The sequence below is a fragment of the Terrapene carolina genome, unplaced genomic scaffold (assembly GCF_002925995.2).
Source record: "Terrapene carolina triunguis isolate 2854851 unplaced genomic scaffold, T_m_triunguis-2.0 Scaffold211, whole genome shotgun sequence".
In the NCBI taxonomy this organism is placed as follows: domain Eukaryota; kingdom Metazoa; phylum Chordata; order Testudines; family Emydidae; genus Terrapene; species Terrapene triunguis.
Window position 1 is genome coordinate 295,286 of NW_020664562.1, and position 71,534 is coordinate 366,819.

The 71,534-nt window shown below is 45.6% G+C and overlaps 2 protein-coding genes across 2 annotated transcripts; one reads left to right on the plus strand and one right to left on the minus strand.

Moving 5' to 3' along the window:
- Positions 1–3,666: 3,666 nt before the first annotated feature.
- Positions 3,667–22,606, minus strand: STX6 (syntaxin 6). Its single transcript, XM_026656061.2, has 8 exons — positions 22,568–22,606; positions 18,182–18,351; positions 17,403–17,497; positions 14,136–14,198; positions 11,515–11,637; positions 8,790–8,896; positions 7,238–7,332; positions 3,667–4,157 (listed from the first exon to the last, which is right to left on the minus strand). The coding sequence occupies exons 1-8, from the start codon at positions 22,600–22,602 to the stop codon at positions 4,081–4,083; spliced, it is 765 nt and encodes a 254-aa protein (XP_026511846.1). The 5' UTR covers positions 22,603–22,606; the 3' UTR covers positions 3,667–4,080.
- A 20,863-nt stretch (positions 22,607–43,469) lies between these two features.
- IER5 (immediate early response 5) lies at positions 43,470–44,079 on the plus strand. The gene has a single exon (XM_024211781.3). It carries the CDS (start codon positions 43,499–43,501, stop codon positions 44,048–44,050), a length of 552 nt encoding a protein of 183 aa, XP_024067549.1. The 5' UTR covers positions 43,470–43,498; the 3' UTR covers positions 44,051–44,079.
- Positions 44,080–71,534: the final 27,455 nt, after the last annotated feature.

Here is a 71,534-nt window from a genome sequence, read left to right on the forward strand (position 1 = left end):
TGGCAGCCTGCCACTAACCTGAAGAAAGGAAAATAGCAGATGGACTCGGAGCACAGTACCCACCTCTCTATTACAATGTGGAGCACAACATAATGAAATGTCACTGTCCCAAAGTTAAAACAAATATAAAATTGGAGATACAGTCTAGTTCCTCTTTGAGGAAAGTTCAATTACAACACAACCAGCAGTTTTAACAGCTCTTCTGAATGGAGGAAGAACAGCAACTTTTACAGTATGAAAATAAGCCACAGCTAGCCATTTTAGATTCCGCAGTGATCACGTATAACAGATCTTTCACAGTGCTCAACCATAAGGGATGGTCAAAAAAGCTTCCTCAGAGGCCACCTAGCTCCACTACAGCATTAAGACGTCAAACTCTACAGACAGCTATCTGCAACCTCTTCATTACAGCTTAGTGTGGACCGTATAAATGTTCCAACTGCCCAGGCTTGCCACACCAAGATGAAAATATCACATTGTTAATTTGATCCAGATTCTGTACAGGGATCTTTCTCAGAGTTCAAAAAGTGCTACATTTTGATTAACGCTGTGTACCAGTCTGGAATATGTTTACAGAAGCAGTCTCTAGCTTCTCCAAGCTTTAGAGACAGTCTGAACTTTCAAATATAATATTGTACCAGACTCTCTCTATATATATATTTACACTTCTAACAAAGGATTATCAAAAAACCCACTATTTAACTATTTCCAGTAGCTGAATTCATTTGGTGATGCCACAGTCCATTATTTATGACATAATTAAATGAAAAGGCAACAGGAGCAAGCAGATTTACAAGGAGAATAGGACTAAAGACACTGAATTTGCTAGCTAGCAGCACCATCTAGACAGACATACTTAAGCACAGCAGTTTAATAGGCTTCTGGTAACATGTTATAGTCTAAAATTTCCTTAAGTGTAGGAGCAGTTCTGTACAACTCATTTAATTAAGAATTCTTGGAGAGAACACAACACAGCATATTGTAATGTAAGTGGGGAACTGCGTGTGCAACTACCAGTGAAAAATGTCTATTCCCACATTCTACAATGAACAACTAGCACTGAGCCCTACACTGAAATTACAGTATCAGGAAGTTAAATAGAATTAGAAGTGGGAAATCTTCCTTCCTCTACTGAAAATGGCTCCTCTGGTTTTTATATCTAGGCTCAAGTTTTCTGACGTGTCTAAAGTTAGTCATTTCACAGGATGCTGTTCCAAATATAAAACAAACAGGTTAGTATATTCTCCAGTGACAAGACACAGCAGCAGTAGGTGCACTTACCCAAATCCCCTTTGTAACAGCAACACTGAAGTGCCAAGCATTGAAAGGTACAGTGTCAGGTCCACACAGATTCCTATTAAACCTAATGGGAGTTACATAGTTAGCTTCCTGGATCTCCAACTGAAAAGTTACTCTTGAAGAGATATTAAATGCAAGTGTGATTATAATGGACCAAGTCTACTTATACTCTTGCTGTGCATATTGGAAGCTAACAGCTCCTAGAGGAAGCAAAGCATGTATTTAACACACCAATGATAAATTTAACTTATTTCTGACAAACTAAATCAAGGAATATTTCAGGGCTTGTCTACAGTTTCCAAGTGGGTTAAGCTAAACAGCAACAAGGCATTCTTGTTCCAGAATAAGGGTTGACCCACAGAGTTATTCAGAAACAGCTACTGTGCTTTAAATTTGCAATCTACCTTAATCTGTATTAACTTTCTAGTATAGACAAACCCTCAGCTAAAGGTGATCTGCAAATTTATTTATTTTTTTAATATAGAAGGCCTGTATGGCAAATGCTACCCAAAATAGAGATAAGGGCACATTAAACAAACAAATGTCCCATTTAAGGGTGAAAGACTGTCATCCAAAAGTTAGGGGCAGTTATCCCTAATCCTGCAGGAGCTAGAAGGCATATAGTACACGCTTACTTTCCATGTTACAACGTAAGTGTTCTGTGTACAAATTCAATTTTCTTTACATAGGTAGGTGGTTATAATTTAGTCTGAGAGCCACAATATTGCCATGCAGAAGCAAGTTTAGTTAGGATTAAAGTCTATTTCAGTGTTTAACAAAGAAATATCTCATTAAAGCTGAAATTTCACTTTCAAGGGTATCCTGAGGAAGGGCTTATATTTGAGCAGCATGCAGTTTTAGCTATCAAGATTTGCTATGTATGGGCACTAACTAACTCCCAATTTTTGGCCTGGAAAGGGCAATTCTTTTTTAAAAGAAAAGCCTGGTTGCCTTAAACTTTTCTAAATTAATCTGAGTCAGAAGGCCAGGAGCAGCAATTTAAAGAAAAAAAAAAAGGGGGGGGGGGGGTTAAATCAGTTTTGCAGTATAAAACAGCTATTTGGATTTATTTGTCCCCACACCTATGCTGCCAGGTCGAGCCCTTCTAGACCAAGTTTTGGTACGGACAGCTTTTAGCAACACTTAAATAAAACAGTGACTCATTAAGTCTAATTTCCACTTCACTGTGACAAAACTAGACTCAAATAACAATGTTGTGAAACAAACCTGAAGTGCCAGGCAATTCAAAGGTAATGTAAGGATTGGGGAAATAATGATGAACTGGAGTCTCTCCCTTAACTTTGCATTTTCTGGCTTTTTGTTTGTCACAACAGTGCTTAAGATTTCTAAAAAATACTGGGTCAGGAAAAATTAAGACATCCTATTTTTGTGTGTGTTAGTATACATTTAGGGTACAAGCTCTGGGCCATATTCTACTCTGTGCATGTATAAATTAGTCAATGGATGTGACATATCCAAGGAGAGAATATGGCCCATATCATTAATATTAAATACCTTTGAAGTTTATTTATCAAAATATTGTATGTTATTTTAAAACTTGACAAATCACTTGCCAAACGGTAACAGCAGTTAAACAGAGGCAGTCATTCTGTTACACAACAGCAAAAAGCACACTCAGTGGGCTTGAGGCTTGTATAATCAAGATTTAAAGAGTTTTAGAAAACGTTTACCCTCAGCCTAGAGTTTATCAACTTTTGGCTTACAGTGCAGTAAAACAAGTTAAAGCGCTGCAGTTAACTGCAGCTGCCTCAGGCAGGGCAGCACAGTCTTTTTGTAGTTCACAAATACACAGTATGTAAGATTCTGCTGAGATGTCCTGCAAGTTTGTTTTGCTCATGATTCTTTCTAACATGTCCAAGCTACCTACTTAAATGTGTAAGGTCAAATCAATACTGCTGTTATGAGACCAGTCTAGCACAGTGCCAGTAGCCTGTTAGATACAGACTCAAGTTCACATTAGATTTCATGTCAGCAGTTATGAGCCATATCTCCCCTTTTATTAATCCCATAGGGTCCAAGACCTTGCTGCTCCTAACACTTAGTATTTTCAAAAGCAGAATGTGTATGCACCCTTAAAAGCAATCTATCTCCGCACATGTCTTTTATAGCTTTGCACTGGAGTGAAGATAGCCAGAGTATAAATTAATGCATTTACTGACATCAACGCTACTCCTCCAGTGCCTTCTTTCCTTCCTAGTGAGCAACTTTTATTAGCTTGGAAGTGCTGCACTGTTGGCTGGTGATCAGCTTCCAGTAGTCAATGAAATACTGTCCCAAGGAACCATTATTTTATGTCTAAATCTGACAAGAGTGGCATTTGACAAGGGAAAGGGGAATGTGTGGCAGCTTAGGATGTTTCCAGGCTTCATATGGTTCACACCTGTAATGGATGAAAATATTAACAGTGGTAAACTCCTTCTGAATTGCCTTTTCCATTCTAGGTCTAAATCTAGGCCACTCCACATACGACGGTGAGAGAGAAGAGGGCCTGTTGTCCACACAGCAGTATGTCCCAGGTACAGAAGAATTTGGGATCACATCCGTCCTTCATTTTCCCCTCAGGCAAGTTGATGAGGCTTAGAATCAGATGAAGAAGTTGCAAGAGTCATGCCATAGGTGTTAGTCCACAAAAGAGAACAGTAAGGTCCAGATGTAAGTTTTCATGACAGGAATCTCAGAGTGGAGGGAAACGATAACTAAGTTTCATTTCCCCATTTTTTTTTTTGAGGCGGGGGCACAAGTCCAAGGGAGGTTAGTCCATCACAGCACAAAAAACAGGATAAGCACCACCAGTAAGATAACAAAGAGAATGATGATTGCACACCACTGCCGTCGATCTGGAAGAAAAAGGAAACATCAGTTTTCTACTTCCATGGGGAGGGGAAGAGGAAGAAAGCTTCCTCCATTGCGCTACGAAGGACCTGATTTAAGCCAGAAAGAAAGGAAAGTCTGATGGAAGCCTTTTAAACTAGAGCTACATAAGGAACACTTCAGCCAGACTCTCCTTAGGAGAATCCCAGGAGCCAGATTTTGCCTCAGCAGTATTACTATGACTGGAAGCGAAGGTGCATCAGCTGTATGTAACTCAGCACAGCTCCCACCCTTTGAGAACTTTGCACCATATTTTTTATATACATACATACACACACGTTATGCCTTATATTGCTTCTTGAAGATTTTGCACAAGAGCTCTCCTCACCTCCACCTAAGGGCTTTTGGGACGCTGGAAATTTCAGCAAGAGAACGGCCACCAGTAGGAAGGTGAGACTAACCTTTAAAGTAACACTCCATAGCAAAGAATTAGTTAAACCTCCTTTAAAAGGTGTCAAGACTACCTTGATTTCCTCTTCTATTTTCACCTACCCCTGGCCTTAAAAACATCTGGTCTTAACTTCTTTCTTTGTTGGGGGCTACAGCAAGATCCTGAGGGGATCTGGATGGTGACCACACAGTTCGACACTAGAGCTGCAGCTTAATGGAGGGAGAAAGGTGGAGTTTTAGAAGCAGAATTTGTCAAAGCCCTGGAAAGAAGTTTGGAGGTTCTCTAGCCATCATCAGACCAGGTCCTGGAAAAAGTCTGTGTTATGCAATGCACTTTTAAAGGATTAAGGAAAGACAGTCATCTCCCTGCTGGTACTCCCCACAGGCTATATCTGCATTGGCAAAGCTAGGCTCATACTTCACCACTAGCGCAGTTCCACAAGTGGTGGCAATGGTGGAAGCTGTAGACAGAGCTGTTTGTATCACTCATCTAACCATGCTCACACCATAACTTCCATTATTGCTACAGTTAGCAAAACTGCACTAATGGAGACCCACAGGTCTCAACTTTTCTAGTGCTGAATCCTTAGTTTAGGATGCAGGTACTAATAGAAACCACAAGCCATCTTTTCTAAAAACGTCAGTCTTTCACAACAATTGAAGGAAATTGAAGTTTATTTTCTGATCATTAAACCTGTGTCTGGGGGAGAAAACACCAAAGTGAGTTGTTTGCCAGCTGTCTGTAGTGCTAAGTGACATGTCACTTCAACTGAATGTTCACCAGCAGGACTGACCCAAATGCTGCATTAATCCAACGGTTTGATTTCAGATGCAGTTTGTATATGGCAGAAAGCACTTCTCACCATGTGATTCTGTGATGCTTACTGCCTGTGGACAGTGACCCACAGAACATCAGTTCTGAAAGGGTACCAGGTGGTGATTTTTAATGGATCCCCAAAGCAGCAGTCAGATAACTGGGCAACTGACACTGACAGGCTGATAGTATATTATATTATCTGACTCCTGTAATATACCCACTGCTTCCAGAGATACATGAAACAACCATGAAAGAGAAGATAATACATCTAGGTAGACTATTACAAAGCACACACACACTGTTTATAAATGAAAACAACTCTGGGGAGTGACACTTCCTGGAAGTCAGCCTACACAATCAATCATACTTCCTGTTTTTATTACCCTTGGCATCCTGTCAGCTCTGGGACCCCCTTTCAGGGTTCAAGTAGTGCCTTTTTTTTTTTTTTTTTCTCTCTTGGAGGCTACGCCTGCCCCAACACCATCTTTCCTCCTACTGAGGGCAAGGAGCTTTTCATCTGACACTGTTCCAGTGTAAAGCTAAGACTTAGGGCTTGTCTATACTTACCGCGCTGGTTCGGCGGCAGGCAATCGAACTTCTGGGTTTGATTTATCGCGTCTTGTCTGGACGCGATACATCGAACCCAGAAGTGCTCGCCGTCGACTCCGGTAATCCTGCTCGGCGCGAGGAGTACGCGGAGTCGACGGGGGAGCCTGCCTGCCGCGTCTGGACCGCGGTAAGTTCGACCTAAGGTACGTCGACTTCAGCTACGTTATTCACGTAGCTGAAGTTGCGTACCTTAGTTCGAATTGGGGGGTTAGTGTAGACCAGGCCTTAAACTAAGCTTGTTCTTGGAGTCTTTATTCTGAACACTGAGGCACAGGGGAAGACCTGGAGCATGAATTGCACAACATGATTAATTTAGAGCATTTCTCATTCATTTCCTGTTGCATTTTAGAAAAACTAACCTGATGTCTTTCAGTTCTCAGGTGAGAATCTCACCAGCTGGATGCATGAGCTCACCATTGGCTTCAGGCTTCAAGACACAGATGAGTGCTGAGGAGGCATTGCTAGATTTGAGGTGTTTTTTTTGGCAACCAATCCAATAAGATACTAGAAGCCTTCAATAATCTCTCCCTCCTCTCACACGCTCTAGAATTAAGCTATTTGCTTTGGCACCTTTGAGATTTACTATCCACAGCCTTTGGACGGTGGCAGATGCTAGCATTCCTGTGGCTGGGTGTAGTTTCCTCGCCTGGAGTGAAGATTCAGGCTGGGTTTTGTTTCATTCACAAAAAGAACTCCATAAAGCCAAACTCCATGCCAGGAGTACACTGTGGGCAGCTACTGCTTGACTTTACAGCAAGGAAAAGCCACCTGCTCACATGGGGTTTAACTAAAGTTCTCTAGCTTGCTTCATGCTTAAGCATCCTCCAAGCTTGTAGGAACCTACAGTAAAACTTGAAAGTGGAATGATGCAAAAGCTATTACAATTGTAGTCCCAAGGTACATTCTCTCACCATGTAGGTTGCATAAATGATAGAAAAAAAAATCTGCAGGTGAAAAAAGGCTGAGGAACAGGCTAAAAAAAAGGACAGTCCCAGCATGAACTATAAATTGCCAGGCTCTACACTCAAGTAGCATAAGATTATCTTTCCCTGGCTATTTATACACTGAACTGCTTCCTGTCTTGCCATGCTCTCAAAAAACATACTATTTAAGAGAAACTACTAGACACTAGTCCCAGATCCAGGAGACAACACAGCACATTCCAGACCTCAGACTAATGTAGCTTTCATTCCCTGGTTTAGAAGTCAGAACCCATTTTCCGCCACCTACCACTGGTCATGTGGGACACTTTTGCAAGCTTCTTCATAACATTATCAAGACGTGACTGAGTGTTGTCTAACTCATGAGAGAAGTCATCCAACATCCTGGGGACAAAGAAGAGGGGAGCTGTGTCAGGTAAACAACCTAAGCAACTTGTACTGATTAGTTAGCGATGTATCTCAAGGACTTCACTACACGCACAAGACTGTCACACACCTACAAAAAATAACCCAATCCCCAGGCAAAGTACAAAAACACATTTTAGGGTCTTATTTGATAGTGTCAAAACAAAAATTTGCTCAACCAGCAGTTTTACTCTGGTGGTAAATGAGAACTCATTTGGACTAATTTTCTAAGTGCTTTCCCTGATGTGTGAAGTCAGTACATAAGCTGGCTCTGGTGATCTCTGCAAGGCGAGCAGTAGATGATAAACATTTGATCCAAAATTAGCGAAACATGTTTAGGCTTAACCATTTAAGGTCCAAAATGTCACATTGTTAAAAGCTTTGTCGCTTATGCGGAGCGTTTAATTATGTATCATAAGGGAATGTGATTTAGAATTGCTGTTAAGTATCCTACCATTCTGGTTTTAAATGCTGTAGGAAAGTTACTAAAACCTGTCCGGAGCTGTTTGATCACTGTCAAGAATCCATTTTGAGAGAGAAGTACATCCAGGATAAACTTATCACTTATTCTTGAACAGGTAAGATTTTAAAGCTTCCTTGACCAGTTGCTTTGCTTTTAAAAGGATTAAGTTTCTTCTCTCCCTGTCTCCCACCGTTTTCCATTGTTTGTTGTCTCTTCCCATTCCATTTGTTCTGTTCTTTGCCTCTCCCCCCTCCCCCCCACCCTTTTTAAGAGAACACAAGCCAACAGGGGATGGATCACTCAATGATTGCCTGTTCTGTTCATTCTCTCTAGGGCACCTGGCATTGGCCACTGTCGGAAAATAGGATATTGGGCTAGATGGACCTTTGGTCTGACCCAGTATGGCCACTCTTATGTTCTTATTGCTTTGCCTTGTTTACTAGTATGTAGTTACCTATGATGTTATCACTATAGTTCTTGAACCACTGTGTTAATTTGTGCTCTGGGAGCTGCCTTGGTAGCACAGAAGGACACTGCAGAGTTACACAAAAGATGTGTTTAAAGTTTCTCAGAAACAGTTAAACATAGGTATGAACCACTAGTCTTATTGAAAGTGAAACTGCTATCCGGTGTCACTGGAAACTCCAGATATACTATTTGATTACAGAATACATACTTGGAAAGAAGACATCTAATTTATATATAAATGTATGGATGCTGCTGTGAGCTACCCTTTAATCCTTTGTGTGGGCAGAATTTTTTAGCTATGATTGAATAGTATTTGGGATCTCCTGTGTGTCACTAACCAGGCTGACAATATTATTCCAAAGCCACCGTCAGCCAATGATATACAGCTCTTGTCCTTTCTGGGCACAGGAGCACCAATAGTTACATTTTAGTAATATCACCAGCCCTTCCCCATGTCTTATTCCTGAGAACTCCTACAGCCTGGGGTTTGTTTCTCAGCACTCACACTGCTTGTTCCTCCAGCTCCCCACCAATGCGCTGGGACATGTTCTTCAGCACCCCAATGCTGCCAGAGACCAGTTCCAATTGCTCATCCTGCTGCTCCACAATCAACTGGTGCCAGAGAGAAGGGAAACAAACAATTAAAATCCAACATACAGTTGCAACTGGTTCAGAGCCCAATGCTCTGCCACATGCCTGTCCAAACTGGCAAGCCAGCAAGCAGAGTTTAGAAATAGGCTTGAACTTCTAGTGACTAGTCCTGTAATTCAGAGGAATACTTAGTGTTGGTCAATCCTGAAGAATGGCTGTCAAAGCAGCATGACTGGGTTCCACATTTGTCCCAGTAACTCCTTATCAAGTGTTCACTTGACAAGTAAAATGGAATTGTTCCCTATCAGCCTTCCAAATTCAATGCGGGCTTAGAATCAAGATGGGTTCTTGCCATCTTGCATATCACCAGTAGAACAGTTCTGTAGGCTACTGCAAGCCTGATCTCATATTTGTGCAATCCCATTACCTTTAATGGGTGGAAGAGACTGGAACTTAGTAGCAATTCTGATGATGCATATGATGGAACAGAATCCAGATCGCATTGCAGAGTCAGCATAGCTAAGAGTTAACATAAGTACAAAACTAGTCACTAAAATGATCGGATATGACTGAATCAGGGATGGCAAGGTATTTACCAAAAGTGTGTTTTACTGTACTGGGCAACATTAGTTAGTCCCAGTTTAAAGCATTTTCTATTTAAAAAATTTTCATTAAGGCACATGTTACACTTCATTTTAGTTACATATTTAAGTTGTGGTTACTTAAGGCAGATTTAGGGCTTAAATAAATAAAATTGCTGTGATTAATGTAATTATGCTACTGAACACTGGAATGTCTATACATTTTGATTTGCTATTTTCTCAAGGAAGCTATGTAATATTGAAAACTGAAATGACATGTTGAAAACATTCAATGATATGAAAATGACAAGAATGCAGAGTGGCAGGCTTGAAGCACTGAGCAATCAGAAGTGATAGAGCTGCAGACTGCCAGTCCAGGTCCATTAAGTCATGCAGCATTCTGTAGCAGCAGACCAACTTTGATGTTGTGGATATTTCTGTTTTGAATGGATGTATCCTCAGTTTGAAAAGATTTGCTCTATGGTTGCTGAACTTTCTGGACCCTGTCCTAAACAAATTTCTCCTAGGGAATTGCCAACTCTGCTCTGAATACACTAAAGAAACAGTTGTTAGGTAAGACTATACCATTTGACTTTGGTGCACAAACACATTTTAAAGATCTATCAGCTGCCCTTTACAAGGTCAGTACGTACTTGGGATTATTCAATCACTTAAAGAGCTGAAAAGTTTGTTTGGAAATACTTTGTGGAGAATGTTACCAATACCTCACTTCATTTCTTCCAAGAACCTATGCTTAGGTGGACAGCTACATATAAACTTGGGCACTGTCCAGACAATTCTTCAAATGAGCTTGCAGCAGTCAAAGTAAGCTACCCTACAATGGTTCCTAGCACTGCTAATGATTGATTTTCTATTAAATCATAAATGTATTGTCAAAAGCACAAAGAAGTAGACATTACTGTATAGAGCTAGCTTATCATTTTATTTTACTTAGCTGTAACTATTACATCACCTTAGACATGTATGTTGTTACATCCATCTTGATTAGCCTATCTTAAGCAGGCAGAGCCCATAATACTAGTGGTTTGTATCCCACACTGGCTCCTCAGCTAATTCAAGGTTCTGGTCCTAATCTTTAATGCACTAAATCAGAGTGCTCAGATAAGGTGATGAACATAGTACAAATACTTAAGGGAGTGGGGCCTCACTAATGCAAAGAACATTTCAGTTCAGTGGCACCTGCTCTCAGGGGAGAAGCTGAAATTGTCCATGCCCATGTGTGAATTCTCAGCATCTATAGCCAGTCTCAGTGGAGGGTCTCTGACATTAAGTCTTCTTACTACAGGTGATCAGAATGAACCTAAGCCAAGCTGACTTTAGGGGAAAATCCATCTCCTCCTCCCCCACCCCCCAAAAATAAAATAATAAAGTCCTAGTGCACTAGAAGCTAAAAGCATACATCAAAGGACAAGAGAGGCTAAGATTGGGGTTCATTACAGATCAATTTAATACAACTCAGCATTATAATTTGGCACACAAATTTTACAGTGAAGGGTCCTCTTAGGGGTGGAATAAATGCACCCGTTTTTTCTTTGAGAGATGAAGAAAAGTCAATGCAGCAATATCAAGGGGTATTTAATGCGTCAGCCCTAAATGAACCTTTATTCAAGATACATGTAAAAGCAGAGTCATTTTTTGAACTGGAATGGAGGAATCTGGCAGAATCAGGTATTCTCCCCACCCCCTTACGTTTCTATGCTTCACAAAGGATTTCATCAGCATGTGGCACCTTCCAGATGGGTTATATCTTTTAGTTGCCTTCCACACAGACCTATACATCCAAGCCCTAAACTTTAAGTTTGTGTGCCAAAACGTACACACCAAAACCACCTTAAGCACAACAGTCAATATTTAGGTGCCTACAACAGGTATGCAGGCAACCAACATTGAAAACAAATGGGCTCATTGTATTGAGCACAGAAGATGGCTCATGGCTGGATGTTTGAAGACTTTTGGCTATTAGTGCCAGTACCACCATCTCCTTACACGGCCATTAGCAAGGGATCCCTGTGCACTATCATGCAGGAAATACTATACCTGCTGCTGAGCCTGTTGCTCCTCAATGAAGTGTGAATTGGCTAACTGTAGTTCTCGATCCAAACCGCCATATTTATCTGATCCAGAGCTCCAACTCTGACCTCCACTTTCTCCCAGCAGTGCCTGTATACATACACACAGGAAAATTTAATCAGTAAGACACTCCAATATATGGTCATGTCACCTCACCTAAAACCAAGTTCCAAGTGGAAGCAGGAAAGAGGATTAAGTAGTACCCCATGTTACCCAACTCATTATATACAAGAAGTCACTTTTGTTCCATCTCTATTCCTATTCCAGCAGCAGATTGCTGTAGTTGCTGGCCCTTAAACAGGAGAATGGATGGAATGTTGGGGGTCACACGGTTCTGTGACTGCTGCAGTTGGGCAGCTGGAGAGAAGGAACAAATATGAAGAAAAGTGCACTGAGAGCAGCTAGACCCACTTGGTGAGGAGAGAGAAGAGGACCAGGCACTGAAAGAAGGTTAACAGGTGCCAGATAAAGTGTGAGCATGGAACAGAAGGTCAGGGAAGGGGAAAAACAGAAGACAAGCAGTAAGCCAACAGAAAATAAACACTGTCCCCAAAAAGATTGAGTACATTGCTGGTTCTCTCCAGTGACTAAGAAATTAGTTCTGGCTAAGACTTCCTGGTTCAGGGGTGGCAATCCTAGTGTTATTTAACCTGGTATGAGAGTTAAGTGAACTTGCAACCTTATACCTATATTCCAGATTGTCAATGAACTTTTTCTAATAAGGCAGCATTCAAGAGAACTCACTTACACCATGATGCTAATATCTCAGTGGTGACTTGCTACTGGTCACTGCTGTCATAACTTCCTTCAGACTGAAAAGGGGTTGGGGGAAGAAAGGAACTCCAAAAATAAACTGCAGAATCCAGTAGCTTCCTTCAGGTGTTATCAATGCTAGGATTGGGTCATACTGTTCTATCTCAGCTGCATTCTTACTCCTGGCAACATCCAGATACTGGGAAAGTAGGGAAATAAAGCTTTAAGGACGGGCATAAGTGAGTCATGACTATACTTTAAATGTTGAGCAAGAAGTTGCATTAACCATATAATGATCAGGCCTGCCTTCTCCTCACCAGCCTGTCTGGAAATTTGACACTGATGAATCTACTGAAAAGTCAGAAATGTATCTTCTGTATTAAGTGATTTATGCATGCAGACACTTCAGTAGAGGCTGCTCTGGAGGTCACTCTGCAATTACTTGTAACTCTCTCCTGCTAGTGGAGGGGCAGGCAAACTTTTTGGCCTGAGGGCCATGTCGGGTTTCCAAAATTGTATGGAGGGCCGGTTAGGGAAGGCTGTGCCTCCCCAAATAGCCAGGCATGGCCCAGCCCCCACCCCCTATCCAACCCCCCCGCTTCTCACCCCCTGATGCGCCCTCCCAGGACTCCTGCCCCACCCAACTCTCCCTGTCCCCTGACCTTCCACCCCTGACTGCCCCCTGGGGACCCTTGCCCCATCCAAGCCCCCCCTCCTTTCTGACTGCCCCCCTGGTATCCCTGCCCCCATTCAACCCCCCCTCCATTCTCCCCCTCTGACCGCCCTAACCCCTATCCACACCACCCTGAACTCCCCTGCCCTCTATCCAACCCCCCCCTGCTCCCTGCCCCCTTACTGCGCTGCCTGGAGCACCAGTGGCTGGCGGCGCAACAAGCTGCTGTGCCACCCGGCTGGAGCCAGCCATGCCACTGCACAGCACAGAGCACTGGGTTAGGCAGCGGCTCTGCAGCTGCGCTGCCCGGCAAGAGCTTGCAGTCCTGCCACCCAGAGCATTGCACCAGCCGCGCAGTGAGCTGAGGCTGCAGGGGAGGGGGACAGCAGGGGAGGGGCCGGGCAGGAGGGTCCTGCGGTCCGGATGTGTCCTGCGGGTCGTAGTTTGCCCACCTCTGTGCTAGTGTAAGTCACGTCTACTTACATTACAAGCAGAGACAAGTTGATGACCATGTCCTTTACACCAACTCTTTCCTGACTCCTCTTATAATGAGGCTTTGCTATGTTTACATAGTCAAATAGATATTGCGAAACATAGGATTAGAAGCCATGAATGCTAGAATTACAGTCCTAGATCAAAGACTCACAACCTCTCCGGCTTCAGATTCCTCCTCTGAAAAATGGGGATATTTTTTTCCCTCCTAGGAGCAATGCAAGACTGGATGGTGTATAAGCAGTTTGAGGCAAAAACTACTGAATAGTAACTTATTACCTCATGTGAAAGGTTTGGAAAGCAACCAGAGCAAACTGTGCCCGCAAGAATAAGTGTTTTCACTGATTACTAGCCACAAAAAGATCACATGCCAGCAAAATGGATGCTTTTCCAGTTTAAGATAGATATTTGTTTTTTTGTAAACAAAGCTTCTGGTGGAAACAGGGTAACAAGATGCATGCTGGCAGTCAGGTGTTTAAACTGGCATTTATTTTGTTTAATACCAATGTACTCTACCGTAAGGTACATGAGCCCCTTAGCCAAGTCAGTGTACTTTCATCTAACATGTAGCTTAAGTCAGCAGCTACTATACTTGAACTATAAGGAGTTATCAACCATCTCGAAGGATTCTTGTGTCCACTTTAGCCAGCAGTCTGCTATTGGTTCTCACCTTCCTGTTTTTTCTTTCAGACAGTGCCTGCACAGATGAGTTTGACATCTGATCCTTCATTTCCTGTTTATTAAAGAAAAAGGTATATGATCAAATTTTAAATGATTGCCAATTTGCTAAAATAATGGCTTAATTAAACATACATAGCAAGTTTTATGGAGGACCAAAGAGCCCTTTACTTACAAGCATGTGCTTTAAAAAATCCTGGAAGACTAAAGTAATATTACAATTCACAGTTGCCCTAATGCTAAGGAAAATGTTAATGAAGCCTAGAAACCCTTGTGGCAGAATATTTTGAAAAGGTTAGTGATTTACTACTGGTTTTGCTCCTCCCCATTTTCCACTGCTGTAACAATGCTTGATTTGTGTAGCTGATTGAAAAAATATTTTCTTAAGTGGTGTGTATGAAGGACTGTGTTCTAGCTGTTGGAAGTTAGATCTCCTGCATTTCCTCCCCACCCCAGTGCCACTTTGGACAAGCCACGTTTTGTGCTTGAATTTCTCCTCTATAAAATGGGTATCATTCTTTCTTAAGTCACTATACAAGTGCATGGAAGTCTTCTTTGACCAATGAGCACTTTGAGCTCCTTAGATGAAAGCCACTATGATAGCAGATGACTTTGAAGTCTAGAAGTTGCATTCAGAACAGTCTATACTGAAAGTGAGACCCCCTGCCACCATGGATATATAAAAGTGAAGTAGTGGCCAAATATGATAACTAAAGTGGATGATAATCTCAAGGCTGGCACAAATGTCGGATATCACCAGAATATCTGGTGCATTCTTGCTCCAGATATCTTGGGATATCGTATGTGGCTTGCTCCAAAAGCCACATACGATATCCCAAATATACTGGGACCTCCCCAAAGAATTACTTTTCACAAGGGAGCACTCTAGTAAATCTGTTAGAAATGCTAACTAAAGCTGTAGAGTCAACTATGTAAATTAAAATGCCTAAGAATTAAAAATAAAAAGCATTGCTCAAAAATAAGACCATGCTAGTGATTTATGTTTAGAGGTGTTCTTGAGCTGGGTTATTTTCACATTAGTCAGACTGCAGCCTGGACAAGAGGGGACAGTGTGAATTTACCTGATTTACTCAAGATAAAAAACCAGACTATATAAAGGCAGCCACATAAGCATGGATCCACTACCTTTGTCTGACAGTTTCAGGATTAGTTCCCTAGAAAGCAGGCTTCTACTTCAGGAAGAATTGTAGTTAGATAACAATACTGCAAATAGGGTAAGAACTCAGTTCCCAGTGAGAACACAATTTGGTGGCTTGCTATGAATATCAACTAAGAATCTTGTCAGAACCAGCAGAAATTAAGGTTTGTGTTAAAAATTAAAAAAAGGGGGGGGGGGGGGAATCTTAAATCCAATTGGGAGAGAATTTCTTAACTAGCATTTACTTATCAGATGTTAACACTCTCTCAAACACTAAAGTTTCCCTTCTCCTTCAATTACTTTCTGGTTGTTAAAATCCCTCCCAACCAAATATGAATCTATCCTACTCATTCAGGCCCAACTAAACCCAGCTGACCTTTTCTCCATACTTATAGTAGTAACTGCTGCTCCCGTTATAGTTAAACTGCATTTCCATTCTAACTTTGTTTTCAGTTACAGTAACTCCTCACTTAAAGTTGTCCCGGTTAACATTGTTTCATTGCTGATCAATTAGAGGACATGTTTGTTTAAAGTTGCGCAATGCTTCCTTATAATATTTGGCAGCCCCCTGCTTTGTCCACTGCTTGCAGAAAGAGCAGCCTGGTTGGAGCTAGCTGGTGGGGGCTTGGAACCAGGGTGGACCGGCAGCCCCCCATCAGCTCCCCTAAGTTCCCTGTGCGGCAGTCCCCCAGCAGGCTATCAATTGCTGGGCAGTTGAGCTGTTCCTCCCTTCATTGCAATGTGCTGCTCCTGCGAGCCTCCTGCTTGCTGTGCAAGGGGGGTTGGGGTGCGTGCTAATGTCAGGGAGTCCTCCTCTTCCCCCCCACTCCTTTACCCCATCTCCACAGAGCGGGAGGGACACATGACAGGGCTCAGGACGGAGGGAGCTTGCTGGCAGCAGCTGCTGTCTCAAGTTGCTGATCTACTTAAAAGGCAGTGTACTTAGAATGGGGTCAGCATGTGTCTCACACACACACACACACACACACACACAGTCTCTCTGCCATGCTGTCTCCCCTCTCTCCATTCGAGCTGCCTTGTAGAACGTGAGGCTACATTAACAACGTGTTAACCCTTGAGGGGCTCAGCCGAGTGCTAGTTCATCATTTAGCAGTAAGGCATTCCCTGGGAAATATCCCACCCTCTGACTTCACCACCTCAACCAAGCTTAACAATCTTCATTGCTGCGTACAGTATTAAGTTGTGTGTGTGTGTATATATATATGCACACACAAACACACACTTTTTTTTTTTTTAAAGAGTATCTGGTGAAAAAAGTTTCCCTGGAACCAACCCCCACCCCCCATTTACATTAATTATTATGCAGAAACTGGATTCACTTAACATTGTTTTGCTTGAAGTAGCATTTTTCAGGAACATAACTACAACGTTAAACGAGGAGTTACTGTATTTAAAGCTTTGTGAAAGTGATCTTTTAGGTCAAAATTTTCCAGATGCGTGTCTGCCCAAAGGTGAGCTTTTTAAAATCTAAGCAAGAACTAAGTCATTGGTGAATAAAAACCCCCAATTCTCCCTTAGTAAACTAAACACTAGTAACCTTTAACAGCTATAATGCCAGAACAGCTGAGGGTAGGAAATTGATGTCTGGTATGTAAATAGCATGACATACCTTTGAACAGTTCAGTGGAAGTTGATTTTGATTTGAATCTTTGAAAGTTTGCACTTCAAATATGCACAGCACAATTAAAACAGCATTCAAAGCTAGACTCATTTCCTCTCTGCCTCTTGCTGTAGTAGAGGCAGTTATGTTGATTCTTCATTTCCAGCTGCTTCTATAGGTCCAGATTGTTCATTGCAAAGAGGAACCTGAACACTTGTAGAAGCAGCTGGAAGTGAGGAGAGCCAGTAGTAGAAGCCAACCAGCTCTTTGCAGACAACAAGCAAGTGCTTCACTGACCACGGCTTGGGAACCCTTATCAGAGGAATTATGCTGAAAATGAGGGTGGTGAGAAATCAGGTAACAGTTTGATATTAGAATGACACTGGAAACTAATTTCCAGTACTTTGAAGTGGCCATGGGCTTTTACACACTATCACTGAAAATCCCCTCCACAAACAATAAGCAGCCAAGCTCCTTACCCTGACCACCTGCCGTGTACTTGTGATGAAGGCTTTTCTTACACCCAGCTCTGTTGCATCAAGGTTGAATTTCCGAGGATTTGCTTCAACAATGCGTAAATAAGTCAAGGAAATAATTTAACTGGTATTCAGCATTTATGAAGATCTAGCTATCCTGGCTGCCTGGAAAGGGCTCCCCAACTCCTATAATTCATAAGTGTAATTGTACCTTTCCAAAACTTTGGTTAGTAAAGTACTAGATAGATTATGTTCCTATCACAACAACTTAAAGAAAAAAGTGTGGAAGGAATGCATTCTACAGGACATGTATCAGCATGCAGAGTCTCCCTCTCCCACTTAAATATTTGGGTTCTCTGATCTGTACTGTGTAGCACTTTCAGAAGTTTGAACTTAAAATAAAGGAGAGAGACTAGCATCCTCCCAAAATCATCTAATATAAGCTTGATTGCATGAAATAAATTTATCCAACAGAAGGTGCTTAAGTGAACAGAACATTTCATTTTAAACTGCATCTTATTGGGGAGGAAAACATAAGGAACACTTTTGCCTGAAAGTACTTTATTGTTTGAAATTTAGGATATAACTGACCGTTGTTAAACTAAACTGTACATAGTGCAATTTAATGCACTCAGTAACTCCAATGAGAAATTTATATAGAGTGTGATGCATATTTGAGACTAAACTACTCCTTAAGAGCCATAATGATCTCTTGGCTAGCTATTATGTAGGTCCATATATGATTTATCCAACGGACTGCAGCAGCCCTATAGAAAGGATATTAATAGTTTCATCCAAGTCTTCCAGGTCCCACTCAATGCTCCGCAGGTTATTCCTGAGCTCATTGGTGGTCCAGTCAACTTCTTCTCTTGTAGCTGTGGAGGGATCTTGCAGGAGCTCTGTCCATCTCTGGAACAGCCCCTGCGCAGTGTTCACTGCTTTTTGTACCTCCCTGCAATTGAAAAGAGGGGAAGGTAAAGGATGATTAGCATGTATTCTCTGTATTGACAAGACTAAGGGCTTGTCCAGATGGAGAAATTGACTAATCTATTAGTTATACCAGTCTTTTCTCTATGTAGATAAACCCTGAGCAGGGAACTGTTGTCACTAATTTTCACTGTAAACCTGCCTGCATCAATAATCCCCAGAACTTCTTCCTCCAAACCCTCCTTTCTTTTGAAAATGAAAGATTCTTCACATACAATGGATGCGAAACAGTCAACATCTTGTCTCCTCCCATAGTGTGGTAGAAATTACCACATTATGAAATTCTGTCACAGCAATCCCAATTATTGAAGGGACCCAAGCCTTTAGCCAATTGCTGCCATACAACAGAATCTTCACACATTTCCCTAGTAGTTATATTTCAATACTCTTCTCTGGACAGAGGAACCAGCCTACACTTTGCATTTCTATTGCATCTTTCATCTCAGGACTGAGAAGAACCGAGGTAACACTGTAGTATCAAGTGCACATTATGTTCTCCCCTACAACAATAGTTTCACCTCACAACAAAGGCAATAAGAATTGCAGCAATTGTCCCCCTAGAGTTTTTACATGGATTGTATTCAGTGTGGCCCTGGTGATTTTAATATTACCATTCAGATACGGTAGTTTACTAAACTGAACTGCCTTTGCTGTTGCTGCAAGCTCCATGGAAAAGTGCATTCAATTTATATCATGGAAATGCACACTTTGCTGATGGCACTGTGACTATCACTTAACAAGTAGCAAATATCTACCAGCAAATACTGCTAGCCTTATTCCTGTGGAATATCCATTCAAATTAACGGGAAGTCAGGACATGACAAGCATGACCAGTCGTAAGAGCAAACTATGGCGGGCAAACTACGGCCCGCATCCTGCTCGTCAGACCTTTTAATCCATCCCTCAAGCGCCCGCTGGGGAGCGGGGTCAGGGGCTTGCCCCCCTCCACGCATGCCATGGCTCTGAGTGGTTCCTGGAAGCAGCAACATGTTCCCCCTCTGGCTCCTACACGTAGGGGCAGCCAGGGGGCTCCACACACTGCCCCAGCCCCAAACGCCAGCTCTGCAGCTCCCATTGGCCGGGAACCGCAGAGCTGTCAGCGCCGCGCCTCCGTGTAGGCGCTGGAGGAGGGACATGCCGCTGCTTCTGGGAACTGCTTGAGATAAGCGCCACCCGGCGCCTGCACCCGTGACCTCCTCCCATGCCCCAACCCCCTGTCTCAGCCTGGAGCCCCCTCCCATACTCCAAACTCCTCTGCTCCACCACCAGCCTGCAACCCCCTCCTGCACCCCAACCCCCAATTTCGTGAGCATTCATGGCCCGCCATACAATTTCCATACCCAGATGTGGCCCTCAGGCGAAAAAGTTTGCCCACCCTTCCGTAAGAGGCACATCCCTTCTCCTCCTCCCCTTATTTGTCGCCTATCAAATGGCCTAGCATATTTTGGGGCACTAAACATAATAGCTTTGACTAAGGATACAGTACAACTTATTTGCTTTCCTCAGTCACAAGTAAACTTTGTTAATGGAAGTTTGGGTTTCTTTATTTTGTACCCAAACATATTTGGAAAGTACCAACAAGTGGAAATTTCAAGTAAGGTTGGATATTCATAGATGAGAAAAGTTACACAAAGGAAAAATCTACTTAAATAAGATGAGCTAAAAGGCTATCCTCAGAGCTAAATTTGAAGAGGACAAAAGCAGAATTAGTGTCATCTGAGGGGACAGCATGAGAGAAGCTACATCTCCTCCTTTCACACAGCATGAGCAAGTCTTCACACCTCTAGACAAGCTCTGTAAAGTTTGCCTGGACATAGCCCAGTTCCCAACCCAGAGCATTTTGTTTTCTCTCCCATAACACCATTTCATCCTTGAAGCAAGTGTCACTTTCACCCTCCACATTGGTGAACTCTTACCCACCTCTTACCATATTCACAACTGCTTTTTCCTTCTTTTGTTTCCCTGTGTATCTCTCAACAATCCCTGAACTCTGTTCAGCTTGTCATGATTTCATCAGGACTTGAAATTAAGAATTTTTCCAGTGCAAGTTTTCAGTTTATTTAACCCCTTCTAGCCCAAACTCTTTGCAACCACATACAAGTCATGCCACATCAATGGCTCTCAGACAATATTGCCCTATGCCAGCAGCTCTCCCTAAATATTGATCTCCCTCGTTCCAATTTTTTGTACCTTATCCCCAATTTGAGATCTTTGGCCCTCAGCATTCATGAAGCCAGTGAGCCACTGACTCACCAGACTAGCATCATATTAATTATATCCCTCCAACATCTCCTGAACTCAGAGCCTGTTCCTTCCACCTGCCTACTTGTCTCCTTAGGATAGAACAGTGGCTCTCAACCTTTCCAGACTACTGTAATCCTTTCAGGAGTCTGATTTGTCTTGTGTACCTCAGGTTTCACCTCACTTGAAAACTATTTCCTTACAAAAATCAGACACAAAAATACAAGTGTCACAGTACACTACTACTGAAAAATTCTTATTTTCTCATTATCATAATTATAAAAAAAAAATCAATTTGAATATAAATATATACCTCTACCCCAATATAACGCTGTCCTCGGGAGTAAAAAAACAAACAAACATACTGCCTTATAGGTGAAACTGTGTTATATCGAACTTGCTTTGATCCACCAGAGTGCCCCCCCCCCCCCAAGAGCGCTGCTTTACTGCATTATATCCAAATTCATGTTATATCGGGTCACATTATATCGGGGTAGAGGTGTACTTACATTTCAGTGTATAGTATATGCAGAAGTATCAACAAGTCGTATGAAATTTTAGTTTGTACTGATTTTATTCATGCTTTATGTAGTCTGTTGTAAAACTAGGCAAATATCTAAATGAACTGATGTACCCCTGGAAGACCTCTGTGTACCCTCAGAGGTACGCATACCCCTGGTTGAGAACCACTGGGATAGAGGATTTTTCCCCCCCAGCGCATCTGTCTCCACTTATCTCAAGTAAAATATTCTCTCTATGCAAGGCCAGCCATACGTACCATAAATGCATGCAAACCCTTCAATGCCACACTTGAGGGAACACTATATACCTACAATGAACTGGCAACTCATGAGCCAGTCCCCTCTCTCTCAGCAATAGGCTGGGTTCCAAAATTTGTAAAGTTTTCCCCTCAAAATGCCTGCCTAGGTTCACAGGACTGTAGAGTTTTGCTGCTCTAACTAGAGCTAGGCCAACTCAAGTGGTCACACCCAAATAATGATCACCTGAGTTAACTCTGCAATGAAGAAACACTCTTCCAACCCCCCACCCCCCCAATACCATTCTCTAACCACTATTGTTTGTGTATGTAGGAGATTTTTTTTTTACCCTGAGTTTAACTGATTGCCTATTACCTATCTTGAGTTAACAGGTTTATAAAGGCTAGTCTGGACAGTCCCCACACATTTGCTCTAAGTTAAACATTTCTGGTATACTCTATTGCTCAGCCTAGACTGAAAGACATCACAAACACTTGTCTCCTGGAAAAAATATTTGTGAAACGTAGACTAGCTTTCACAAACATTAGCTATCCCCATTTTAATTGGCAATTTTATTCAAGTACATACAACCCCTAGTGGACTATGGCATAGTCCATTGTACCTCAATGGGAGCAGATCAGGTGCTGGAAATGTGGTCACCCATCCCACATACACCCTTGGAGCAGAGCATGAGGCAGGTGGGGCCAGAAGCACTTACAAGGAAGTTCGTTTCTCTTTGGATAGAAAGACTGAGTAGTGGGGATTCCATTGGAGTGGGGGGGAGGGAATTCCTCTGCCCCAGAGATTCTCACATGTCATAAAACCTATAACCCCCACCCCTTTCCATTCACCTCCACTGATCTCTCCCATCTTCTCTACTAACCTGCCACTAGCACCCCCACACCACCCCTGCCAGTCACCCCCCTCATTAACCCTACCTCTGCCAGTTACCCCACCTCACCCCCATTAACCCTGCCCCCACCTCCCCTCATTAACCCTGCCCCTGTCAGTTACCCTCACCTCCCTCATTAACCCTACCTCTGCTAATTACCCCACCTCACCCCCATTAACCCTGCCCCACCTCCCCTCACCCCCTCATTAACTCTGCCCCTGTCAGTTACCCTCACCCCCTCATTAACCCTGCCCCCACCTCACCATTTACCCTGCCCCTCCCCCACTCACCCTTTCACCACAAAGAAGGGGTCCTCCATGGACATGGCCAGCCGCACCAGCGCCGCCCGGGCCCCTCCCTGAAGCCCGGGGGGGGAGGGGGCGCTTCAGTGTCCCTGCCGCGACGGCGCAAGCTCCGGCCTTCCTCTCCCGCACCACCAGGCGCCCCGTGTGAAAAGATGAGGCGAACGAGGCGAGCCCAGAGAGCCCCAATCTCCTCCCCCCGCCGGGGGCCGCCCACTCCTCCGTCACGTGACGGAGGGTAGCGCCCAAGTGGCCTTGTCGCCGTTTCCGCGAGGAGGGGCTTCCGCTGTCACGTGACAGGCGAGAGCGTTCTCCAGTGGGAAATGGGCGTGAGGGGCGGTGCTCTGTCACGTGACACAGGAGAGCGCATCGCCTCCCCCTGAGAATGGGGTACGTGCGTCACGCGAGGCGGGAGTCCTCCCGCCCTGTATCACGGGCGGGGGCTGCCGCCTCGCGCTCTCAGGCTGAGGGGAGGCGTCAGTGTCCTTTGAAACCCCGTCGCCAGGGCGTTGAGGGCTCGGTCCTCAGCTCCTGGAGTCCCCTGGTGAGGGCAGAGGTGCCGTTTCCCAGTCCCCAGTTATAGCTGGCAACAAGGCCTGAGTCTGCAGAGAGCCTGGTGCGGTAGCTGAGAGAGGTGACCAGCCCTGTGCGTCTGAATGGTGTGATGACTCCATGCCCCACTGCTGGGGGCAGAGGGGGTCCTGTAAACACCCTGTCCGGGGGCTTTGTGTGGCAGGAGACACGTGCAACAGGCCCCAGGCCACCCATGGGCTAGTTTGAAGCCAGAGAGGCCTTTTTTGGGGTGGTTTGTCCCCTGTCCAGTACTGAGGCAAAACTGAGCATGGTTTCTTAGTAGCATGCACAGAGGGCACCATTTTAAAGAATGTGCTAGTGCCACCGATATGACCTTGCATGCACTGCATCTCAGATCGTACTGGTGGGAGCAGAGTGATGCAGTCTTCAAAATGGCATAGTCTGTGAGGCTTGAGCTTGCATACACATCACGCTGGCAGGGGCAGGCCCAGGGTGTTCCTGGAGGTACCAGAATGTCCAGAATTCTGGGTCTCCTTCAATGCCCACTCTATGCACCCACCTAAGCAGATACTTCCTGGCCTTTGGATTTACAGGGAACCCCTGCTTTTCTTGAGGGGAATCTGCTACTACTCTTGGGGTTACAGAAGGGGGCCTCGTCTCACTGCTTTTGCCTCAGTGGGAAGAGAGTACCCCTGCCACCACAACTCCAAGTGGAAGGTGGGACCACAGTATGGGAGAACCATGTTATGGTGTCTAGGGCCCTGGATGGCCTTAATCTGGCCCTATCCACCCTATTTGTTTCCTTCACATGTCCCCTTACAGGTGGAGCTGGCAGCAATGCCTAAATTTAAGACTGCATAATATTTCCCATTATAACACTGTTTTCAGTTGGTTAAACTTTGCCACACTTTAACCATCTGGGTTGAGATTTTCCATGCCAGATGTCTGCCTCAGGCTGAATTTTGTTGGGAGTTTTAGCAAAAACAGTATAGCCATTTCCAAGGATGAGGTTGTTTTGACAATGTTTAAAAAGAAAAACAAAAAAACCCTTACAGCCATATATTTAAAAAGTTCTAGTGCCTTCATGTTTTGGAGTAGGGACTTGAAATGGGTGAAGAGAGAGCCCTGGGTTCAGGGAGATTTCTTTTACTGTCCCTGTGAAAATCTACCCAAATTTGGCCAGTTATAAATGTTTGAAAATGGCCAATAGCACATGGCTCAGTAGTGTTTAAGAGATGAAAATCTCCTTATATTCCAGCCCCACAGCGTTCTCTAGGCAGATCTCTCAACAATACTGCATTGAATAAGTACATCCTGTGTTGGGCTGGCTCAGCTTCTTTGCCCTGCCTCACTGCATTCCCAACTGGTCTTCTACAGAACAGAGTTTGCCTGCACTTTTGGAACCCTGCTCCTCAGCCCCTCTCTCAGGAGCAAAGACAGGCCTGGGCCAAAAGGAGGGGAGCTGCCTGAGAACCAGAAAGGGTTTTATTTATTTTGTTTTTAGTTTTGGGGTGGGGGAGGCAGGCAAGAGAGGAAGTTCTGAGCTGACATGTTAGTTCCAAAACAGGAAGGGGAAGAGAGAGTGGAGCTGGATTTGCTGGGCTCTTTCTGCTTACCTTTACCTCCTTGTGGAAAAAATGGTTCCACTCCATACCCATTCCTACCTTAAATCTCTTGTTGGCTCCTACACAGTTTCTCTTACAGGTCTCTCTCTGCTCCTTGGACAAGAGCAAGGTAGAGGAGCAAGAGGCCCAGAGCAGCAGGAGCTGCTGGGAGTCCCTGGGCCCTAGGAGGACAATAGAGAAGCAGTAGCAAGGTAGAGAGGGTGCAGCTGGCAGTAATTGGACAGAAGAAGATGTGTTCACTGTGTGCATGGTCAGGGAGGGTGCCCCTGAGAGGGGACGGGCATGTACCTGTGTATGGATATATATGTGGAGCTGCATTCATTAAATTTGGGGAGATCATAGATGTGGGTCACCACCACACCCGTCCCCATTACCAAAATGTGCAACCCCTGTGTTATTTCTGTGTTGTGCCATAAATGGCAGATAATACTGTCTTTAAGGATGTTTCCTCACTGTGTGAACTAAATAAACTAATTTTGCAATCTGTATCATTTTAATCATGGTTTATTTAATTTACACAGTGAGGAAACATCCTTAAAGACATTTAATAGTTTAAAAACATAGATTATGTTTTTGTGGTGCAACATGCAATTACATAGGAATTATACCTTTTGGTCATTTGTTACACTATTCTATGGATTCATGTCAGCTGTACTGAATTTGCTCTGTCCAGGGTTCTCAGATGTTGCAAGGCATTGTGGGGAAGAATTTAAATACAGAAGTCATCTGTTAAGAGGAAAGTTGCCTGAAGTAATGTAGTCCGATGTAACATTGATAAAGATACTCATATTAGTCTTTTGTTCCTACCAATTTGCTGTGAACCAGCCAGTTAGGTCCAATTATGCCATTGCATTCAAACCTTTGACCTGAAAAACATATAGTATATATTAATTGCCAAATGCCACATTCATTTTTAAAAGCATCCTTGTTTTCAGAATGTTCAACAGAATTTTTTAACAGTTCAGTTGAGAGCCTTAAAACTTACACGCTCAGTATTTTCATGCTAAACACAATATCAAAATGGTGAACTAGTATCAAAAGGTTACACTTTCTCTTCAAGCAACACTAGTCACTTATTTATAATATAGTGTTTAATTCTTTACCTCCTGCTCAACCCTATTAAATATAAGCAAAAAGAACGAGGAGTACTTGTGGCACCTTAGAGACTAACAAATTTATTTGAGCATAAGCTTTTGTGGGCTAAAACCCACTTCATCGGATGCATGCAGTGGAAAGTACAGTAGGAAGATCTATATATACACAGAGGACATGAAAAAGTGTGTGTTGCCATACTAACTATAGCGAGAGTAATCAGTTAAGGTGGGCTATTATCATCAGGAGAAAAAAAAATTTGTAGTGATAATCTGGATGGCCCATTTCCAACAGTTGACAAGAAGGTGTGAGTAACAGTAGGGGGAAAATTAGCATGAGGAAATAGGTTTTACTTTGTGTAATGACCCATCCACTCTCAGTCTTTATTCAAGCCTAATTTAATGGTGTCCAGTTTGCAAATTAATTCCAATTCTGCAGTTTCTCATTGGAGTCTGTTTTTGAAGTTTTTTTTGTTGGAGTATAGCGACTTTGGGGTCTGTAATCGAGTGACCAGGGAGGTTGAAGTGTTCTCTGACTGGTTTTTGAATGTTACAATTCTTGATGTCTGATTTGTGTCCATTTATTCTTTTGCGTAGAGACTGTCCGGTTTGGCCAATGTACATGGCAAAAGGACAACTATGATGAGTTTTCCTGGGGTGCAACCTGGAATTGGGGTACCACTGAGCCCTCTGGCTTACCAACCTGGGCTCCCTCTCACACTGTGATGATGTGACAAGCTGAAAACCTCTCCAGGTACTGCATTTACACAAACATCCATAGACAGCGACACACCCAGCCATAGGCTCCGACTCTGTGGGTGCTCCGGGACTGGAGTACCCACGGGAAAAAAATAGTGGGTGCTCAGCACCCACCAGTGGCCCCACCGATCAGCTTCTCCCTCTCCCTCCTAGTTCCTCCTGCCTGCCTCAGTCAGCTGTTCAGCAGCATGCAGGAGGCGCTGGAGGGAGGAGGCAGAGCAAGGGTGGGGTGCGCTTGAGGGAGGAGGCAGGGTGGGTGCATGGCCTGGGGGAGAGCGGGGGTCAAGCACCCCCCAGGAAATGACAAAGTGGGCACCTGTGCACCCAGTTACGTTACATGAATGCTTCTCCCAGCTACTCATGAACCAACAACAGAGAGGCTCCAACCAATTCCCCACAGCTCCCCAGCCTAGGACTCCAGAACTGTACCACCTAGCCCTGGTCAGAAGCCTGACCAGTGTAAGTTTATTACCCAGTCCGTCCCTCCCTCAGTGTGGAGAGGACATGCACCAGCTTTTGTACACTAAGCAGAGATTTCCCCAGCACTTCAAGCAAAGTACACTGGTTTAGGTAAAATATAAAACAGATTTATGTCATGAATACTCAATGAGCCTCATGAGGGGCACGCTAAGTTGACCAGAGAGAGCTGGGGGGAGCCCTCTCTCCCTGCTGTAGTCCCGGAGCACCCTCCTGCATCCCAAACCCGTCGTTCCCGCACCCCCAGCCGGAGCCCTAACCCCCTGAACCCCAGCCCTGAGCCCCCTCATCCCCAGCCCCATCCTGGAGCCCGCACCCCCAGCTGGAGCCCTCATACCCCTGCACCTCAACCCTCTGCCGCAACCCTGAGTCCCTTCCTACACTCTGAACCTCTTGGCCCCACCCCCACCACATGAATATTGTTATTTACACCAATATGAAAGGGATGTGTCACATATCACGTCCATATTGGTGCACATAACAAAATTCATTCCGCACAGGTGTGGAAAAAATTAGAGGAAACACTGGTTCCAAGGTGTTGTTTAGAGCAGCTTTTCTCAAAGTGGGATCCGGTACTCCAGGGCGCTCCACAGGCCCCCTCCCTCCCTCCCAGTGCCTTCTGCATGCCAGGGAACAGCTGTTCAGTGGCGTGCAGGAGGCACTGGGAGGGAGAGGGAGTAGCGGGGATGGGGCGCTGTGATGTTCCCCTCTGGTGTTATCTGGACCAGTGATCTGCTAGGTCACTCCAATCCTTGACTCTGGGAGCCAGTCTTACCCTGCTATGCTGTGAGAACCCCCACTCCTGGGCTGTTCATGCACAGCCTTTAGCATGTAAGCTGCTCCTTGGATTATGCAACTGAATGACACTAGCCAATATCTCCGGTCCCAGACACAACCCTAGGAACCTCCATCTTGCAGTGTTCAGTTATGCCCACTGGATGCTGCAAGTTTATATGAGTTCATCAATTTAATAAAGAAATTGATATGTACCAGGCTTATTATCCCAAGGGGAGGCTCTGACATGCTTCAAACCAAACGCACTGCTTCAGGTAGAATAAACAAACAGATTTATTAACTACAAAGATAGATTTTTAAGTGATTATAAGTCAAAGCATAACAAGTCAGATTTGGTCAAATGAAATAAAAGCAAAATGCATTCTAAGCTGATCTTAACACTTTCGGTGCCCTTACAAACTTAGATGCTTCTCTCCACAGGCTGACTGGTTGTTCTTCAGCCAGGCTCTCCCCTTTGATCAGCGCTTCAGTTGCTTGGTGTGGTGTCTGTAGATCAGGGGTTCTCAAACTGGGGGTCAGGACCCCTCGGGGTCGCAAGGTTATTACATGGGGGGGGTCGCGAGCTATCAGCCTCCACCCCAAATCCCGCTTTGCCTCCAGCATTTATAATGGTGTTAAATATATAAAAAGGTGTTTTTAATTTATAAGTGGGGTCACACTCAGAGGCTTGCTATGTGAAAGGGGTCACCACTAAAAAAGTTTGAGAGCCACTGCTGTAGATGTAGGTAGAAAGAGAGAGAGAGCATGGCAAATCTCTCCCTTTGATCATGTTTTTTCTTCCCTCTTGGCTTTGCTCCCCCCCCCCCCGAGTCTGGTGAGCATTACCTCATCACAGTCCCAAACTGACCAAAGAGAAGGGGGGGTAACTCACTTGAGAGTCCAACAGATCCTTTTGTTGCTGCCTAGGCCAGCATCCTTTGTCCCTGTGAGGCTGGGCTGGGTTTGTCCCATACATGCCCTGATGAGGTGTGAACTGCCTCTCTGCTCTTTGAGAGTTTTTGCTTGGGCTTATTTTAAACCATGAAGACACATTTTTCAGCCTCATAACTATATACATGAAATTATAACCTATGACATTACTATAACATTACTGTAACAACAGTTACTATAACATCACTAAAACAACCATGCTCAGTGCATCGTGAGCCTTCCGAAGACACCCGATGTGACAAACTTTGCACTGGATACCACACTTTCATTTTACAAGGATGAACATGGGGGTGCTGGGTGTTCCCCGAGGTACAGAGCGACACAGGTGCGCTCTGGGGCGGGGGCGGAAAGAGGCGGGGAAGAGGAGTGGTACGGGTGGACCGGGGGCGGGAAGAGGTGGGGTGGGGGTGGGGCCTTGGGGGAAAGGGGTGGAGTGGGGGCAGGGCTTGGGGCTGAATGGGGGCCTTGGGGGTCTGCGAAAAATTTTAAATCAAAATGGGGGTCCTCGGGTTGCTAAAGTTTGAAAACCACTGATTTAGAGGTACAGAGTGCCACAATAACTTTCACCTTTTCTAACACTGCTGTGAGCCTGTATAAGCTAAAAGTAAAGCTGATGCTAGTAAAAGTTGGCCAGGTCTTAGAATATCTGATAAGATTATGTGGTGGGCCTGTAATTTCTCAGCAGCTATGTTGAAAGTAAGAAGGTATCAGAAACAGGAGATACATTTTCTATATTTGCTATTATTTCTTTCTCACTTTGTGGTTTTTTTCTTGGTCTTAAAGGGAACAAATTCTGATTTCATCAATAACTCAAGACCATTCAAACTGATTTTGTCCTCTTTTCTCCAAAATGGACAGCTAACCCTTCTTCCTTAATACTGGCTAAACTGTGTCAAACTGAGGATCGTCTCTAGAGAAGATTGCACACTAAAGGAAAGGCAATAAGAGAACTAAGTTAAATGAGATTTACTAATTTCAAATGCTGTAACTGTGTTTCATTTCCTCTTTTGTGTGTGTGTTTTAGTAAAAGATTTTAAAGGTTTTCAGTGGTGGGAATAAGCCAGCAATAACTTGACACTAAACCCTACACAATAATTAATTTTTCAATGTTATATCAGTCAACTAGGGTTTTAATTGCACCTCATTCCTTGTAGGGCCCTGAGACATCTCAGAACTGACTTCTCTGATCCTCCAGTTGCAGAAGACAGTCTCACGATGGGGGACAGAACACACTTTCTGACTGAGGTAGGCAAGGCTGATCATTTCTCATGCACCAAGGATATTGCTCTAGGGGAGGTGGTTACATGTGAGCAATGAAAAGAGGCTATGGTGATGGGGGACTTCATCTTTAGAAATATCAGTAGCTGGGTAAGTGGGGATCATGAGAATTGTTCGGCGACTTGCATGTAGCATGCAAAGGGAGCAGATACCATGAGATTTCTAATTACTGTGTGCTACATATTGTACCAGTGACACAGGGAGACATAGGAGATTGGTCCTGAAAATTAAATATAGCTTGCTAGGAAGAAGGCTCCGCAGCAGGACTTCTGTAGTCGCTTTCTCTGAAATGCTTCCAGTTCCACACTCTGGGCAGCTAGACAGGAAAGCTGGTAGGTAATGAGGAGCATTCAAGTCAGGCAGAGACATATGTGAGAGATGTCAGTAGTACAAAGGTATCTCTGCATCCAGATAGGACACACAATACAGCAGAACTGGAACAAGGGTTGGTAAATTGCTATTAAATCAACATGGTGTCAGATGAAGGAGTTAAATAAAAATGGGTGCATGGTCCAAAAATAAACTGTAAATGTCTATATAAAATTCAAGAAGCTTAACAATGGAAATACTTTTTCACATAATGCACAGCTAGCCGGTGGAACTCATTTCCACAGGATATCACTGAGGCCAAGAGCTTAGCAGGATTCAAAAAGGAAGTATTGATATGGATAATGAGAGTAGCCAGATTTGTTATATACAAAAAAATAACCAAGAGTTCTGGAAGGGAGATAATCCCTCTTGGTTTGGGCCTGAAGCCAAACTCTCAACTATTGGGGGATTTAGGAGGAACTTTCCCTGGGCCAAGTTAATCTGTAACCATGCTAAGTATTCCAGTTTCCCTGGGAGACTCCTGATTTTGTGTACCCTCTCCCTGTCTCCTAAGCAACTGCCTGAAAATCCCATTTTTACGAGAGCAAAGAGTCATGAAGTCAGTTCATAACATGAGAAAACTACAGAGCAAAGGATGATGATAGAGCAGCCAAAGGGAGGGCTTCGCAATAGGGGAAGGATGGTCCAGTGGGTAGGGCCCTGCCCAGGTGGTGTGAGACCAAGGTTCAATTTCTTGCTCTGGTATGGACATTCTGTGTGACCTGGGGCAAGTCATGTGGCCTCTCTGTGCCTCTGTAAAATGGGGATGATAATGCTTCCCTACCTCACGGGTGTTGGGAGGCTAAATACATTGTGAAGCCTTCTGAGATCTACTGATGAAAAGTACTATATAATAAATAGAAATTATTATTAATATTCATTATTAATTAACAGAATGGGGCCATAGACTTGGAATGAGCAGGGAGAGCATACCCTAATGCTTGGTGTGGATTAGGGCAGCTCATCAAGTACATGCTGGCACCATAGGGTACTGAGCCAGTGGGCGGATTAATGAGGAAAGGGGGCTGTTATTTGCCCTGGAGGTGGAGGCATGGTGCCACGAGAGAGAGTGGGGAGGAAGGCCATTATCACTGAGGACATAAGGGGAATTTTACTGGGACCAGAATTACTCAAGCTGGGATTTGGCTAGGACACCTGAGTTCACACCCTGATCCTTGAGCAGAGAGGGTCAAAAGTTCCATAGGAGCTTTACCTTCCCCCCTCCCCCCCTCCGCACGTGCCACATAATTTTGCATCTCATTATACAGCACAGAGTGTTTATTTTACTATAGGCTTCTGCTCCTTAAAGAGGATTATGGTATAACCTCATGCTCTGCTCTGCCCATTGTGCTCTTCTGGGTGTAGTTGATATGCTGAGACCTATCTGTGGGCTTTCCTCCAGACTTACTTTGGAGCTTGCTTTGGTATTAATGATTCTTAACAAGAACCATAAACCAAACAAAAATATCTTGTGATATTTATTGTTGCACAGTCCTTCCAATTCTTCTGTCAACCTAGCTGTGATTACTGTGGGGGGTTAGGCTGACCTAACTACGGTGCACTCGCTGTGACATTTTTTACAGCCCTGAGCAATATAGCTACTGCCTCTCTAGGATGTGGGTTAACTACAGCAACAGAAAATCCACTTCTGTTACTATAGTTTCTAATTTACGGTACTACAGCAGCATAGCTGCAGCTGTACTGCTATAGCACTTGTTGCGTAGACATAACCCGAAGGAAGGACAACTCAATTGGGATCTGAATGTCAAGCTGTAACAAGGATCCTTTTTCCTGGATACACAGGACATAACTGGGATAGAGAGAGAAAACCTGTTCAAATTATGCATGCTTCTGAAACTTCTTTGGTACTACCACAGAACCATTTCAAGTATATCAGTTGAAAGAACACAGAAAAATGACTCTTAATAAGAACTATAAAACAAAAATACCCTTAGATTTATTGTTGCACAGTCCTTATTGGGAGTCAGATGCTGGCACTTTTGATAATCACACTAAGTGATTATCTGCATTTTTAGGTGCCTCAATACTTTTTGAAATCTGGTGTTTAACAGATTGCTGTAATAAGATCCTTTTCTGGGTTTTCCTCACCAGATATATTAACACCAGATTGTATTCAGAAGCTGAGCCAGTAACATCCTAACCTTTTGGTGTAGGTTTTTATTTATGTATTTGTAATTCTAGTTTAAATCTGTACCAGTTTAGTAAATCTATGTAGATGTTGTAGTTGAAAATCATTCTAGACTCTGTTAAGCAGCAGTCCCTTTTTGTTTCCTTTTTAGAAGGGCCTGAGTCATTCTAACCTTGCATTTAAAAATAAATAAAGCATGTGCAAAATGGATAGGAGCTTTGAAGCATCGTTTATCAGGACAGGACTGCTGCTGCAGTTTGAGATGAGAGAGACCTATTAGGTCATCATGCCCACCTCCCTGTAATATTGGGATATAGTCCCCAGAGAGAGGATGTGTAGGTTGGTACACTTAAACTGAGCCAAAGGATCAAAAAGAACCAATGCTTCTATTCATCTTGATTGTATTAATGTATGTGTGGCCTTATCTACCTGGTATGGAAATTTTCTTACACTTCATAGTTGCTAACAGCACACGTTCAGCTTCCCGGGTGTTAACAACACTGGGCATCCTAGTGTAGATTGGTCACTGGTTGCCATGGGCATTTGCATATCTAATTGAGGCTATGTTAAAAATACCTGCAGCCCGTGTATGCTAGAGCATCCTAATGCTGGTTGAGAGAAAGTGGTATTAGCAAGGGGGCTCTCTGTCTGTGTTTGTGTGTGCGAGAAAGTAGGAAGGACCTGGTTTGATGGTGTGTTTACCAGCCAAGAGGTGATGTCATGAATACTCAATGAGCCTCATGAGGGGCATGCTAAGGTCTCCTTCACTGGATGATGAACACAAATTTAAACAACAAAAAAACAGTGAAGTGCGTACCCCTCTTTAGTTGTTATTTGCATCACAAGCTGTGTCCTGTACAGTTTCTTTTATCTTGTATTGTTTTTCCTTCCAGGTGGGGTTGTGGCTCCCTGCTGATTTAATCTTTGAGGTTTCCTTTCTCCATCATCTCCTGCTGCAACGATTTCGATGTCCCTTGCAAAAAAGCCACCTTTGTCTGAGAGCCCTTCCCCCTCCCCCTGTTGAGGAGCTATTTTGGGAAACAGCAGCTGAGCTGGAGGATTGTTAATTGTTTGTCAAACCCTTCCAGACCCGTTAGATCCCATGCAGAGATTAGAGTGCATAGTCACATCCTTTCCTCTGCCTCCTTTTCCTATCCCCCTGTGACCTGGGAGGAAATGGGGAATGCCCCTTTTCCAGGCAGGGAGAGAGACACAGAACACCACACACTGACACACAGTCACAAACAACAGACATACTCTATAGTCAACCACAGCTGCGAGGACAACACTGAGACATTCACAACAGAGGTGCACGCTATCTAACCAGTCCAAGTTCAAAGAAAGACCCTGACACACATCCAGAAACACAGCACATGCTAAACCAATCGTGGCACAGGCTATGAAGTACAGAAACACTCTAAAACCAATCACAGCCCAGAGAGAAACACACACATATTCCCATTAATCAAAGCAGAGAGAGACTTCTCACACACATACAACCACAACCCCAGAGACAGGCAGACAGACAACAAAGCCACACAGGGCTCTGACCTCAAAAGCCACCATGTGACTCTCTTTGAAACTTACTGCATTACATCAGCCTGGGAATGAAAGAAAAGCACTGGGACCAAAATATTGGCCTTCTTAAAAGGGCAATCACATCCATAGTTTTAAGGAGGACTGGACTGTTTCCTTGAGTGCTATTCCCTTCTGCCTTCTTGCCTGGCTTGCAGATGTCATAGAGTTGTGGGAAGGGCATGTTTATAGTAAAACCCTTTTATTTTGTGAAGTCTTAAAGTGCAGGACCCATTTACGATCATGACATATGCTGAGGTAGAATTGGGAGAGCCTTTGTGTAGGCTCAAAACAGGGTTTGGCCAAGCACGGGGCAGCTGAGATTTAATTCTATGGAGATAGGTGACACTGGAAATATAAAGGTATTAGTTAAAGCCTGTTAAATTTAAGGCTATATGTTAGTTGACACTTACGTAGCACTTTCCATGCAAGGATCTCACAGCACTTTATGAGCATGATGAATTTTGCCTCTCGCCTCTATGTGACTGGTGATGTTATGGCCATTTTAGAAATGGAAATGCAGGCACCGAAGTTAAGACCAACATTTTCAAAAGTGGCCGCTGACTTAGGATACCTTAATTTTTGAGTGTCCAACTTGACACACAAAATCAGTGCCCACTTTTGAAAATATAGCTGTTAGCCCAAGGTCACGGAAAAAATCTGTGGTAAAACTGAGAATCTCTGTATCCCCTGCTCTGCAGCAATAGATGGTGCTTTCTCTCCAAATACCTGTCAGCTTTTCCCAGGAGGGCAGGATCACTGCTTACTAGCTTCCTCCACTTTTCTGTTGCCCTGCACATGGCTTGTTGGGCCATCAGAGGCAAGTTGCTCCTTGTGCTCCTTCCCTTTTTCTCCTTTCCTCTCTTCTCTCCAGTGAGGAAGCCGATAACATCTGGTGTCAAATGAAATGAGTCAGTAAAGTCAGTGGTATAAATAAATCTCTGGTGTAACTTCTCTGAAGCCAGTCAAATTAAACCAGGGATGAAAATGGCCCTATACACTAACTGAAATCATGTGCTTACCTTGTATGTGTCCAGGCAAATCAGCAGCTGCCTTCCATAGGTGTCAATGACTAACAAAGATGCAAGGCAGAGGAGACTTGGGCCCAGAAACTTAATGTATAGTGGAAACATGAATAGAGAGAGTCCCAAGCTGCAAAGTTCAGGTACACTGATGATCAAGAGGGAGCTTATGCCAAGCCCCTTATTAATAGAGTTGACCTTTGGTCCTGGTAAAGGATCTCAGTTTACTATTTGTTTTGTAAAAGGAAGGGTTGAGCTCTTTTTCTTGGGAAGTAAAATGTGTACCCACACAAACTAATTGCTAAGGCTGAAAGGAACATGCAGCTGGGCTCCACTTCTGCAGCAAGATTTCTCCCCATGTACACACACCACATACAGTTTTTATAGGAGATGAGTCAGTTCAGTTTGGCAGGTTTCCCACACAATCATCTCACTAACCTTCTCCAAAATCTTGCTTTGTACTTAGTCATGTGATAGTTGTAGACAGAAATTGGTTATACTTGGTTAATGTGACCAAAAATTGATTGAGGGAGTTGCATGAAGGGGAGGGCTCTTTACACAGGGAATACCACTTTCATTGCTCACTGAGGCAGGAAATATTTGTGGGAGCTTCTTCTTAAAATGTTGGCAGCTTATCACTGTTGGATATGGCTCCAGCTTCAAGGGTTGGGGAAGTTTTATATCGAAGCCTTGGCCCTTCTCTAATCTTGACTTATCTTAGGGTATGTCTGCACTGCAATTAGACACTCACGGCTGGCCTATGTCAGCTGGCTTGGGCCAAGGGGCTATTTAATTGTTTTGTAGACTTCAGGTTTGCGCTGGAGCCTGGGCTGTGAGACCCTGCAGCCCAGCCCCAAATGTCTGCAATTAAAAAGCCTCTTAGCCCGAGCCCCGCAAGCGCAGTCACCTGGCCTGGGCCAGCTATGACAGGTGTCTAATTGCAGTGTAGACATACCCTTAAGGTCTTTTGAGGAATCACTTGGTGACAAATGAAATGAGTCAGTAAATACAGTAACTCCTCGATTAATGTTGTAGTTATATTCCTGAAAAATGCGACTTTAAGCAAAACGATGTTAAGCGAATCCAATTTCCTCATAAGAATTAATGTAAATGGGGGGGGTTAGGTTCCAGGGAAATTTTTTTCACCAGACAAAAAACTATATATTATATAGATATACACACAGTATACGTTTTAAACAAACAATTTAATACTGTTCACAGATATGATGATTGTGAAGCTTGGTTGAGCTGGTGAAGCTAGAGGGTGGAAAAGGGAGGGATATTTCTCAGGGAATGCCTTGCTGCTAAATGATGAACTAGCACTTGGCTGAGCCCTCAAGGGTTAACACATGGTTGTTAACATAGCCTCTCACACAAGGCAGCACAAACAGGAGGGAGGGGAGACAGCATAGCAGACAGAGACAGACACACACCTTGTGTGTGGGAGAGAGAGAAAGATGCACACTGCCCCCTTAAGTAAGCTGACCCACTCTTAAGTGCATTGTCTTTTTAAGTGGATCAGGAAGTTGAGACAGCAGCTGCTGCCCCAAGTTCTCCCTGTCTCTCTTCGTCAGTGTCCCCTCCTTGCTCTATATGGAGAAGGGGTAAGCGGGGTGCAGGAGCAGGGGGGAGGAGGACACCCTGACGTTAGCCCCCCCCTTTCGCCCCTGCACAGCAAGCAGGAGTCTCTGGGAGCAGCTCCAAGGCAGAGGGCAGGAGCAGCACATGGCAGTGGGGGGAGGGACAGCTGAACTGCCGATTGATAGCCTGCTGGGCGCCTGCAGCACAAGGAACTTAGGGGAGCTGGGAGCTGATAGGTGGGCTGCCAGTCCACCCTGGTTACAAGCCCCCACCAGCTAGCTGCAACGGGCTGCTCTTCCTGCAAGCAGTGGACAAAGCAGGCGGCTGCCAAACGATGTTAGAAGGGAGCATTGCACAAATTTAAATGAGCATATTCCCTAATTGATCAGCAACATAATAATGAAACAACATTAACCGGGACGACTTTAAAAGTGAGGAGTTACTGTAATAAGGGCTGGATCCAGGGGCCTTTACCCAGATGAAGGTGCCACTGAAAGTCTTTTCCAGCCATCATAGGGATTCTGGGGTAAAAGAATCACATTCCTACCAACACTAATTGCTTCATGTGTCAGGTATATGGCATCAGGAAATCCACAGGAATTTTACCTGAATAAAGACTATAAAATCAAGTCTAATTATTGGAATCATCTCTTTGAATGACATCACAGCCCCAGATCCTGCAAGCTCCAGAATCTGAATGTGACTCGTGGTGTCACTAAAAAAAATGTAAATTAGCTTGTGACCGCATAGCATGATGTCACATCATGGACTTATTTCAATGTGTCACAGGCAGATAAATAGCAGCAATGCAAACCCCAAACATCCAGGCCTAGAATCAGCTTTGCTAATTAAAGCCTGACTTAAGTACTTACACCATAGAACTGTAGCCTTTCCATGGCAGGGGATCAGATTCTGTGGGTCTGGGAATTTGAGCCAATTCTTTTCTATTAAACTATCATTTTTCTCTTCTACTATTCTGATTTCTTCTCCCTCCCAGTTTGCCAGAGACCACATGTGGGGCACAGAACTCATGTGACAGTGAGCTTCTCCATAACTCAAGAAGGGCTGGAGGCACAAAAGAGATGGAAATAATTTCCAAGTCACAAAAGAGTTTGTGTAGCATTGTAGATGTCACAAATTGCCTATTTTGAGGCTATGTTATTATAATAATGGGGAGGGGCAATTGCGGCAGGCTTGTGGAAAGGGGGAAAATTTGATGCCAAACCATGAACTGTGCTTTGTTTAGGAGACAGTTGCATTGTTTTCAGGAGGACAATCTCATAGAGCAGTATTTTGGACTTTAAATATAGAGTTGATGAGCTAGAGGAGAACATGAAGTTGAGGGTCTTTTGTTAACTCCTCAGTGTAAGATGCTTTCTGATGTATTTGTGGCTTGTTCCTCCCTTGGTTTTTGTTACTGTCAGAATCAACTGCACGTTCAGGAAGCCAGAATTTGGTGAAGTTCCTATTGCCAATGAACATCAGCTCTCAGGACAGGAGTCACTGGCACGTGAAAGCTGACATTTTGAGTGTTGGAAGTGTGGGAACACAACCAAAGGAATGGAAATGAATTCAGTAAATAATGGGGAGTTCACATATGGGATTCCGTTATCGTGGAGAAATTCCGCCACCATGACATCTGCCTATGTAGGAAGGACAAATCCCTCATTTTCAGCCGAATAATTACAGTCATTCTCCACTCTGTTCCTCTGAAAAGCTTTCCTTGTCCACTGCATTTCAGTCCACAGATGTTCCTATTCCCACCCCCAGATGACTCCATTTATAGCCTTCATATGTTGGTGAGGGTGGCACTCAAGGGTGGAAAAAATGCTTAGGAATCCAGGGACACATCTGAAAAGCCTCAGAAAACTGCAGTTCCCCTTCTGTCTGTCTCTGGGCTTGTCTACACTGGCAGTTTACAGGGCTGCAACTTTCTTGCTCAGGGGTGTGAAAACACCCCCCTCCCCCCGGGCACAGCAATTTTCAACGCTATAAGGCGCCAATATAGACAGTGCCCCTCGTGGAGGTGGTTTTTGTAGAGTGCTGGGAGAGCTCTCTCCCAGTGCTCTGCCGCGACCACACAAGCCACGTTAAAGCACTGCCGCGGCAGTGCTTTAGTGTTGCCAGTGTAGACTAACCTTCTGACTAGCATGAGAAATCAGAGTCATTTGTAAAACCCCAGGAGTGGGACAAGTAGTGCTGATTAAGCATGATTTGTCACAACTAGCAGGCGAGAGAGTTAGGACGGAATGTGAAAAGAGCAGAGCTCTGTAAAAAAGAGGAGAGATTGTGTCTCTAATAAGTATCTAGGAGAGAGATGTATGATATATCATGCAATAATAGACAATGGACTATAAATCCATTGGGTAGCACATAATGCAAGATGACAGTCAGCTGACATATGACACATCCAGTGTTGGGTCGACGGACACTGAAAAATATCCCACATCTTTGATCTCAACTACAATGGCTGATAGCGTCTTCTTTGCCAGCAGTGCAGTGAATTCCTCACAAATAGTCTTTGATAGATATTATATATTGCCTTTTCTATTGACATGCTGAGCTAAGAAAGGGTTGAACTTAGCGATTAGCTCTAGAACGCCAAGGTAATTGCCATTGTGTTTCGACCCAACAGTCTCATCTGAGCCACGTAATGGCAGACCATGCTCAGCAAGAAAAACTATGGTTTCAACTACACGTCTGAGAATGTTCTTCCAATAAGCACGAGCTTCCAAAAACTGGTTTCCATTTGGTTATCAATTCTACCACTAACTTTCTTTCGGGCATTGTAGCTGCTAACTGACAATGTATGCTGCTCACTCATTGCATGATTAGTAATGTATGCAGTATTCTTCCAATCATTGAAGCCTTCGCAAAACATTCCCCACTTTTTGGTATCAGAAAACAGGAAGTAATAAAAACCATACACTTTCTGCTTATAAGTTGAATAGATGAGCCATTTTCGCTTGCCAATCTGTTTGTTAGGCTTCACATATTCAAACATTGATATGGTCAGATAACGATTCTGATTGGTGTACTCTCACTTTGTCAATGAAAAGTCAGCATTTAGAGTCTGGAATTTCTGTGGGCCCTTCTCAGTCTAATATGCAATGAGCTCTTGAGAAGTCATGTCCCACTCGCCTGGATCGTTGGAGAAGGATATTTTTCTATTACTATCACTGGGAAAGTCTTCAGAGGAGTGGGGTGAGACTGCAGCTAGAGAAGTCACAGGAGGCTACTCCTTTTCATCAGGCGCATGCACAGCGGGTTCACTTGGGCTGGTATTCGCCTCGACTTCCTCACCACCGGACTTAGTAGGAGGAAAAAACTTTAGGAGAGGAGAACCTTTCAGCACTACATCTTGTTTTTGCCGTCTTTCTTTGGCCTCCTTCAATTTCTGCCATCCTCCTTTCTTCGACATGGTTTCTGTTGTCCAGTTTAGGCCTACTGTGTACAAAGTTCAATATTGCTTGGGCCCACAAACACTTACTTAGCCCACAAAGACATTGAATTCGCAGTCTCAATGGATTAATTTGTACAAAGCAATATCTAACGAGACAAAAAAATTCCGATGGCCCCGCTACTGTCGCTCAGCTGTTCCTTCAATACGGAATGGAGGGCCTACAGTAGGGCCTAAAAATAGGAGGGCCTTAAGGGTATAGCCTTATTAGCCTGTGGGTTAATCTGGCCCTGGCGGCAGCATGGGCTAGCAATGTGAGTATGTACTCAGTGTTCCGAGCTGTCTTTTACAGTCTGTGTTGAAACCTGTGCTGCTGCATCTTCACTGCTATTTTTAGCTGCACTAGCTAGACTAAAGCTAGCATGGGTATGTCTCATCATTGGTGTTTCCTCTATTCGAGGACGATCTCTGCCATGGATTTACATATGGATGCCTGAGATGATTCAGGAGTCTGATTCTGGAACCACAGATCCACCCACAATAGGTACAGACATTTCCTGGTGGGTCAGCTGCCTGGTGGGAGAAACTTCTTTCTTTTTTCTTCCTTCTCTCTCTCTCTTTTCAGCTTTGAGGGCAAGGCACATCTTCTCGAAGCAGGCCACTGCCTGATGGAGGATGTGATACCAGTGAGGTCAGTTTGTGGCTTGCTCCTCCCAGTTTGTGATGTCCACATTGGTGTGTCTTTGTAGTATTTCGTCTGACCACCACAAGACCATATGTGACCATAGGTGAGTGGAGAGTAGAGGGTTTGTTTTGGGAGATGAGAAAATGGCAGTTTTGATGATGAAAGGGTCCGTCTCAAAGCCATTACAGAGAACAGTGGCAGTCATCTGATTGTGAAGAAGCCTTAGGACCTTAATACATTTTGGAGGGCAGCCAAATCTGGCCACCACCTTCCACAGGGCTTCACAATTGATGGAGTTGAAAGCCTTTGTCAAATCAATGAAGGCTATGTGCAGGTCCTGATTTTGCTCTTGAGACTTTTCATGGATTTGGCAGGCAACAAAGATCATGTTGGTTGTCCTGTGGGATGGTCTGAAACCACACTAAGATTCCAGCAATATTTCCTCAGCAAGGGGAAGTGATCGGTTTAAGAAGATACTACAGGTGAGAATTTTCCCAGCTGTAGATAGCAAGGCAATGCCTTGGTAATTTCCACACTCCAACTTGTCTCCTTTCTTAAAGATTGTAACAATGTAGGCATTTCTCAAGTCTTCCAGAATCTTCTCATTATACCAAATTTGAAGAAAAAGTTTATGGAGTTTCTTTACCAGTTCTTCACCTCCAAACTTGTAGAGTTCAGCTGGTATGCCGTCTGGTCCTGCTGCCTTGTTGTTCTTAGTTTGCATGATGGCTCATGTTACTTCTTCGAGGGCGAGGGGATCAGCAAGAGATTTTCGTTCATGTTGTTGAGGTATGGATTCGATAGTAGTATCAGAGACAGTTGACTCATGGTTCAGGAGTGACTCAAAATCCTCCTTCCATCTGGCTTTGATGGCTTCACTGTGCTTAAGGTACATTGCCCCGTCTTGGGCTCAGAGTGGTGTGACACCATGGGAGCATGGACCATAAATGGCCCTTTTGAAAAAAATCTCATGTCATGTTGATTAGCGTAAAGCTTGATCTCCTTGGCCTTTTCTCACTACCCCTTGTTTTTGATGTCATGGATTTTCCTTTGGGCTTCAGCCTTGAGTTGCTTGTATGACTCTTTCTTCTGCTGGTGTGATATGTCATTTTGCCATATGTGACGAGCTTTTCTTTTCTGGTCAAGCAGGCCCTGAATCTCAATGTCATTCTCATCAAACCAATCTTGGAGATGGTGGGTGACATAGCCAAAGGACTCAGTACATGCCGAGAGAATGGCAGCCTTTAATCCCTTCCAGAAATTTTCATTGTCATCATCAGATGTAGATATGGCGCTTAACCTCTCTTGAAGACACTGCTGAAGCTTCTCACAAGTCACTATATATCTTGAAGAGACTTGACGATTAATTTCTTTTGTACTGATTTTGCCTGATTACGATGCCTTGAGACGATCTGGAAATTCATGATGGATCTAACAAGGTGATGGTCTGTCCAACAGTCATCGGTTCCATGTGTGGCCCTTGTGATGTGGACATCCTTTCGATCTCGAGCTCTAACGATAACGTAGTCAAGAAGGTGCCAATGCCTGGAGTGAGGGTGTCTACAGGTTGATCTTATACTTCTCATTTTGTCTAAAGAGGGTGTTCGTGATGACCAGTCCATGTTCTACACATTTGCTCAGGAGGAGGATGCCATTGGAATTGGCCTTTCCTACACCTTCTTTTCCGATAGTGCCATTCCAGAGATCTGACTCACGCCGGACTCTAGCGTTGAAATTTCCGAGGAGAACGGGTATGTCTACGCAAGCTGCAATCACACCTCCAATTGCAGCGTGGACAGACCCATAGAGAACCTCAGTTGGAATATGGCAGTTTTCAGCAGCACCAAATTCACACAAACGAGCACAAGGAAATCTGGGACACCTGTCAGATAAGGTAAGGGCTGGGGGGTGCCCATGCCATCACAAGGGAGGGGCTGCTTTGGGTGAGCATCCAGTTGTGCCTGGAAGGGTGAGGGAGAGAGCCTCCTTTTTCTTTTTCTCAGCCAAATAGCCTATCTCTTTCCCCTGTTCCCTTTCACCTTATGGATTTTACTCTGGAAGTGGGGAGGGACAGGACTCACTGGAAGATCTGCGGGGCAGAGGTTCAGTATGTACTATGCCTAAGATGAGTCCTGGGGGACTTGCATGTGCTCTGCCCAAACTGCTCTTCCGGTTCTCCTCGCACCCGCACCAGCAGACAGTGAGGTTGCTGCTGCATGAACATCGTGGGAGTGAACGAGAGGAGACTCGGGCCCAGCCGCCTGACAAGGTCTCTGGGACAGGATCCGAGGCTGCGGCACGGCGGGGAAGGTGGCAGCCACTCGCCGCTCTGCACAGCCAGAGCGCCCCCTAGCTCGACACGCGCAGGGTCGGCTGTTGCCGGCCATGGACTCCCCTACCTGCTCTATCATTACCCCTTTAAGAGCCCTCTACGCGGGGCTAGCGTTCGAACCCTCTCCCTCCCTCCCCATTGGCCAGAGCGGGCGCGCGGAGGGCAGTGGAGGGGGGCCAGTCGGCTGTTAGCGCAACCGGCGGGGTGCTCTGATTGGCCGGCGGGCAGGGGCGCTATATAAAGCGATCCTGGCGCGTGGGCTAGCTTCAGTCGGCGGCGCGAGCGGGCAGCGCGCGGTCTGCGGGGCCGGCGGCGCCATGGAGTTCCGGCTGGAGGCGCACCGCATCGTCAGCATCTCGCTGGGCAAGATCTACAGCGCGCGGGGCCAGCGCGGCGGCCTCAAGCTGCACAAGAACCTGTTGGTGTCGCTGGTGCTGCGCAGCGCCCGCCGGGTCTACCTGGGCGAGCCCGGCGGCGAGTGCGCCCTGCCGCCCCGCCCGGGCCCGCCGCCGCCCCCGGACTGCGAGAGGCTGCGGCGCGGCTGCCGCCCGTTGGGCTCGGAGGCAGCGGCGCGGGGGCGGGCGGAGTTCCCGGCCGAGTCCCCCCGGAAGCGGAGCGCAGCCGAGCGGGGCCAGGTGGCGGGCTCCCCGGGGAAGAAGCCGCGGCGTGAGGCGGAGCCGCCCCCGCCGCAGGAGGACATGGAGACTGGCAACGTGGCCAGCCTCATCAGCATCTTCGGCTCCGGCTTCTCGGGGCTGCTGGGCAAGGAGCGTGGCGCGGCGGAGGCGACCGAGCCAGGGCAGGTCTGCTGCGAGCAGCCGGCGCTGCGGAGCCTCAACCCCTGGAGCACGGCCATCGTGGCCTTCTGAGCCCCGCCGCGGACTGACCACTCTGCGCGGCCGCCCCTGCCCCGTAGCACCGGCGGGCGGAGGGCCGGGACTGGCTTCCTTCCAAGCAGGCAGGAAGCTCTGGGCGGCGCTGGGAACTTTGGGGCCTTACCCCGCTGCCCTGGGAACTGCCCTGGGCAGCAGCAGCACTTCACTTCTCCCTTCCCCGCACACGGACATGCCGCGATCTCTTCCCCCTGCGCTCTTTCCCACCTAGGGATCTGACTGTGCGACTCTTTGCCTTCCCATGTGGCGCCTTTCCTGCCAGGAATCTCCTTCCAGCTTTTAACTGATTTCATGTCTCTCAACCCCAAACCCGTAGAGTGACATCTTCCAGAGGCTGTTTCCATCCTAAACACTTGGAGCACTCCCCCAGATAATACTTTAAGTTGGGAAAGACTTATGTTGATTAGAAGCTTCTGTTTTGACAAGCTGGAAGTCGGAACTTTTACATGGTGCTTTAAAATGGTTAACGCAGTGAACAAAAAGTTTACAGACTGATAGAAAGTCGTTGTGGCTTTTGGAGTAGGCTTGGTCACTCCTGGTCTTTGTTCTATAAAGGCTTGGGGGTGTGCTGGGGCTCTTGTACAGTATTCTCTCCTCCACTGATGTATTTTTGTTTTGTATAAATGTAACTCTACGTGTATAACACGTATTAAATATTTTGCAGCTGTTTAAGTGTAGTCATATTTTTGTAGCCGCTTGGCCGGAGAGGGAGGGTGAGGACTGGGTAGATAGCAATGGAGTGGGTGTGGTTATGTGGCTGTGGCCTGTATCCACCCTGCACAGCTAGAGGCTTGAGGTGGTTTTGGTTCCAACTCGTCTGAACTGTGTATAAAGGGACCTTCTGTTAGAGGAAGATGGTGAAAACCCCTCCCAAGAGTTGACCAAGTCATCTGAACTACCTCTCGCTATGGTCTATTCCCTGTTCAGGGCTGTACTTAGGCAAACTGCCCACTGACTTTAGTGAGGTTTGATTTGAGGAGGAAGTGCTGAATGGATCTCGAGTTCTCCTTATTTATAACATATGCTCATTGGTCCAGAGACTTTTAGTAATGCACTTGTGAGTGGGATGGGGTTGTAACAGTTTGAGCTCTTATTCAGAAAATAGTCAGCGTGCAAAATTGTTAGCTTAGCACCTCATACTTCATTGCATTGAGAACAGTTGCTCCATGCCAAAACAGCACTTAGACTACTACTCATCTCTAACTTGAATTTTTCTTGCATAATGTTCTATATAGCTGTCAGATTTTGCAGTCGGTTGTTAGGTAGGGATATCTGACTTAACCAACTCAAGTCATGGTTTCCTCTCCTCTTTCCCCCCCCCCCCTTCCTATTCCTCAGAACACGCTCACCTACTTCTGTGGTAGACACCAATTGTGAGTGCTTAAAGTAATTCTGTAGAACAGCCCTTCTATATAGTACTGAAGTAGTACTACTTAAAACAAAATAGCTATACATTTTAAGGGCTTTTGTCCTTATTTCCAAAGTGTGTTCAGGTTACAATTAAAGGTGACTTAGAGAGGGAGAAAATGGGTGTGTAACCTTATTTCATAATGCATAGAGAATTTTTCAAAGGAAAGTCCTGTTTTGTTGGTCTTAGTTGGGTAATAGGAGTCTTTTCAGCCTGTAATTGATAAATAAAGATTTAATTCTTAAAAATCCCATGCAAATGTGGGTGGAAATGCGTTTATGCTTTCCTGTTTTGCTGCTGTTTTATATCAAAATAGCCTGAAACATCTTTTATCCCCCTCTTTTTAAAAATACAAATTAAGTTCCAGTCTGTCCGGGAAGACTGGACAACTAGTGAAATGATATCATGAGTGAAAGTTGAGCAATTAAAAGAGGATTTTTGTAGCTGTCTAGATAATTGCTTTTTGTGTTGATGTAGTTACATTCCTTAATGTTTTGGATAAGTGATGCTTTTGATAAAGATGCACTGTTTTGAGGCTTAAAACAAACTATGCCCTGAAACCCCCAAGTCCTCTAGCAAAACCATGTAAGGACAAGACTTGGCACTTCTAGGGTACTAGACAACCAGCAGAGGGGGAAATCTTGCTTTTGATGGGGAGGAAAAAAACCTTTTGGGCCCATCTTGCTCTGGTGTTAAAAAAAAAAAAACAAACCTGTGCATGTTACCTTTAACAATGACAGATCTTCTCCCAACAGTTTTCTGGGTTAAGTACTTTTTTATCTTTAATCTCAATAGGGTTTCACTTTTGTGATACTTATGTCATACTGTATGGCTCTAACTACACAGGCTGGTAGATACAAACTCAATTCCTAATATAACTAAATTTTTGGGGAGGGGGAAGCTTTCACAACTTCATACATCCAGGAAAAAGGTCCAAAGCCCTCTTTTTCCTCTTTCCCTTATCAGGTCACCTTCAAACAAAGTCTTCAGTCTTCTACTGAAAAGGGTTGCCAACTGGCAGAGGTGAAAAAAGAACTGAGCTTGGTGCGGAGAAGAGAGCTGGATTTAAGGAGACTTTAATTTATACCATTTTGGGGATGTGCCCATGGGAACCCTTTCTTGCTGCTCCCTTCCCATGGTTTCACTGGGGAAAGTTTTGGGCTGAGAGAGGGCCCTGTTCTTGCGCAAAAGGGTGGATCATAAGATCAAGGTCTCTCCTGTCCAGTCAGGATTTCTATTCAAATCTTGAATAAGTAGATTTCAATCCTCCTACTTCCTGATTCGTCTCTTTGGAAAGTTGTTCCCAAACAGCTTGAAGCATCTCTTAAAATATTGGCCTGTGTAGACATGGAGCTGTTCCTGCTTAACTCTGTGTGAATACTCCTACTCTAGAATAAGTGTCCACACATGGAGTTAATCAGGAAAAACTCCATGTCTGCACATCACCCGATGGGGGTTCTGTATTTAAAAGCCAGTAAAGGAAGGAAGGTCTGATGTTACAGCTGGGCAGAATGCACTGAATGCCTGTCTACATTGTAGAGAAGCCATAACATCCTTTCAACAGAGTGCTTGGCAGTGGTCATATAATTAATGTCCAAAGAGGAGTTGTGTAATTGGTGTCCAACAAAATAGCTTGGTGGTTGGCAGCATCTGAAATGGCAGCACTAAAGGCTATTCTGGTACATATCACAACTCTGCTTCTGACTGCAGTGAGCCATCCAGTTTACATCTAAATGTGTGATTTCTCCTTTATCAAATGATAAGTAGTCTCTCAAAAAAGGGCACAGTCCAACTTCACAAGCTGCCCCCAGAACTATCTCCTGGGTTATACTGGTAACTAACTGACTTCAGTGGGGTTTCATAGATGTGATAGAGCATTTGGCTAATACAAGCACAATGAAATGCATCCACATGTGGGGCAGTGAGTAGCAGCTAACCAGCATCCCCACCAACTAGTATGCTTCCAACTCACAGAATAGCTGAACTTATTGGTATAAGGGGAAACAAGACAATGTATTTACAAACAAAGTTGGTTTCACCAGTGCCTGGAAACAAATGTACCAGGAAGCCTGAGTGCAGCAGAGATTTTGTTTTTCTTGATGAGGTTATTTGATGGCTGTGCTGCTTAGACAAAACAATAAGAGTGGGACATAGTGAATGAGAGGCTGTTCTTTAGTTATAGCTCTGGAGGGATCAGCTGAACTATAGTTGCTCCTCATGCTATTGGCACACTCTGACACTGGTTCAAAGACTGCACGTGGCCTCGTGCTTGAGGCAGTGCCGTGTATTCCCCCCCCCCCCCCCCCCCGGGAGGGAGAACTTAAGCTTCCTGTCACTTCTGGACTTGTGATCTATGCAGCAATGTACAAACTTCTCTAGCAAATCCTTTGCACCTTCCTAAAGCATTAGCCCTCTTCTGTGGGAGCCGGTGCAAACAAGAATACTGATGGTATAGCAAACAGCAGGCCCACATTGAAGAGACATTAGACTCACTGAAGCCTCGTGGCAAATAGTCGACTGTATCTAGAATCCACTCTATATCAGATTTTCCGATACCTTTTATTTTCTTATTACTATGGATGCTGGCATATAAAAAGGAACTGTGGCCTAGGTCTTCCAAGTTATTTGGGTGCCAAACTCCTATTGAAATCTGAGGCTCTGGGCCTGTGTTCCTTAGTTCATCTGTTCTATCTTCTGATTCTGCCTCTTGACTTTCTTCTGTTGATGGCAGTGCATTTAGTTTGCAGTAGAGGTGAAGGTGATGGCACAAACAGAATTGAGGCTGAAGAAGAAGAAACATGAAGAATAGGCACACAAATCCAAATACGACTTATGTGCAAATGCCCATGGAGGAAAGAGAAATACATAAGTACACCAGATACAAATTAAAAACTTCCACCACTTGAAAGATAGGAAAAGTCTTATGGAAACTACTTAACAAGGCCTAGAAGGATATGACATAATAGTAATATGGCAGAATCCTTGCCTTCCTATAATAGCAATGAATGTTGAACTATTATTAAGAATGAAGAACAGCTAAAGCAGGGCAGCAGGAGATCTGTGTTCTGTTCTCATCTCTGCATGGACTTGTATGTGACCTTTTCAGCACCCTGCCTCAGTTTCCCTAGCTGTAGTGCTGACCTGGAAGGGCTGCTATGAGGTTTAATCAGTGTTTTGTAAAGGCTTTGAGGGCCTGAGTGGAAGGTGCTATAAAAATCCTTTCACTTAGGATGAGAAGAGGGTGGTAATAACTTGAAAAGAGCTGGGCTGGAATGGGGTGTGAAGTCCTTCTCCCATGAAGGAGATGTATTGAGAGAAGGGGGAATGCATTTGCTTTCACCTTTCCTATACTGTAATTATTAATGAACTATGGCCAATTTCCACCCCTGGTGTATGAGCTATTGCTCTAATTAGGGATGCCTTCTGGAGAGAGGAAATCATTTTAAAAATACATTTAATGGTAAAGGAGCATTAATGCTGTGAATCATCTCCTCCTTTAAAGATAAAGGATTGTGATCGTTCCCCTTTATTCGACATTGGTGAGGGCTCATCTGGAGTACTGTGTCCAGTTTTGGGCCCCACACTACAAGAAGGATGTGGAAATATTGGAAAGAGTCCAGCGGAGGGCAACAAAAATGATTAGGGGTCTGGAGCACATGACTTATGAGGAGAGGCTGAGGGAACTGGGATTGTTTAGTCTCCAGAAGAGAAGAATGAGGGGGGATTTGATAGCTGCTTTCAACTACCTGAGCGAGGGTTCCAAAGAGGATGGAGCTCGGCTGTTCTCAGTGGTGGCAGATGACAGAACAAGAAGCAATGGTCTCAAGTTGCAGTGGGGGAGGTCTAGGTTGGATATTAGGAAACACTATTTCACTAGGAGGGTGGTGAAGCACTGGAACGCGTTACCTAGGGAGGTGGTGGAGTCTCCTTTCTTGGAGGTTTTTAAGGCCCGGCTTGACAAAGCCCTGGCTGGGATGATTTAGTTGGGAATTGGTCCTGCTTTGAGCAGGGGGTTGGACTAGATGACCTCCTGAGATCCCTTCCAACCCTGATATTCTATGATAAATATGTATTTCAGCGGATGCCAGCCAGTATTCCCATCCAAGATAGTGGACAAAACAGGCGTGGGTAGAGGGGAGGTGAAAAGGGACACTGGATTTGGCTTTTAATGTGTTCTCTCCCATTTGGCACACTCCAGGGGTTCCCTGGAAGAACGTGCCCCAAGATGACCCTGCTTACACATCCCTTTTCCTGCCTCAGGGAGCCTAGACTCATTGCTGCAGCATCTCCATGGGACTTGTCTCAGCACTCTGGAATCTAGTGAGCTGCTTGGAGCAAGGGAGAGAAACCTCCAGGGGCTGCATTCTTGATGCGGCCACTCCCTTGCCTAGAGAGGAGCAGCAGCTGGTTGCTGCCCACTTCAGGGAGAGCTGGAGCCGCAGTAACACTTGGGCGTTGAGAGGAAAACACTGGAGAGGTTTAAATAGCAGGCTGGCGCCTTAATGGAGAAGGGGAAGAAGTATGTGTGGAGGGGCTTGAAAAAGCTCCCTGCATTTTGTGGGGGCGGGGGGAGGGGGAAGAGGGGCAGCTGGTGCTTTATAAAAACCTTCCATACTGCCCCTGTATAGATTCTAAGGGTTAATTGAAGGGGGGCGGGGGGGGGACCTGATCTCCTCCAGCCCCTTGGAAGCTCTTTGGGACTTCCCTGGCTATACAGTACTGTGCATCCCTCTGATGCTATAGAGATGTTAGTTAACCTGGGTAGAGGGAGAATTTCCTCCCCTCTCAAATATTTACACCCTCGTCTTGAGCTCTGTGCTGTTAGGTTAGGGTATGTTTTGTGTGCCTGAAACTACAAAGGTGATAGAGCTGGCTAATGCTTTTCCCTGCTGGCTCCTGGAACTTTCTCTAGGGCAGAGAGGAGAGAGCTCTCCAGCCTTGGCCTCAGGCTATTGCTGCTGCTCTGAGGGGGGAACACAGGCTCATTGGGAAAGAATTTGATGGTACAGGGAGGGTTGCTAATGGAAAAAGAGGGGAAGGTTGGCAGGGAGGGGTAGGGTTTGGTTTGCTGACAGGGCTTTCAGAAGACCAGAGAAGAGAGAATCTTACCCTAAAGGACATGTACAGACTCTGCAGTCATGGAAATGCTACTGCCAGTCAGGGTACAGGAAGCTCAGCAGTGGGGCCATGAACATTGGGTGGAAAGAGCCCTGTTTTGGAAGCAGAAGTGGCAGCTGAGCTGGGGGTACCTCACCTTGACATGGCCATAAGCAGGTGAGATGGCAGACGCTACCTTGAAAGTGTCATTAGCCATTTAGGGGACCGTGCTGTTCAAGGGGGCGAGGGGCCTAGTCCTGGGAGAACATGTGCCAGACTGAACTGGGCCAGTAAACCCCAGAAGGTGGGGTCAGATCCAGACCAACGAGAAGATGTGACCGCCATCACTGCGGAGCTAGAACTAGATATGCTGTCTTGGGGTCAACAGAGAGAGAGAATGAAATGACACGCTTCTCTGATTAGCAAATCCAAAAAACTCCATTTGAGTTTTGGGTCTCTTTTGCTTCATGTTTCTGCTGACCCTCTCTCCTCTCCTGTCCGAAGTGGGCGGCGGTGATGGTGGTGGTGGTTTTGTTTTGTTTTGTTTTGGTTTTTTTTGTTTGGGGGTGTGTGTGTGTGTGTGTGTGTGTGTGTGATTTTTGTTCCTTGTGGGAGAGGGACAACTGTGGACGAGTCTTGGCGCTGTAGTCTGAAGCTGTCCTAATGTATTTCCCAAATAGTAATGCAAACTTCAGGGAGAACGAGGAGGAGGAAAAAATGCATTCCTTGCCTGAGAAGTCATGGAAGAAAGGATAGTGAATAGATAGCTCGGGGGGAGAAGGGGGAATTTTCCAGGCCTCCCACTTAGAACTAATTCAAAGCTTCCAAGATATTTAGTCTGAACATACATGGGGTGAGTTCAGGGCAGACACATTTGGCCTTAATTTGGAATTTCCTGGCTATTGTCAATCTGGGTCACAACCTGGATCACTTCACTTCCAAACTATTTTTTGATTTGGACCAGACCGAGGGAGCTGTTTTGACTTGTATTTAGGCAGGTGTTTGTTAAAAAACATGTAACACTCTTGGCAAACCAGAACAGCTCCTCCCTTTTCTTTTTGCAAGGTGCCAAGTTCCAATCTGGAGTGAATATTTTCTACAGCTGTGGTAGAAACCACAGAAAATAAGGGCTTTAGAATGGAAAATTGGATGGGTCCCTCCCTGTATAATGGAAATACATAGAGTACCTGATCTGGTTAAGTTATTGCTCCTGGTCTTCTGCCCCTCCTTGTCTACGTGCCTGCAGCTGTAAAGACGGAGACTGGGGGGCAGGATGGTGTGGTCTTTCAATAGTGTGAGAGTGGAGCAGGGTGAGTGCATCCATGCTGCCCAATGCATAGCTAGAACATCTTCTATTTCTACCTCTACCCAAGGCTTGATCAAGAGGTGGATATTATAGACCCATGCCCAGGGCCCCAGCCCCTCGAGTCATGATAAAAGCAGACTCTCAGCTTTCATTTAAAAACAAAAATCCAGCTGCCATGATGGAGAAAAGCCTGAAAACATGACTTGTGTAGTATGTATGCCTGAGTCTGCAGGCAGCCTGGAACAGTAGCTGTAACAGGGGGAATCTGTCCATGTATCTCAATGGGGTGTTATCTTCAAGGTCTGCTAATGTGGTATGGGGGCTGCCAATGCCACTGCAGCAGGAGACGTATGGACAGCTGGAGAAGCAAGCAGTGGGCCCACCCAAGTTGCTGGGGTGAGGTCTGTGGGGCTCCCTGGCTGTGCACACTTGCTTCTTTGCAGGGTGGGGTGGGGAAAAGATACCCACTCATGTTGGGGGTCAGGGGAGCTACAGAGGAACCCCGAGTCATGGTGAGCCTAGGGCAGGGGTGTCCAACCTGTGACTCCGGAGCCACATGCGGCTCTTCAGAAGTTAATCTGTGGCTCCTTTATATAGGCACTGACTCTGGGGCTGGAGCTACAGGCTCCAACTTTCCAATGTGCTGGGGGTGCTCACTGCTGAACCCCTGGCTCCGCCCTGACTCCACCCCTTCCTGCCCCCTCCCCTGAGCCTGCCATGCCCTCGCTCCTCCCCCCCCAGAGTCTCCTGCATGCCATGAAACAGCTGATTGGGAGGTGTGGGGATTCCGGGGGAGGCGCTGATCAGCGGGGCTGCTGGCTGGTGGGAGGCGCTGGGAGCGGGGTGGGGGCAGCTGATGAGGAGCTACTGATGTATTGCTGTTGCTCTTTGGCAATGTACATTGGTAAATTCTGGCTCCTTTTCAAGCTCAGGTTGGCCACCCCTGGTCTAGGACACCAGATTTCTTTAACTCAGCTTTGTCCATACATTGACTGATCTTTATTTTTGAGACAAATAACCCTCTACCCTAACCATTTAACCCTCTCCTTTATGCTGCAGAAATAGCCCTGAGATGCTGCTACATCTCTCCAAGAGTCTTGGCAGTCAGTGCCAGCAGCAAAGGCTGCCTCCCAGCACTGCCGGCTAGGACTCTGTCATTCGCCCCTGTGCTGTTTTTCAGGGTGCCCTCTAACACTGGAGAGAATAATAGAATTGTCTCCCTACTGAGTGGAGCTGATTGGAGTCTCCCCATTGGGAAGGTTATAGCTGTGTCATAAGGATTGTAAGTTTCCTCCCCTTCCTATGGATCTGTGGAAAGCACTGGGACTCAGTAGCATGTTGTGGCTGTGCAAGCTTTGGGCTCTTGCCAGCAGTATTAACGGTCTAAGAGAAACAGGCATGGCTGTCTATTGTTCATGTTCAGTGCTCTGGTTAGGAACCTGTGTGGTTTCCTGGGGAAAAGATTTCCTCCTCCTTCCCTCAGCCGACAGTGTCTGACCTCTGCTGTCGTCTCTGATGTTGTAGGGGATTAATCTGAGCCTCAGGACAGGTTCAGGCATGTCTAATGCACAGGAGAGCTTTGCACACAGCATTGGGGAGGAGGACAATGAAGCATTCTATTGCAGCTCCACAAGGCAGCTGAGCAGAGTAGGAGGAAGAAATGCTTCTATAAATTGTTAAAGATGGATCTGAGCCCCCGATTCATTTTCCCATCACTCCAAGCACTGGGATGGGATGGTTCTTAAGCCACACAGATCTGAATATTGGAAATGACTCCTGTCACTACAAGCTGAGCCCAAACCCCAGAGCTGAACATCTGTGGACAGTCAGATGTCCAGGATCCATGGATCCACGAGACTCCAGGCTCTGAGATGTGCAGATTGGGCCCATCTCTAATAGTTCTGCCCAGTATTTCTAGGGTCTCTGTCACTGTAATTCATAGACTTTAAGGCCAGAAGAGACTGTTTTGTTAGTCTAGTCTGTCCTCCTGTATAACACAGGCCAGAACTCACCCAGTAATCTCTTCCTCAAGTCCATAAGTGCTGTGTTAATGTAATACCAGCATGGTGGGGAGTGCAATCAGTAAGATTCCCAGAGAATTGTTTGTAAAGGACTCTGGTCTTTGCCTCTTCTAAGTTCAGCAGCTCTTCCTGGTCCTCTGTGTTCTTTAGTGAGGCTTACATTAAAGTCACATCAACAAAATGACTGATTTAATCTCAAAGAGAGAAAACAGGTGTGTAGGAAGAGGGAGGGCAGAGATGCAGATAAGGTGAATAGTGAGCAAGGGAAAGCACAAGGCTGTGAACACAGAGCTGGGAAGAGAGAATAGAAAAGAAAGAGATGTAGAGGCAGCTGAAATAGGAGAGGGAGTGTAGCCAGTCAGAGAGTAAGTTGGGGAGAAGAGGGCAGAGTATCACCCACACAGAAATCTGGAGAGCAACCTGAAAGTATTAACAATCAGAGGCACATAAGGACAGGAAAGAGAGAGCAGGCCCAGAGAAAGTGGGGAGACTGAGCCAATAGCCCCCCTGTGCCTGAACAGAGGTTGGAATGTGCAATTTGTTTCCCTGCAGCTTGATGCTTCCTGCAGCCAGGGACAGTTCCCTCTTCGACTTCCCAAAAAGAAGCAAAGGCTCAGCGGATGCCTCCTCTCCTGACCACCCCCTTCCTCCTGGGTTTGAGGGCTTGCTGCAGTTTCCCGCTCCTTCCCAGCCACACAAATGAAAAGCTTCAGACAACAGAGCAAGGCAGGCCAGGGAGAATGCAGACTTCCACACCCCCTCTCTTCATGTTCAGCAGCCACTGGGGTGGAATTTCACTTGGGAAGACAGGGGAGAAAGTGACATTCTTAGAGAGAAACCCCCATCAATCTTCAGTCACCAAATACTGGCAACAAATGAGTGAGAGTGGTGGTGGTCTTTCAGGAAATTCCCATGACTGGCATAGATGGCTGCCCTGGGGATCTAGTAGGAACACTGGGTGCCATTTTCAAAAGTGATAAAGTGGCTTAGGAGCTGAAGTCCCATTGAGTTTCAGTAAACCCAGCCTCTGAAGTGTTTAAGTCATGTCTGAAAATGGGAAGTAGGTTCCCAAGTGACTTGGTCACTTTTGCCAGTGCTTCTCAGTATCTGACAGTTTTCTCTCTAAATGCTCCCTAGCCAGTTGGGGAGTTTCCCTTTAAACTGCCAGGAGTTTGGGGGCATATCCCAGCACACACTTTCTTCTGTCCCTCCCATGGTCTGAGTAAATACAAAGCAGTCTGTCTATGACTGGGGTTTCTGCTGTTTGTTGACAAAGGCTGTATGGGGACCTGGCCCTGGGGATATTATGGGTGAGGATGTGGGTGCAGTGGCAGAGATGTGTGGGAACTCAGGATTTGACTAGCAAGGATGCTGCAAGTCAGAACACACTTGCTTTCCTAAAGATGCCTGGAGGATGCCTGCTTAGCAAAATTTGTCCACTGGCTAGAAACCATTTATAGTCCCTTACGTGCATGGGAGTCTCCATTGAAGGATTGTTTAGCATCTTGACTCTACAACAAAGGATCCATTAAAAATGAACCACTGAGTCACGCACAACTGTAAAAGGAAGGAAACCACAACTTGTGCAGAGCTCAGACCTCGTTTGCTCTTAGGCCCAGATCCCACTGAAATAAGTTAGGAGCCTAAATGCCATTGTGGTATCTGTAACTAGAATGTAGTTTTCTTTTTCTGACTTGGCTCAAATCACTGCTGTGATTCTCAGATCCCTGTTAAACTCTAATTTTTGCTGCATGGAAAATGTCTTCTTGTATAACAGCCATATTCCCCTAGCCTAGCTGATATTGACTTAGAAATTCTCTACTCCTGTCTGGTGGGTATTTGGTTTGGTGGTGCATAGACAGTGTAGCCCTTCCCCAGGTTAACTTACTTTTCCATGATCCTTTTACTTTTACCTTTAGATACCTTGTTGCTTTGGTATGTTTCAGTGTATATGGCACTTTGTTCAGAGTGAGGGAAGGGTCCCCTTCAAGTTTTGGGAGTTTGGGGACACTGGAATCCCAGTTCAGGTGTTCTGGGAAACTGGCAGGAGTCGGGGCTGTATCTCCTCCTTGCCATAGCTCACCAGTAACAAGTTTTTCTCTGGGCTTAGTCTGTTTATATTGCAGCTTACTTCTGAGTATACAGCTGTGGTATACAATTGTATACTCGGCTAATATTCATATAAGCAGCACTGATCTGAGACATGTTTTATGGCTATAGATCCCAAAGGTGAAAGTGTTAAAAGTGTTTATAAACTAACTCTTTCACTGTCCAATATTAAACAGTGATAGATGGTGTGATAAATGAAGGGGGAGTGTAGCTCCCTTTATGGACACCTAGCCAGCCAGTTAGCTATAAAATCCCTGTTAGTAGCTGTTCTCTACTTGCTTTAGCTGTAAAGTGTTAAAGTCCATAGGTAAAAGGAAGGGAGTGGGTACCTGACCAAAAGAGCCAATGGGAAGGCTAGAACTTTTTAAAATGGGGTGGTGGGGGGGAACATTCCCCTTTGTCTGTCTGTATTGTTCTCCTGGAGAGCACAGACAGGGCTGGAACTATGCTGTAAAAAGCTTTAGGGCAGGTATGGAAATCATCAGATCATACCTAAAAAACTACTCATTTAAAACCCCAGATATGTAAGTAGATCAGGAAATATCTAGGAAGATGCGATAAGGTTTATCTCTTTTATTTCTTTATGGCTTGTGGACTCCTCTGTGTTAAACCCAGGTGCTTTTGTTTTGCTTGTAACCTTTAAGCTGGACCTCAAGAAGCTACCTTGATGCTTAATCCCTGTAATTGTTTTTTTTAAACCTAGCAAAAAGTCTAAATTCCAGATGTATTTTCTTTCTTTTTGTTTTTAATAAAATGTACATTTTTTTTTTAAGAACAGGATTGGATTTTTGTGTCCCTAAGAGGTTTGTGCATGTTGTTTATTTAGCTGGTGGCAACAGTTGATTTCTTTTGTTTTCTTTCTCAGCTCTTCCCTGGAGGGGGCGGGGGCGGGGTGAAAGGGCTTGAGGGTACCCCACAGGAAGGAATTCCCAAGTGCGCCTTCCTGGGTTCTAAAAGGGGTTTTTGCACTTGGGTGGTGGCAGCATCTACCCATCCAAGGTCAGAGAAAAGCTGTAACCTTGGGAGTTTAAGCTATAAAGCCTGGAGTGGCCAGTATTAATTTTTATAATCCTTGCGGGCCCCCACCTTCTGCACTCGAAGTGCCAAAGTGGGGAATCAGCCTTGACAGATGGGTTAGGGGTTATTTTTAAACCGAGCCCTTGCTTTACTCCATTACTTGGCAAACACAAGCATTCATTCAAACCAAAAGCTTATTGATTAAACACAAGAAAGAACAAGATATAACAACAAGCATTTCTGTTGAAACTATGATTGAGTGATTGTTTGTTTTGCACAGTCAGAGCTTATCAAAGTCTCCTTTTGGAGTCAAACTATCAGAGTCTCTTATTTTCAGAATAACCTTTTTTGATGAAAAGGAAAAGATTAATTTTACTCTCAGGCCTACTGTTTGGAGAGCTTTCACTTATCCTGTTCTTAACAGACAGACAGACACAAGGTAGAGGAGAGACAGGATAGAAAAGATAGATGAAATGTGGCTTTTGTTGATGTTTTTGGCATACTGGACCACTGGTGAGTTACGAGAGGATGCTTTGGCTTGGAAGTCAACCACAGCACTTGCTGCTTGGACCCTGGTTAGTTGCGATCTGGTCAGGGCTGTCATCTGGTTGGATCCATTCTCCTTAGACAGGGCAGGTTTGGATGAATGCAGAATAGATGACATCAGGATCTGATGGAAAGCGAAGAGAGTGAGAGAGGATAAGAGGAAAGAAACTGTGGGGCAGAAAATAACACAGCAAGGGAAGGGAATACAATTTTACCTGCCTTTACTGGTAATTAGTTATCCCCACTGGTGGGCTGAGAACTGGATGTCACGATAATGTGATGACTTTCAGCACTTATAGATGAAAACAAAGTTCCTCTCAAGAAGAAAGTCCTTTAGATGAGTCGAGATGAGTTGCAGAGCTGCGGGGAAGATGATTCTGCTTTTTTTCTTTTTCCTAAAGTCTTTTTTTAAAAGCCCCCAGAAGGAGTAAAAGTGGGTGGGATATTTTATCTTCATTATTTTGTCCACCAATTAAACCCATTTCTGTAAGGCCAAACTTGGCATAGTTAACTTGCTTCCCACATTTTCTCGTTTACCAGCTATAATCTCACCACAGTCCTTGATTTATGTTACTAGGCCATTTTGTTTAGACTAATATGGTTTCTCTGTCTGATTGGTTTTTGCACCTATTACAAACTTCATCATTATAAACAGCTGGACCTGTTTTTCATGATTATTGTAACATCTTATGAACTTTCACATCCTTTTAAAATTGAGCTTAGGATAACTTTGTAGGTCCAATAATCATAGAAGACATTAGTGTAGACAGGGGTCCCGGCCTCAGTGGTACTGATGTGCCTAACTCCCATTGATTTCAATGGGAATTAGGTGCCTAAAAACCTTTGAGGGTCTGGACCCAGGTGCACAGATCCTAGCTCTTGATGCACACTTTGTTCGCTAAGGGCAGCAGTTGTTATGGTCATCAGGAGCACTTATTTTTGGTCTTTGGACTTAACACTGTGCTAGCTAGAGGCAGAAAGTCCAGTGGCTGGAGCAAGGGACTGACCAGAAGTCAGTAGTTGTAAGTTCCACCCCGACTCACTGTGACCTTGGGATCGTCACTTTATTTTCTTGTGTCCCCATTTATCTACCGAAGGAAAATAATAATGATTCCCCTTTGCAAGGCACTGTGCGATGTTCGGCTGAAAGGTGCTATATAAGAGCAAAATGTGGTGATTTTACATAGAGATTGCAGTAGTGCCTAGAGGCCAGCCAGAGCAGGGCCCCATTGTACTGGATGCTGTATAAATACAGAATAAATAGTAGTCTCTCCCTATCCCAAAGATCTTACAATCTAAAAGACAAGAATTACAGGTAATAATATGGAGATATACCTATCTCATAGAACTGGAAGGGACCCCGAAAGGTTATCGAGTCCAGCCCCCTGCCTTCACTAGCAGAACCAAGTACTGATTTTTGCCCCAGATCCCTAATTGGCCCCCTCAAGGATTGAACTCACAACCCTGGGTTTAGCAGGCCAATGCTCAAACCGGGGTGCAAGGAAGACAGTATTACAAAAAACGAATAGGGTTGTAATTCTTAGCCAATTAGGAGCAACTGTCACAATTCACCCCTGCCTGGCCATTAGCAGATTGCAGTTTCTGGAATGTATTGTATGGAAGAGGTGAGTTTGGAAGAAGGATTTGAATGAGGATAAGGGGGTGGCTATGTGGAGTTTGGGCACTCTTCTCTCTTGCTGGGGCAGCATGGGATAAAGTGTGAAAGTGCTAGTGGCAGGCGGGGGTGATCCGTCATGGGGAGGGAGGTGTTACTTGGTCAAGATGATCCCTGCTGGACCTCCATTACAGTTGGGGGGAATTTGGCCCATTATCCCTAGTCTACGGATGGAGACACTGATGAGGCTGGGTTAAGTGACTTGGCCAAGGTCACAGTGGGAAGTAGTGTTAGTAAGGAGTAGAGCTTCCAGACTCTCGTGTCTGGGCGCAGACCACACCTATAAATCTCTCGTTGAGTTAGTGCCATGACTATGCTGGCCCTGGGAGTGTGTGGGGTCGCTGCTGGAGGAGGCAGGTGGACAGAGATTTGCCAGCTTGTGTGCACATTTTGTAGTGCTAGTGGCACCCTGAGCAGGACTTTCCTTGCCCTGTTCCCATGCCAGGCAGAAGGGGAGGATGAGGTGGAACCGATGGAAATATTATCACGGTGCTGACTCCCTTCCACTTTTCAGAGCTCAGGGCCAGGGCTGTACAGAGGATTTCCTGCATATGCCCATGTGGCGCCGTGCTCTTCCCTAGCCCAGGCTCTCCATGCAGTTGCCCTTGCTGCTGTGAGCAGCATGCTGACCTCAACCTTGGCCTGTCTTATCCAGAATGTGGGAGTGCAGTGGGACCTGCAGCCAGGGGAGTCACTGGTTGGGTTAATGAGCTGCCCTTGCATGCCATGTGTTACCAGGGTAACTTGTGTGACAACTGGAGGAGAAAGCAGCCTGCTGCGCTGGCAGGAGGGAGGGAGAGACCGGGTCTGGGGAAGGAGTAGCTGTTTTGTCTCCATGGTAATGGTGCTGCTATTTTCAATGCAGGCGAGATTCCAGTGGCACCCTCCCAGGGTGTAATTCTATCGCAGGCCAGGAGCAAGCGGCTGCGAAGCGAAACATAAACAAGTGACTGATTCCCTGCTGGGCATGGTGGTGATGGGGGGGCTAAGACAGCTCAAAAGAGGGGTTGCAGCTGGTGCCCTGATCCTGGGATAGGAGACCCCTTTGTCAGTGGGGTAGGAAACTCTCAGCCCAAGGTGGCTGAGTTGGCTGTGAATGTGGGTGGAATTTTGGTAACTCATGGTGATTCCTTGCTGTCTTTCTGGTGACACATTCTCATGCTTCTTGAAATTCTCTTTCCATGCTTCCTCCAGGGCTCTCTCCTCTTGGTTCCATTACTGCTGTTGCCCTCTCCCATATATTACTTCTTTCTCTGTTTAGTCCTTCCAGAACCCTTCCTCCCTCTCTCTGTCCCATTTCCAGACTCCCCCTTCCCACAGTCAGCTCCGTCTCTCCCCTCTTTCCTGAGCTCCATCTCTTGCCCCCTACCAGAACTGTCTGTCTCTCAGTGATCCCCACTTACTGCAGTGAGAAGAGCACAGAATGCAGAGAGAAAGCAATTAAAGCCACAGCAGGCTAATCTCCCTCATACCATGCCAGCGGCCCATCCCCAGGCTGAAAGGGCTGTGCTGGCGAGCTAAGCTTCCTAGGGTACATCTGGTGCCTTGGAGGAGGTGGCTGCTGGCCCCCTGGCTCAGCAAGGCACTATTGAGAAGAGCTATTCCCCTGAGGCTGAGCTCTGGCTTGCACCGCTCTGAAGAGCTGCTCTCTGTTCTTCTGTCCCACCTCCTCCACCCAATCATGCTGTTCATTCAGAAAGGGAATATTTGACAGTGGATGCCCTTGGCTGCAGAGAAGCTGGGAGGAGCCGTGTCCGCAGGAAGGCCCAGCAGAGCAACTCCCACAGGAAGGGAGGGAGCAAGGGAAGGAAGGAAGGGTCTAGCAGCAGCAAGAGGAGGCGGAGGAGTGGGGCATTTATTTTTCCTTGTGACTGAAAGTCAGACCGCAAGCTGGCCTCATGCAGAGCCAAAGTCTAGCCCCAGCTAGCTGCCCACTCGGTAACAGGCCTGTAGCCAAGGCTTCTTGAGCCGCTGGCTCTTTAAATGTGGACGTGGGTGCAGGGAGGCCCGTGAGTGGCCTGTTTTCATGTGGCCAGCGGAGATTGTGACGGGTCCCAGGTGGAACTGAGTGGCCAGGCCATGCTGTGCTGTGCCGTGCCACGGCGATGTCTGCAGTGTGATTTATTCACAGTGACATCACCTATAGGACAATGTTCCTTCCTTGTAAGTGTTACGCTCACACTGGTGAAATTGCTGCTGATGAAAGGGGCCGAATTGAAAGCCCTGCAGTTCCTTATCCGTAGAGCAAGGGACAGCATGGGCAGCAGCAGCAGCTTCCCCACCAACCTGCCTCACTCCTGTCCCAAATGGAGGGACCTGTTCTAGGGGCATAGCCCCTTCTGCGGAGAATATCAACTAGGGGGCTAGTTAGTGCCACGTGGAGTGTGGACACCTGTCCATTAGGAACCGGAATGAGACTAGTTAATTTTACACAGGACAGGACGCAGCTGTCATATGGTATTTATTCCCAGCCACTAGCTGCCTGGGCTGATATGAGCCTAGAGGGCAAAGTTCAGACAGTCTTCCCTGTCTGTCTAAGTCCGGATCTGTTTTCCCTATCCCTTTTCTCTGGCTTTCTTCCCCATCCCTCACTCTGCATACCTTTCAGCTCAGACTCTGTCAGTATCTCCTGTTTGTGAACTGCTCTCCGCCTCCAAATCTCAGTGCCCCTTTCAAATGACTGGGGTTTGAAAACGTTTTTCTTGCAGTGTGACGTTTGGTTTTTGGGATAACTGTCCAGGCTGCTAGGGGTGAGGTCCCAGCCTCTGAGGTCAGTGCTCTAAAAACCTCCAGGCTATTGACTCGTTGTTTGTCTCCATTTGTATCTCCTCTAGTAGCTGTCCTTGTCACCAGACCCCTGGCTGGCTTGGCTTGCCCCCACACTCTGGTCCAGTGCTTGGAGATCATACACAATTAGGGATGAAGTATCCCACCTAATAAGCCTTCTATTGATACAGCACTATCATCCCAAATCATGTCCCAAAGAACAAGCAGGGATCCCTTCACGTCTGTGAAATGCAGCCACCTCTGGGATGGAAAGCAGAAACTATTCAACAGTTTAGGACAGGAAGTGAAAAAGGGATATTGCATCCCATTGAAACTGCAGGGGGAATCCAGAGAGTTGTAAATTACCCATGCTGGCATTTGGTTAGAAGATGTGGTAGTGTGCGTGTGGGGAGGGAAAGCCTAACGTGTACAGTTGAGAAAACTGCTGCGGGACCTTTCATGGTATCTTAACCCTTTTCCTCATTGTCGCTGCAGGAGCCAGGGCTGCGGTTTGCAGCACAGTGCGCTCTTCCACCATGGATCAGTTCTGACACAGAAGGAAGAGTGCCACCTATTGAATCACCAACACAGCTTCCTGCAGCAGCCTGGGTTTTCTTGAGTGGCCCCTGCCCGATCCATCTACTGGCGAAGCTTAGCCTGGCTCTACTTAGCTTGGCTGAGGAGACAGGCCCACAGATAGAGGTGATACCACTGCGGGGCCATCTCCCTTTGATAAGCATTGATACTTCCTTCATACAGTTATCTAACTCTTCTTGAAAGCTTATTTCCATTAGCTGCTGCTGTTGCTGACCTGGGTAGTCTTTGCACATCACAGTTCTCTTTGTGGGTGTGAATTATCTGTGACCGGCGAGTGACTCTTGAATTAATGAAATTAATTGCCATATATTTTTTTGTGACTAATCCTTGGGCTGTAGCTCAAATTGAATGTTTTTTTTTTTTTTTTTAAATGTGATCTGTTTTGATTGGACTTGTGGGCCACAGGGTTATGTTCCTCTTCCTTAATGGGAGGGGCATAAGTCTGGGAATCCGATCACTTCTGTGAATGTGTGATTACAAATAGCTGCAAATATCTCATGCCATTTGCTTAATTTCTGCAGTCAGTGGACAGTCCTGCTGCTCCACTTGAATATTCATGGAAAGCAAACATCAAAGGGGCGGAAATCGCATCCAGAGAGACTTGGTTAAAAACTCCACTAGAGAGTCGCAGAATCTCCCCCATCACTATGTGTTCCCACGTGCTGCTTTCTGTACAGAGAGATTTTGTGTCCACGTCCTTGGGATCCTTCCTGCATTTTCAGCTGTGCTTCCTTTGTCCCTTGGATATTACACATGCTGGAAATGGAGAAGTGGAGACACCATCTCTACCCACTCAATGACCTTTCATGTGGTAATGGCTCCTCTGAGAAGCTGGATAGCCAAGGCACCAACCCTCTCTGTTCACTTTCCCCAGGATGGGTTTGATCCCCATTTCTAGGATATGACCTCCCTAGCCTGACCGCTGACACTGCTCTTCCCCTGCAGCTCTTTCTTCATGAGATACCACCGCCCGAGAGGAGTCAAGAGCCACTCTAGCATTTTACCCCTTTGCTTCCATAGGACAACGCTATGAAACCTTAGAGTGCAGAGGGATCTACCCACCTGCCAGCACATTGGTGCAAGGATTCCTTCTCAGGCTATGGCTTCAAGGCCAAAAAAAGGTGTCGCTTTCAGCAGGATAACTAACACCCATTAGCTACCTTACTGTCAAAGCCATGTGGAGACCAGGCACCTGTACCTTTTACTGCACTGTAGCTAGGGAAGGTGGAGTTCATACTATAGCCAATCGCATGGTTTTCTGGCCCTCATTGTAGATCACTTGTGGTTAGTGCTATGGTAACAATTCAGGCCAGTCCTGCCCAGTCTGTGGTGAATCTTGCATCAAATCCACTTGCGAGCTGGGGGCGAGAAGGCGGATTTTGAGCTCTCCTATCTACATATGGGTAAAACCTGCCCACACGTCATCTCTGCTAAGATTTTGTGGTGAGGTAGCTCATGCGCATTAGTTACCTCGCTGTGCAAATCCACCTTTTTTGGTAGTAAAGACATCATCTGAGTGCCTGCCCTGCCTCCATTGCTGCATGGATTCACACCTCTGAGCACCATGCGCTCAGCTCATCTGTATCCCCGCACCAATTTGCATTGGCTGAGAGGCTGTGATGTATCGTCCCCGTTTGACTGTCTGGTCTTGATTTGAATAACGGTGGGAGAAGACAGATTAGTGCTGGATTAGTGCAGAGAGAATACCAGAAGGTTTTGCCATGTAGGCCAGAGGTCACAGCAAGACTGAAGGTTCTGTCCAGGATGTGCCAGGGGAGGGAGCAGCTGGCTGAATGGCAGACACCGGGAGGGAAGGGTTGTAAAAATAAATAGCCCCCATAGGTGATGAGGTGAAAAAGACACCAATTGATAGGCGTGGGGACACTAGGCCATATGATCTCTCCAACTCCTTCTCTAAGGAGAGAGATGTGAGTGTTAAAATACTCAGGTTAAGGGGCACAGGTGTGATCTAGTGGACTGAGCATGGGGCTGGGACGCAGGAAATCTGGGCTCTGTTTACAGCTCTGCTATATTGGTGCAGGCAAATCCCATCACAGTTTGTGTATCTGTGGGATGGTGATGAGATGTCTTACTCACCTGAGTAAAGCACTTTGCAATCGATGGCTGCTATCTGATTATGTCAGTATTGCAGCTATTTAAAAAGAAGGCAGCTTCTACCATTCATGGTTGCACAGAAAAGCTTGAAAAATAGGACACCTTTAAAGGCTTCAGCACCAGAAGACTGATGAAAAAGACCCAAAATACATTTAAAAAAAACCCCTCATGATTTTTAAGCCAGTCCATGATTTTGCCAGGCCCTGGCTCCTGATTTTGGAACACATGCAGTTGGCAATACAGTACTGTAACAATTCAGGACAGCCCTGTCCAGTGCGTGTTGTGATCGTTCCATGGAATCTGCACTTGAACTGGGGGCCAGGGGGCAGATTTGATCCTTTTGCTGATCTTCCCCATCCCCCTTTTCTCCTGGCCCACAAATGGAGGTGTTCCAGGCCTTTCCCAGAGAGGGACAAGAAGCCCATCTGTGGGTTTCCACATGGCTATCTCAGATGCAAATAGCAACAGAGGGTCCTGTGGCACCTTTAAGACTAACAGAAGTATTGGGAGCCTAAGCTTTCGTGGGTAAGAACCTCACTTCTTCAGATGCAAATGTTTGCACAGCATCTGAATCACACCAGGAAGCAGTAGCTGGGGAGCCAGAACTGGATTCTTGACCCCACCTGGAAAGGGCAGTGGGTTTATTTCCTGGTAGGAGAATCTGAGCTGGAATTTTGTCCCCAACTGGAATGAACTCTGATTAAACCTTGAACCTGCCCCCTTTAATCCGCTGCACACAGCTGCTGGGGGGCTGGGGGGGGGGGAGAAGAGGACAGTGGGTGACAGCTTCTGCTGGCAGCATCAGAGTGTGACTAGGGGGGATGGGAAGAGGGTGCAAAGAGAAGCACAAAGCAGGAATCCAGATGGTGCAGACACATCCCCTGTGCCCTCGGGATAAAATGCAGGCTCCTAGGTGCTTTGGTCAGGAATGGGCAAATTGGCCACTGTCTGTGCACCTGATGCAGAGCTGCTGAGCCAAAGGTTGATGGCCTGACCGTGGGAGCTGAATGCTCAGGAGTCCTTAGATAGTAGTTGACATCTGAACACACTGCCACTAGGTCACGTGTATCTTGCATTTATAACCAGCCTTGTGCTTATACGTATACAACAACCCCTTTGTGTGGCTGTCCTCTGCCGCAAGTCTTTTGGTGCTTATTCTGGCAGTAGCAGGGGTGAGGGGAGCAGAGCCCGGAAGATCCAAGTTTCAGCATCTTAGCTGTCCTCTTTTACATTAGGGATGCCTGACATTAGTAATAGCTGCAGGTGGCTTGATGGGATTGGCAATGGACTATAGAGAAGTTCAGCAGCAGCCCAGGTCAGTAGTGGGCAAAAGTCATCAGTGCATCTGGGTTGTTTTATGGCCTATGGGACTGAGTTGAGAGTCTCGATCCAATTCAATAAGCCAGGTGGCCCCTTCACTGACCAGCAACCAGTTACACCAGCTGGAGCCCTGGCTTCTCAGCAGGGAGATCAATTCTGCCTGGTCTTGAGGAGTGAAAGATCTTCTAAGGCTTAAAGGTGGTTCCTGTAGGTTTGGGTTGAGTAATGATAGCGAAGCTTGCAGGGCTGCTGCCCATGTTTTATCTGTCTTGTGGCTAAAGAGAGGACAGATCTCCAGGTCTGTCAAGCCAGCAATAATAAGATGTTCCGTGCCTTCATGGGTGACCAGGACTACCTGAATGACTCTTCACGACCCTGCCCCATGTCAAGCTTTGCTGGTCTCTCTCTTACCCCAGCTTCTTATTAGAAGCTGTTGGACCTGTGGATGACTTCTCCAATCCTTGGGCACTTCCCTAGTAGGGGGCTGGGGGCGTTGAGCTTTAGAGGGCATGAGCTTAGGGGATAGATCTAGATGTCTTGGTGAATGCTGCTGCCGATTGGTTTGGTCCTCCTGCCATCTACCAGGTTCTGTTTCTGGGATTGAACAGCGCATATTCCTCCACAGCTCCCTACTGGCATTGATGTTCCGGATCTGAGATTGCGTCTTTCCAGCACGCAAACCTAGTAATTTTTAAGGCACATGCTGCTGCCCCCTGCAGGATCTCTCCTAAAATAGACACTATATCTCATCTAGCCAAGCAGAGGAGGAAGCCACACAGCAATCTTGGAAAGGTGCTGACAATTAAAGGGGTAAGGTGGTGGGACTGGAAGGGGGAAACCTATCAGGCAGATGTAAGCATGCCTAAATAAAACTTGCAAAAGTTGGTTCAAATGCTCCCCTTCTTGGGGCTGGTTTGATTGGTAAGTCAGATAACAGAATACTAGTTCTTGGCAGAACTTAATAGTTTTTTGCAGGCTTCTTATCTTTGCTAGCAGGGTGGGTCACCAGAAGAGCCTTCCTGGGTCATAAATCGTGCTACAGTCACGATCTTGGGTTTACGTCCCATCTGAAAAGTGGGAACGAAGGTGCTAAGTTCAGGAAGGGGAGAGGTAAATGAGGAGGATGGGAGGAGCGGGCATGAGCCCTATGAGTGGCTGGCATGTTTTTGTTAAAGGCCCATGAGGTATTAGCAGCAATTCTCTGACAGAGCAGAGAAGAGGTTATCATGGTCACATGTTTCTTTGTTGCCTATGTTTCCTTTGCCTGCATTTGTGGTCAGATTCATAGATTCATAGATTCTAGGACTGGAAGGGACCTCGAGAGGTCATCGAGTCCAGTCCCCTGCCCGCATGGCAGGACCAAATACTGTCTAGACCATCCCTGATAGACATTTATCTAACCTACTCTTAAATATCTCCAGAGATGGAGATTCCACAACCTCCCTAGGCAATTTATTCCAGTGTTTAACCACCCTGACAGTTAGGAACTTTTTCCTAATGTCCAACCTAGACCTCCCTTGCTGCAGTTTAAGCCCATTGCTTCTTGTTCTATCCTCAGAGGCTAAGGTGAACAAGTTTTCTCCCTCCTCCTTATGACACCCTTTTAGATACCTGAAAACTGCTATCATGTCCCCTCTCAGTCTTCTCTTTTCCAAACTAAACAAACCCAATTCTTTCAGTCTTCCTTCATAGGTCATGTTCTCAAGACCTTTAATCATTCTTGTTGCTCTTCTCTGGACCCTTTCCAATTTCTCCACATCTTTCTTGAAATGCGGTGCCCAGAACTGGACACAATACTCCAGCTGAGGCCTAACCAGAGCAGAGTAGAGCAGAAGAATGACTTCTCGTGTCTTGCTCACAACACACCTGTTAATACATCCCAGAATCATGTTTGCTTTTTTTGCAACAGCATCACACTGTTGACTCATATTTAGCTTGTGGTCCACTATAACCCCTAGATCCCTTTCTGCCGTACTCCTTCCTAGACAGTCTCTTCCCATTCTGTATGTGTGAAACTGATTTTTTCTTCCTAAGTGGAGCACTTTGCATTTGTCTTTGTTAAACTTCATCCTGTTTAACTCAGACCATTTCTCCAATTTGTCCAGATCATTTTGAATTATGACCCTGTCCTCCAAAGCAGTTGCAATCCCTCCCAGTTTGGTATCATCCGCAAACTTAATAATCGTACTTTCTATACCAATATCTAAGTCGTTAATGAAGATATTGAACAGAGCCAGTCCCAAAACAGACCCCTGCGGAACCCCACTCGTTATGCCTTTCCAGCAGGATTGGGAACCATTAATAACAACTCTCTGAGTACGGTTATCCAGCCAGTTATGCACCCACCTTATAGTAGCCCCATCTAAATTGTATTTGCCTAGTTTGTCGATAAGAATATCATGTGAGACCGTATCAAATGCCTTACTAAAGTCTAGGTATACCACATCCACAGCTTCTCCCTTATCCACAAGACTCGTTATCCTATCGAAGAAAGCTATCAGATTGGTTTGACATGATTTGTTCTTTACAAATCCATGCTGGCTGTTCCCTATCACCTTACCACCTTCCAAGTGTTTGCAGATGATTTCCTTAATTACTTGCTCCATTATCTTCCCTGGCACAGAAGTTAAACTAACTGGTCTGTAGTTTCCTGGGTTGTTTTTATTTCCCTTTTTATAGATGGGCACTATATTTGCCCTTTTCCAGTCTTCTGGAATCTCTCCCGTCTCCCATGATTTTCCAAAGATAATAGCTAGAGGCTCAGATACCTCCTCTATTAGCTCCTTGAGTATTCTAGGATGCATTTCATCAGGCCCTGGTGACTTGCAGGCATCTAACTTTTCTAAGTGATTTTTAACTTGTTCTTTTTTTATTTTATCTGCTAAACCTACCCCCTTCCCATTAGCATTCACTATGTTAGGCATTCCTTCAGACTTCTCGGTGAAGACCGAAACAAAGAAGTCATTAAGCATCTCTGCCATTTCCATGTTTCCTGTTACTGTTTCTCCCTCTTCACTAAGCAGTGGGCCTACCCTGTCTTTGGTCTTCCTCTTGCTTCTAATGTATTGATAAAAAGTCTTCTTGTTTCCCTTTATTCCCGTAGCTAGTTTGAGCTCATTTTGTGCCTTTGCCTTTCTAATCTTGCCCCTGCATTCCTGTGTTGTTTGCCTATATTCATCCTTTGTAATCTGTCCTAGTTTCCATTTTTTATATGACTCCTTTTTATTTTTTAGATCATGCAAGATCTCGTGGTTAAGCCAAGGTGGTCTTTTGCCACATTTTCTATCTTTCCTAACCAGCGGAATAGCTTGCTTTTGGGCCCTTAATAGTGTCCCTTTGAAAAACTGCCAACTCTCCTCAGTTGTTTTTCCCCTCAGTCTTGATTCCCATGGGACCTTACCTATCAGCTCTCTGAGCTTACCAAAATCCGCCTTCCTGAAATCCATTGTCTCTATTTTGCTATTCTCCCTTCTACCCTTCCTTAGAATTGCAAACTCTATGATTTCATGATCACTTTCACCCAAGCTGCCTTCTACTTTCAAATTCTCAACGAGTTCCTCCCTATTTGTTAAAATCAAGTCTAGAACAGCTTCACCCCTAGTAGCTTTTTCAACTTTCTGAAATAAAAAGTTGTCTGTAATGCAGTCCAAGAATTTGTTGGATAGTCTGTGCCCCGCTGTGTTGTTTTCCCAACATATATCTGGATAGTTGAAGTCCCCCATCACCACCAGATCCTCATGTCCTGGTTCCCAAGGCTGCTTACAAGGCAGGGAGTCAAGAAAGTGGCAGGACTGATAGCAGCAGCTGCTGAGGACACTACCTGGGAACTGCCCGTGGCTTCTCCAAATCTAGATAGTGAGCGCAGAAGCATACAGGACCAGGATGTGGGTACTGAGCTAGGCTGGTGCTTTCCCACCAGCACTAACCTCAGAGTTGGTCACCAGGGCTGCCGGCTGAGAAATCCCCCATACTTGGCCCGAGCTGGAGGATTGCTTTCATTTCCCCTGGACTTTCTTCCTGGGAGGTTAGAAAGCTGGGGAATTTTGGTGGCCCTGAATTCATGCTCAAACCTTCCCCAGAGTGTCTGAATGTCTGTGTGATGGGGCTCTAGTGGAGGGAGAGGGGGCAGAATCTGCTTTTCTTGGTGGAAGGCTGGAGTATCCTCAATAAAGGTCTGAAGGAGAATCCCCTTTAGCCACAAGGAATTCCATCTGGGGTCCCTGCCAGAGGACACCTGTCTGCACTTTGCAATTAAGTCACACCTTATCGTCTGAGGGTATTGAACTGAGCACATATCCTGCACCAGCTCACCCAGCCTTAGGGGGCACCTGCTAGGAATGCAGGAAAGAGAAAGCAGAACTGCCAGTGAATAGGTCATAGAATCACAGAATATCAGGGTTGGAAGTGGCTGCCCCCCTGGGCTCTCTTCCCTCCCTCACTCATTCTTAAGCAACTGAATTGGGATACTTACACCAGCTCCTAGTCCGGCTCCCTAGCCTAACTTTAGCTTCAGGGTTGCCCAGTGGAGTTCAGGTGCAGGGGGAAGTACAGCAGCATGACTTTGAAAGGGAAGCTGCCACTTCCTCCTGCAGCTCGCTGGCTCTACAGCCTGTTGTCATTTCTATTTCATAATCTGACCCCCTCTGACCTTGCTCCTGTCCCCTCTGCTGGCTGCATGCTGATACCTGTCTGTAAAGGGCTGATATCCTAAGATAGCAGCCTGGATGGACTAACTAGAGATGGGCTGTGCTTTGGGTCTTACAAAACCAAAATCAGGAGTGGTTAAAGATCCATCATAGTGAGAACACTGCAGTGTGGGAGGAGGGCGTTGGTTTAAAGGTTCTGCTTCCAGCAGTCGCTCGTTACACCCAGGAGTCAATAGATACCCAAACAAATGCACTTAAATTTGCCTAGCTGCTGCTGTAATATAAATAACAGAGCCGGCTGGCACAAGCAGGTGCAACCCCATTGGCTTCACGTGTGGCCGTTAACCTGGCCCTGAGGACTTTACCACCAAAGCCCCTCTCAGAATGATTTGGATCTCTTTTTAAACGCTGAAAAGAATGTAAATGAAAAGCAATGTAAAGGGGCTAGTCAATTAGTCCCCCTAGAAAATCAGTAAATAGAGACTCAAAACCCCACTAGCTCACTTGGTAGCAGCTGTCGCTCAAGAAAATGCTACCGTGCGTGGGGAGGGAGATGCACAAATGACTTATACCACCAGGAGAACATGCTTCTGTGTTGCTTATGAAGCAGGAAGGATGGTCTAGTGCAGGCCTGCACAACTCTTAAAGCGGCAAGGACCATATTACTCCAAAGAAAACAGCCGAGGGCCGAAACCCCCCAGGCGCCGCCAACCACCCCCAGCGCCATCCAGCCCCCCCCAAAACACAACCCCCCCCCAGCGCCGCCCGCCCACCCCACGGAAACAACCCCCCCAGCGCTGCCGAAACACCCCCCACAGCGCCACCTGCCCCACGGAA

What these genes read in the sequence shown, in the direction of transcription:
- STX6 (XM_026656061.2), bottom strand. Translation starts at nt 22,602, where the DNA reads ATGTCCATGGAGGACCCCTTCTTTGTGGTGAAAGG. An exon ending in CCCTTCTTTGTGGTGAAAGG is followed by an intron (nt 18,352 to 22,567) that starts GTGAGTGGGGGA and finishes TTTCAATTGCAG; the next exon opens with GGAGGTACAAAAAGCAGTGA. An exon ending in AGTGTCCCACATGACCAGTG is followed by an intron (nt 4,158 to 7,237) that starts GTAGGTGGCGGA and finishes TTTTTCTTCCAG; the next exon opens with ATCGACGGCAGTGGTGTGCA.
- IER5 (XM_024211781.3), top strand. Translation starts at nt 43,499, where the DNA reads ATGGAGTTCCGGCTGGAGGCGCACCGCATCGTCAGCATCTCGCTGGGC.